Raw genomic sequence first — 71513 nt, 5'->3', positions numbered from 1 at the left:
GAGAGCCGGGATTTTCACAATTTAAAACAATGGTAGGAGAGCCGGGATTTTCACAGTTTAAAACAGCGAGAGGAGAGCTGGGATTTTCACAGTTTTTAACAGTGAGAGGAGGGCCCGGACTTCCACAGGTTAAAAAAGTGTGGGTAGAACAGGGATTGTGGCAGTTTAAAATAGCGAGAGGAGAGCTGGAATTTTCACAGTTTCCAACAGTGAGAGGTGAGCTGGGATTTTCACAGTCTCAAACAGCAAGAGAAGAGCCGGGATTTTCATAATTTAAAACAATGAGAGGAAAGCCAGGATTTTCACACTTTAAAACAGCGAGAGGCGAGCCGGGATTTTCACATTTTAAAACAGCGAGAGGAGAGCCAGGATTTTCACAGTTTAAAACAGCGAGAGGAGAGCCGGGATTTTCACAGTTTAAAACAGCGAGAGAGGGAGCCGGGATTTTCACAATTTAAAACAGCGAGAGGAGAGCCAGGATTTTCACAGTTTAAAACAGCGAGAGGAGAGCCGGGATTTTCACAGTTTAAAACAGCGAGAGGAGAGCCAGGATTTTCACAGTTTAAACAGCGAGAAGCGAGCCGGGATTTTCACAGTTTAAAACAGCGAGGGGAGTGCCGGGAATTTCACAGTTTAAAACAGTGAGAGTAGAGCCGTGATTTTCACAGTTTAAAACAGTGAGGGGAGTGCCGGGATTTTCACAGTTTAAAACAGCGAAGGGAGTGCCGGGATTTTCACAGTTTAAAACAGCGAGAGCAGTGCCGGGATTTTCACAATTTAAAGCAATGAGAGGAGTGCCGGGATTTTCACAGTTTAAAACAATGGTAGGAGAGCCAGGATTTTCACAGCTTAAAACAGCGAGAGGAGTGCCGGGATTTTCACAGTTTAAAACAGCGAAGGGAGTGCCGGGATTTTCACAGTTTAAAACAGTGCGAGGAGTGCCGGGATTTTCACAATTTAAAGCAATGAGAGGAGTGCCGGGATTTTCACAGTTTAAAACAGCGAGAGGAGAGCTGGGATTTTCACAGTTTAAACAGCGAGAGGATAGCCGGGATTTTCACAGTTTAAAACAGCGAAGGGAGTGCCGGGATTTTCACAATTTAAAACAGCGCGAGGAGTGCCGGGATTTTCACAATTTAAAGCAATGAGAGGAGTGCCGGGATTTTCACAGTTTAAAACAGCGAGAGGAGAGCTGGGATTTTCACAGTTTAAAACAGCGAGAGGAGTGCCGGGATTTTCACAATTTAAAGCAATGAGAGGAGTGCCGGGATTTTCACAGTTTAAAACAGCGAGAGGATGGCTGCAATTTTCACAGTTTCAAACAATGAGGGTAGCACAGGGATTTTCACAGTTTAAAACAGGGAGAGGAGAGCCTGGATTCTCATAGTTTAAAACAGTGAGAGGAGAACCAGGATTTTCAGAGTTTAACACAGCGAGAGAGGGAGCCGCGATTTTCACAGATTAGAACAGTGAGTGGAGTGCCGGGATATTCACACTTTCAAACAGGGAGAGGATGGCTGCAATTTTCACAGTTTAAAACAGCGAGAGAAGAGCCGGGATTTTCACAGTTTAAAACAGTGAGGGGAGAACCAGGATTTTCAGAGTTTAACACAGCGAGAGAGGGTGCCGGGATTTTCACACATTACAACAGTAAGGGGAGAGCCGGGATTTTCACAGTTTCAAACAGTGAGACGAGAGCCGGGATTTTCACAGTTTAAACAGCGAGAAGCGAGCCGGGATTTTCACAGTTTAAAACAGCGAGGGGAGTGCCGGGATTTCCACAGTTTAAAACAGTGTGAGTAGAGCTGGGATTTTCACAGTTTAAAACAGTGAGGGGAGTGCCAGGATTTTCACAGTTTAAAACAGCGAAGGGAATGCCGGGATTTTCACAGTTTAAAACAGTTGAGAGGAGAGCTGGGATTTTCACAGTCTCAAACAGCGAGAAGAGAGCCGGGATTTTCACAATTTAAAACAATGGTAGGAGAGCCGGGATTTTCACAGTTTAAAACAGCGAGAGGAGAGCTGGGATTTTCACAGTTTTTAACAGTGAGAGGAGGGCCCGGACTTCCACAGTTTAAAAAAGTGTGGGTAGAACAGGGATTTTCACAGTTTAAAACAGCGAGAGGAGAGCGGGAATTTTCACAGTTTCAAACAGTGAGAGGTGAGCTGGGATTTTCACAGTCTCAAACAGCGAGAGAAGAGCCAGGATTTTCATAACTTAAAACAATGAGAGGAAAGCCGGGATTTTCACAGTTTAAAACAGCGAGAGGCGAGCCGGGATTTTCACATTTTAAAACAACGAGAGAGGGAGCCGGGATTTTCACAATTTAAAACAATGGTAGGAGAGCCAGGATTTTCACAGTTTAAAACAGCGAGAGGAGAGCCGGGATTTTCACAGTTTAAACAGCGAGAAGCGAGCCGGGATTTCCACAGTTTAAAACAGCGAGAGGAGAGCCGGGATTTTCACAGTTTAAACAGCGAGAAGCGAGCCGGGATTTTCACATTTTAAAACAGTGAGCGGAGTGCCGGGAATTTCACAGTTTAAAACAGTGAGAGTAGAGCCGGGATTTTCACAGTTTAAAACAGTGAGGGGAGTGCCGCGATTTTCACAGTTTAAAACAGGGAGAGGATGGCTGCAATTTTCACAGAATAAAACAGCAAGAGGAGTGCCGGGATTTTCACAATTTAAAGCAATGAGAGGAGTGCCGGGATTTTCACAGTTTAAAACAGGGAGAGGATGGCTGCAATTTTCACAGTTTAAAACAATGAGGGTAGCACAGGGATTTTCACAGTTTAAAACAGGGAGAGGAGAGCCTGGATTCTCATAGTTTAAAACAGCGAGAGGAGAACCAGGATTTTCAGAGTTTAACACAGCGAGAGAGGGAGCCGCGATTTTCACAGATTCGAACAGTGAGCGGAGAGCCGGGATTTTCACAGTTGCAAACAGTGAGAGGAAAGCCAGGATTTTCACAGTTTAAAACAGCGAGAGAAGAGCCGGGATTTTCACAGTTTAAAACAGTGAGGGGAGAACCAGGATTTTCAGAGTTTAACACAGCGAGAGAGGGTGCCGGGATTTTCACACATTAGAACAGTAAGGGGAGAGCCGGGATTTTCACAGTTTCAAACAGTGAGACGAGAGCTGGGATTTTCACAGTTTAAACAGCGAGAAGCGAGCCGGGATTTTCACAGTTTAAAACAGCGAGCGGAGTGCCGGGATTTCCACAGTTTAAAACATTGTGAGTAGAGCTGGGATTTTCACAGTTTAAAACAGTGAGGGGAGTGCCAGGATTTTCACAGTTTAAAACAGCGAAGGGAATGCCGGGATTTTCACAGTTTAAAACAGTTGAGAGGAGAGCTGGGATTTTCACAGTCTCAAACAGCGAGAAGAGAGCCGGGATTTTCACAATTTAAAACAATGGTAGGAGAGCCGGGATTTTCACAGTTTAAAACAGCGAGAGGAGAGCTGGGATTTTCACAGTTTTTAACAGTGAGAGGAGGGCCCGGACTTCCACAGTTTAAAAAAGTGTGGGTAGAACAGGGATTGTGGCAGTTTAAAATAGCGAGAGGAGAGCTGGAATTTTCACAGTTTCCAACAGTGAGAGGTGAGCTGGGATTTTCACAGTCTCAAACAGCAAGAGAAGAGCCGGGATTTTCATAATTTAAAACAATGAGAGGAAAGCCGGGATGTTCACAGTTTAAAACAGCGAGAGGCGAGCCGGGATTTTCACATTTTAAAACAGCGAGAGAGGGAGCCGGGATTTTCACAATTTAAAACAATGGTAGGAGAGCCAGGATTTTCACAGTTTAAAACAGCGAGAGGAGAGCCGGGATTTTCACAGTTTAAACAGCGAGAAGCGAGCCGGGATTTCCACAGTTTAAAACAGCGAGAGGAGAGCCGGGATTTTCACAGTTTAAACAGCGAGAAGCGAGCCGGGATTTTCACATTTTAAAACAGCGAGCGGAGTGCCGGGAATTTCACAGTTTAAAACAGTGAGAGTAGAGCCGGGATTTTCACAGTTTAAAACAGCGAGAGGCGAGCCGGGATTTTCACATTTTAAAACAGCGAGAGAGGGAGCCGGGATTTTCACAATTTAAAACAATGGTAGGAGAGCCAGGATTTTCACAGTTTAAAAGAGCGAGAGGAGAGCCGGGATTTTCACAGTTTAAACAGCGAGAAGCGAGCCGGGATTTCCACAGTTTAAAACAGCGAGAGGAGAGCCGGGATTTTCACAGTTTAAACAGCGAGAAGCGAGCCGGGATTTTCACATTTTAAAACAGCGAGGGGAGTGCCGGGAATTTCACAGTTTAAAACAGTGAGAGTAGAGCCGTGATTTTCACAGTTTAAAACAGTGAGGGGAGTGCCGGGATTTTCACAGTTTAAAACAGCGAAGGGAGTGCCGGGATTTTCACAGTTTAAAACAGCTAGAGCAGTGCCGGGATTTTCACAATTTAAAGCAATGAGAGGAGTGCCGGGATTTTCACAGTTTAAAACAATGGTAGGAGAGCCAGGATTTTCACAGTTTAAAACAGCGAGAGGAGTGCCGGGATTTTCACAGTTTAAAACAGCGAAGGGAGTGCCGGGATTTTCACAGTTTAAAACAGCGCGAGGAGTGCCGGGATTTTCACAATTTAAAGCAATGAGAGGAGTGCCGGGATTTTCACAGTTTAAAACAATGGTAGGAGAGCCAGGATTTTCACAGTTTAAAACAGCGAGAGGAGTGCCGGGATTTTCACAGTTTAAAACAGCGAAGGGAGTGCCGGGATTTTCACAGTTTAAAACAGCGAGAGGAGTGCCGGGATTTTCACAATTTAAAGCAATGAGAGGAGTGCGGGGATTTTCACAGTTTAAAACAGTGAGAGGATGGCTGCAATTTTCACAGTTTCAAACAATGAGGGTAGCACAGGGATTTTCACAGTTTAATACAGGGAGAGGAGAGCCTGGATTCTCATAGTTTAAAACAGCGAGAGGAGAACCAGGATTTTCAGAGTTTAACACAGCGAGAGAGGGAGCCGCGATTTTCACAGATTCGAACAGTGAGCGGAGAGCCGGGATTTTCACAGTTTCAAACAGTGAGAGGAAAGCCAGGATTTTCACAGTTTAAAACAGCGAGAGAAGAGCCGGGATTTTCACAGTTTAAAACAGTGAGGGGAGAACCAGGATTTTCAGAGTTTAACACAGCGAGAGAGGGTGCCGGGATTTTCACACATTAGAACAGTAAGGGGAGAGCCGGGATTTTCACAGTTTCAAACAGTGAGACGAGAGCCGGGATTTTCACAGTTTAAACAGCGAGAAGCGAGCCGGGATTTTCACAGTTTAAAACAGCGAGAGGAGAGCCGGGATTTTCACAGTTTAAACAGCGAGAAGCGAGCCGGGATTTTCACATTTTAAAACAGCGAGAGGAGTGCCGGGATTTTCACAATTTAAAACAATGAGAGGAGTGCCGGGATTTTCACAGTTTAAAACTGGGAGAGGATTGCTGCAATTTTCTCAGTTTAAAACAATGAGGGTAGAACAGGGATTTTCACAGTTTAAAACAGGGAGAGGAGAGCCTGGATTCTCATAGTTTAAACGGCGAGAGGCGAACCAGGATTTTCAGAGTTTAACACAGCGAGAGAGGGTGCCGGGATTTTCACACATTAGAACAGTAAGGGGAGAGCCGGGATTTTCACAGTTTCAAACAGTGAGACGAAAGCCGGGATTTTCACAGTTTAAACAGCGAGAAGCGAGCCGGGATTTTCAAAGTTTAAAACAGCGAGGGGAGTGCCTTGATTTTCACAGTTTAAAACAGTGAGACGAAAGCCGGATTTTCACCCTTTAAAACAGTGAGGTGAGTGCCGGGATTTTCACAGTTTAAAACAGCGAAGGGAGTGCTGGGAATTTCACAGTTTAAAACAGTTGGGAGGAGAGCTGGGATTTTCACAGTCTCAAACAGCGAGAAGAGAGCCGGGATTTTCACAATTTAAAACAATGGTAGGAGAGCTGGGATTTTCACAGTTTAAAACAGCGAGAGGAGAGCTGGGATTTTCACAATTTAAAACAATGGTAGGAGAGCGGGAATTTTCACTGTTTCAAACAGTGAGAGGCGAGCCGGTATTTTCACAGTTTTTAACAGTGAGAGGACGGCCCGGACTTCCACAGTTTAAAAAAGTGTGGGTAGAACAGGGATTGTGGCAGTTTAAAATAGCGAGAGGAGAGCTGGAATTTTCACAGTTTCCAACAGTGAGAGGTGTGCTGGGATTTTCACAGTCTCAAACAGCAAGAGAAGAGCTGGGATTTTCATAATTTAATACAATGAGAGGAAAGCCGGGATTTTCACAGTTTAAAACAGCGAGAGGCGAGCCGGGATTTTCACATTATAAAACAGCGAGGAGAGTGCCGGGAATTTCACAGTTTAAAACAGTGAGAGTAGAGCTGGGATTTTCACAGTTTAAAACAGTGAGGGGAGTGCCGGGATTTTCACAGTTTAAAACAGCGAAGGTAGTGCCGGGATTTTCACAGTTTAAAACAGCAAGAGGGGTGCTGGGATTTTCACAATTTAAAGCAATGAGAGGAGTGCCGGGATTTTCACAGTTTAAAACAGGGAGAGGAGTGCGGGGATTTTCACTATTTAAAGCAATGAGAGGAGTGCCGGGATTTTCACATTTTAAAACAGGGAGAGGATGGCTGCAATTTTCACAGTTTAAAACAATGAGGGTAGCACAGGGATTTTCACAGTTTAAAACAGGGAGAGGAGAGCCTGGATTCTCATAGTTTAAAACAGCGAGAGGAGAACCAGGATTTTCAGAGTTAACACAGCGAGAGAGGGAGCCGCGATTTTCACAGATTCGAACAGTGAGCGGAGAGCCGGGATTTTCACAGTTTCAAACAGTGAGAGGAAAGCCAGGATTTTCACAGTTTAAAACAGCGAGAGAAGAGCCGGGATTTTCACAGTTTAAAACAGTGAGGGGAGAACCAGGATTTTCAGAGTTTAACACAGCGAGAGAGGGTGCCGGGATTTTCACACATTAGAACCGTAAGGGGAGAGCCGGGATTTTCACAGTTTCAAACAGTGAGACGAGAGCCGGGATTTTCACAGTTTAAACAGCGAGAAGCGAGCCGGGATTTTCACAGTTTAAACAGCGAGAGGCGAGCCGGGATTTTCACATTATAAAACAGCGAGGAGAGTGCCGGGAATTTCACAGTTTAAAACAGTGAGAGTAGAGCTGGGATTTTCACATTTTAAAACAGCGAGGGGAGTGCCGGGAATTTCACAGTTTAAAACTGTGAGAGTAGAGCCGGGATTTTCACAGTTTAAAACAGTGAGGGGGGTGCCGGGATTTTCACAGTTTAAAACAGGGTGAGGATGGCTGCAATTTTCACAGTTTAAAACAGCGAGAGGAGTGCCGGGATTTTCACAATTTAAAGCAATGAGAGGAGTGCCGGTATTTTCACAGTTTAAAACAGGGAGAGGATGGCTGCAATTTTCACAGTTTAAAACAATGAGGGTAGCACAGGGATTTTCACAGTTTAAAACAGGGAGAGGAGAGCCTGGATTCTCATAGTTTAAACAGCGAGAGGAGAACCAGGATTTTCAGAGTTTAACACAGTGAGAGAGGGAGCCGGGATTTTCACAGATTAGAACAGTGAGGGGAGAGCCGGGATTTTCACAGTTTAAAACAGCGAGAGGAGAGCCAGGATTTTCACAGTTTAAAACAGCGAGAGAGGGAGCCGGGATTTTCACAATTTGAAACAATGGTAGGAGAGCCAGGATTTTTACAGTTCAAAACAGAGAGAGGAGAGCCTGGATTCTCATAGTTTAAAACAGCGAGAGGAGAACCAGGATTTTCAGAGTTTAACACAGCGAGAGAGGGAGCCGCGATTTTCACAGATTCGAACAGTGAGCGGAGAGCCGGGATTTTCACAGTTTCAAACAGTGAGAGGAAAGCCAGGATTTTCACAGTTTAAAACAGCGAGAGAAGAGCCGGGATTTTCACAGTTTAAAACAGTGAGGGGAGAACCAGGATTTTCAGAGTTTAACACAGCGAGAGAGGGTGCCGGGATTTTCACAGTTTAGAAAAGTGAGGGGAGAGCCGGGATTTTCACAGTTTCAAACACTGAGAGGGGAGCCAGGATTTTCACAGTTTAAAACAATGAGGGGAGAGTCGGGATTTTCACAATTTAAAACAACGAGATGAGAGCCGGGATTTTCACAGTTTAAAACAGCGAGGGGAGAGCTAGGATTTTCACAGTTTCAAACACTGAGAGGGGAGCCAGGATTTTCACAGTTTAAAACAATGAGGGGAGAGTCGGGATTTTCACAATTTAAAACAACGAGATGAGAGCCGGGATTTTCACAGTTTAAAACAGTTGAGAGGAGAGCTGGGATTTTCACAGTCTCAAACAGCGAGAAGAGAGCCGGGATTTTCACAATTTAAAACAATGGTAGGAGAGCCGGGATTTTCACAGTTTAAAACAGCGAGAGGAGAGCTGGGATTTTCACAGTTTTTAACAGTGAGAGGAGGGCCCGGACTTCCACAGTTTAAAAAAGTGTGGGTAGAACAGGGATTGTGGCAGTTTAAAATAGCGAGAGGAGAGCTGGAATTTTCACAGTTTCCAACAGTGAGAGGTGAGCTGGGATTTTCACAGTCTCAAACAGCAAGAGAAGAGCCGGGATTTTCATAATTTAAAACAATGAGAGGAAAGCCGGGATGTTCACAGTTTAAAACAGCGAGAGGCGAGCCGGGATTTTCACATTTTAAAACAGCGAGAGAGGGAGCCGGGATTTTCACAATTTAAAACAATGGTAGGAGAGCCAGGATTTTCACAGTTTAAAACAGCGAGAGGAGAGCCGGGATTTTCACAGTTTAAACAGCGAGAAGCGAGCCGGGATTTCCACAGTTTAAAACAGCGAGAGGAGAGCCGGGATTTTCACAGTTTAAACAGCGAGAAGCGAGCCGGGATTTTCACATTTTAAAACAGCGAGCGGAGTGCCGGGAATTTCACAGTTTAAAACAGTGAGAGTAGAGCCGGGATTTTCACAGTTTAAAACAGCGAGAGGCGAGCCGGGATTTTCACATTTTAAAACAGCGAGAGAGGGAGCCGGGATTTTCACAATTTAAAACAATGGTAGGAGAGCCAGGATTTTCACAGTTTAAAAGAGCGAGAGGAGAGCCGGGATTTTCACAGTTTAAACAGCGAGAAGCGAGCCGGGATTTCCACAGTTTAAAACAGCGAGAGGAGAGCCGGGATTTTCACAGTTTAAACAGCGAGAAGCGAGCCGGGATTTTCACATTTTAAAACAGCGAGGGGAGTGCCGGGAATTTCACAGTTTAAAACAGTGAGAGTAGAGCCGTGATTTTCACAGTTTAAAACAGTGAGGGGAGTGCCGGGATTTTCACAGTTTAAAACAGCGAAGGGAGTGCCGGGATTTTCACAGTTTAAAACAGCTAGAGCAGTGCCGGGATTTTCACAATTTAAAGCAATGAGAGGAGTGCCGGGATTTTCACAGTTTAAAACAATGGTAGGAGAGCCAGGATTTTCACAGTTTAAAACAGCGAGAGGAGTGCCGGGATTTTCACAGTTTAAAACAGCGAAGGGAGTGCCGGGATTTTCACAGTTTAAAACAGCGAGAGGAGTGCCGGGATTTTCACAATTTAAAGCAATGAGAGGAGTGCGGGGATTTTCACAGTTTAAAACAGTGAGAGGATGGCTGCAATTTTCACAGTTTCAAACAATGAGGGTAGCACAGGGATTTTCACAGTTTAATACAGGGAGAGGAGAGCCTGGATTCTCATAGTTTAAAACAGCGAGAGGAGAACCAGGATTTTCAGAGTTTAACACAGCGAGAGAGGGAGCCGCGATTTTCACAGATTCGAACAGTGAGCGGAGAGCCGGGATTTTCACAGTTTCAAACAGTGAGAGGAAAGCCAGGATTTTCACAGTTTAAAACAGCGAGAGAAGAGCCGGGATTTTCACAGTTTAAAACAGTGAGGGGAGAACCAGGATTTTCAGAGTTTAACACAGCGAGAGAGGGTGCCGGGATTTTCACACATTAGAACAGTAAGGGGAGAGCCGGGATTTTCACAGTTTCAAACAGTGAGACGAGAGCCGGGATTTTCACAGTTTAAACAGCGAGAAGCGAGCCGGGATTTTCACAGTTTAAAACAGCGAGAGGAGAGCCGGGATTTTCACAGTTTAAACAGCGAGAAGCGAGCCGGGATTTTCACATTTTAAAACAGCGAGAGGAGTGCCGGGATTTTCACAATTTAAAACAATGAGAGGAGTGCCGGGATTTTCACAGTTTAAAACTGGGAGAGGATAGCTGCAATTTTCTCAGTTTAAAACAATGAGGGTAGAACAGGGATTTTCACAGTTTAAAACAGGGAGAGGAGAGCCTGGATTCTCATAGTTTAAACGGCGAGAGGAGAACCAGGATTTTCAGAGTTTAACACAGCGAGAGAGGGTGCCGGGATTTTCACACATTAGAACAGTAAGGGGAGAGCCGGGATTTTCACAGTTTCAAACAGTGAGACGAAAGCCGGGATTTTCACAGTTTAAACAGCGAGAAGCGAGCCGGGATTTTCAAAGTTTAAAACAGCGAGGGGAGTGCCTTGATTTTCACAGTTTAAAACAGTGAGACGAAAGCCGGATTTTCACCCTTTAAAACAGTGAGGTGAGTGCCGGGATTTTCACAGTTTAAAACAGCGAAGGGAGTGCTGGGAATTTCACAGTTTAAAACAGTTGGGAGGAGAGCTGGGATTTTCACAGTCTCAAACAGCGAGAAGAGAGCCGGGATTTTCACAATTTAAAACAATGGTAGGAGAGCTGGGATTTTCACAGTTTAAAACAGCGAGAGGAGAGCTGGGATTTTCACAATTTAAAACAATGGTAGGAGAGCGGGAATTTTCACTGTTTCAAACAGTGAGAGGCGAGCCGGTATTTTCACAGTTTTTAACAGTGAGAGGACGGCCCGGACTTCCACAGTTTAAAAAAGTGTGGGTAGAACAGGGATTGTGGCAGTTTAAAATAGCGAGAGGAGAGCTGGAATTTTCACAGTTTCCAACAGTGAGAGGTGTGCTGGGATTTTCACAGTCTCAAACAGCAAGAGAAGAGCTGGGATTTTCATAATTTAATACAATGAGAGGAAAGCCGGGATTTTCACAGTTTAAAACAGCGAGAGGCGAGCCGGGATTTTCACATTATAAAACAGCGAGGAGAGTGCCGGGAATTTCACAGTTTAAAACAGTGAGAGTAGAGCTGGGATTTTCACAGTTTAAAACAGTGAGGGGAGTGCCGGGATTTTCACAGTTTAAAACAGCGAAGGTAGTGCCGGGATTTTCACAGTTTAAAACAGCAAGAGGGGTGCTGGGATTTTCACAATTTAAAGCAATGAGAGGAGTGCCGGGATTTTCACAGTTTAAAACAGGGAGAGGAGTGCGGGGATTTTCACTATTTAAAGCAATGAGAGGAGTGCCGGGATTTTCACATTTTAAAACAGGGAGAGGATGGCTGCAATTTTCACAGTTTAAAACAATGAGGGTAGCACAGGGATTTTCACAGTTTAAAACAGGGAGAGGAGAGCCTGGATTCTCATAGTTTAAAACAGCGAGAGGAGAACCAGGATTTTCAGAGTTAACACAGCGAGAGAGGGAGCCGCGATTTTCACAGATTCGAACAGTGAGCGGAGAGCCGGGATTTTCACAGTTTCAAACAGTGAGAGGAAAGCCAGGATTTTCACAGTTTAAAACAGCGAGAGAAGAGCCGGGATTTTCACAGTTTAAAACAGTGAGGGGAGAACCAGGATTTTCAGAGTTTAACACAGCGAGAGAGGGTGCCGGGATTTTCACACATTAGAACCGTAAGGGGAGAGCCGGGATTTTCACAGTTTCAAACAGTGAGACGAGAGCCGGGATTTTCACAGTTTAAACAGCGAGAAGCGAGCCGGGATTTTCACAGTTTAAACAGCGAGAGGCGAGCCGGGATTTTCACATTATAAAACAGCGAGGAGAGTGCCGGGAATTTCACAGTTTAAAACAGTGAGAGTAGAGCTGGGATTTTCACATTTTAAAACAGCGAGGGGAGTGCCGGGAATTTCACAGTTTAAAACTGTGAGAGTAGAGCCGGGATTTTCACAGTTTAAAACAGTGAGGGGGGTGCCGGGATTTTCACAGTTTAAAACAGGGTGAGGATGGCTGCAATTTTCACAGTTTAAAACAGCGAGAGGAGTGCCGGGATTTTCACAATTTAAAGCAATGAGAGGAGTGCCGGTATTTTCACAGTTTAAAACAGGGAGAGGATGGCTGCAATTTTCACAGTTTAAAACAATGAGGGTAGCACAGGGATTTTCACAGTTTAAAACAGGGAGAGGAGAGCCTGGATTCTCATAGTTTAAACAGCGAGAGGAGAACCAGGATTTTCAGAGTTTAACACAGTGAGAGAGGGAGCCGGGATTTTCACAGATTAGAACAGTGAGGGGAGAGCCGGGATTTTCACAGTTTAAAACAGCGAGAGGAGAGCCAGGATTTTCACAGTTTAAAACAGCGAGAGAGGGAGCCGGGATTTTCACAATTTGAAACAATGGTAGGAGAGCCAGGATTTTTACAGTTCAAAACAGAGAGAGGAGAGCCTGGATTCTCATAGTTTAAAACAGCGAGAGGAGAACCAGGATTTTCAGAGTTTAACACAGCGAGAGAGGGAGCCGCGATTTTCACAGATTCGAACAGTGAGCGGAGAGCCGGGATTTTCACAGTTTCAAACAGTGAGAGGAAAGCCAGGATTTTCACAGTTTAAAACAGCGAGAGAAGAGCCGGGATTTTCACAGTTTAAAACAGTGAGGGGAGAACCAGGATTTTCAGAGTTTAACACAGCGAGAGAGGGTGCCGGGATTTTCACAGTTTAGAAAAGTGAGGGGAGAGCCGGGATTTTCACAGTTTCAAACACTGAGAGGGGAGCCAGGATTTTCACAGTTTAAAACAATGAGGGGAGAGTCGGGATTTTCACAATTTAAAACAACGAGATGAGAGCCGGGATTTTCACAGTTTAAAACAGCGAGGGGAGAGCTAGGATTTTCACAGTTTCAAACGTATGAGTGGAGAGCTGGGTTTTTCACAGTCTCAAACAGCGAGAAGAGAGCTGGGATTTTCACAATTTAAAACAATGAGAGGAGAGCCGGGATTTTCACAGTTTAAAACAGCGAGGGGAGTGCCGGGATTTCCACAGTTTAAAACAGTGTGAGTAGAGCTGGGATTTTCACAGTTTAAAACAGTGAGGGGAGTGCCGGGATTTTCACAGTTTAAAACAGCGAAGGGAGTGCCGGGATTTTCACAGTTTAAAACAGTTGAGAGGAGAGCTGGGATTTTCACAGTTTCAAACAGCGAGAAGAGAGCCGGGATTTTCACAGTTTAAAACAATGGTAGGAGAGCCGGGATTTTCACAGTTTAAAACAGCGAGAGGAGAGCTGGGATTTTCACAGTTTTTAACAGTGAGAGGAGGGCCCGGACTTCCACAGTTTAAAAAAGTGTGGGTAGAACAGGGATTGTGGCAGTTTAAAATAGCGAGAGGAGAGCTGAAATTTTCACAGTTTCCAACAGTGAGAGGTGAGCTGGGATTTTCACAGTCTCAAACAGCAAGAGAAGAGCCGGGATTTTCATAATTTAAAACAATGAGAGGAAAGCCAGGATTTTCACAGTTTAAAACAGCGAGAGGCGAGCCGGGATTTTCACATTTTAAAACAGCGAGAGAGGGAGCCGGGATTTTCACAATTTAAAACAATGGTAGGAGAGCCAGGATTTTCACAGTTTAAAACAGCGAGAGGAGAGCCGGGATTTTCACAGTTTAAACAGCGAGAAGCGAGCCGGGATTTCCACAGTTTAAAACAGCGAGAGGAGAGCCGGGATTTTCACAGTTTAAACAGCGAGAAGCGAGCCGGGATTTTCACATTTTAAAACAGCGAGGGGAGTGCCGGGAATTTCACAGTTTAAAACAGTGAGAGTAGAGCCGTGATTTTCACAGTTTAAAACAGTGAGGGGAGTGCCGGGATTTTCACAGTTTAAAACAGCGAAGGGAGTGCCGGGATTTTCACAGTTTAAAACAGCGAGAGCAGTGCCGGGATTTTTACAATTTAAAGCAATGAGAGGAGTGCCGGGATTTTCACAGTTTAAAACAATGGTAGGAGAGCCAGGATTTTCACAGTTTAAAACAGCGAGAGGAGTGCCGGGATTTTCACAGTTTAAAACAGCGAAAGGAGTGCCGGGATTTTCACAGTTTAAAACAGCGTGAGGAGTGCCGGGATTCTCACAATTTAAAGCAATGAGAGGAGTGCCGGGATTTTCACAGTTTAAAACAGCGAGAGGAGAGCTGGGATTTTCACAGTTTAAAACAGCGAGAGGATTGCCGGGATTTTCACAATTTAAAGCAATGAGAGGAGTGCCGGGATTTTCACAGTTTAAAACAACGAGAGGATGGCTGCAATTTTCACAGTTTCAAGCAATGAGGGTAGCACAGGGATTTTCACAGTTTAAAACAGGGAGAGGAGAGCCTGGATTCTCATAGTTTAAAACAGCGAGAGGAAAACCAGGATTTTCAGAGTTTAACACAACGAGAGAGGGAGCCGCGATTTTCACAGATTAGAACAGTGAGCGGAGTGCCGGGATTTTCACAGTTTCAAACAGGGAGAGGATGGCTGCAATTTTCACAGTTTAAAACAGCGAGAGAAGAGCCGGGATTTTCACAGTTTAAAACAGTGAGGGGAGAACCAGGATTTTCAGAGTTTAACACAGCGAGAGAGGGTGCCGGGATTTTCACACATTACAACAGTAAGGGGAGAGCCGGGATTTTCACAGTTTCAAACAGTGAGACGAGAGCCGGGATTTTCACAGTTTAAACAGCGAGAAGCGAGCCGGGATTTTCACAGTTTAAAACAGCGAGGGGAGTGCCGGGATTTCCACAGTTTAAAACAGTGTGAGTAGAGCTGGGATTTTCACAGTTTAAAACAGTGAGGGGAGTGCCAGGATTTTCACAGTTTAAAACAGCGAAGGGAATGCCGGGATTTTCACAGTTTAAAACAGTTGAGAGGAGAGCTGGGATTTTCACAGTCTCAAACAGCGAGAAGAGAGCCGGGATTTTCACAATTTAAAACAATGGTAGGAGAGCCGGGATTTTCACAGTTTAAAACAGCGAGAGGAGAGCTGGGATTTTCACAGTTTTTATCAGTGAGAGGAGGGCCCGGACTTCCACAGTTTAAAAAAGTGTGGGTAGAACAGGGATTGTGGCAGTTTAAAATAGCGAGAGGAGAGCTGGAATTTTCACAGTTTCCAACAGTGAGAGGTGAGCTGGGATTTTCACAGTCTCAAACAGCAAGAGAAGAGCCGGGATTTTCATAATTTAAAACAATGAGAGGAAAGCCGGGATGTTCACAGTTTAAAACAGCGAGAGGCGAGCCGGGATTTTCACATTTTAAAACAGCGAGAGAGGGAGCCGGGATTTTCACAATTTAAAACAATGGTAGGAGAGCCAGGATTTTCACAGTTTAAAACAGCGAGAGGAGAGCCGGGATTTTCACAGTTTAAACAGCGAGAAGCGAGCCGGGATTTCCACAGTTTAAAACAGCGAGAGGAGAGCCGGGATTTTCACAGTTTAAACAGCGAGAAGCGAGCCGGGATTTTCACATTTTAAAACAGTGAGCGGAGTGCCGGGAATTTCACAGTTTAAAACAGTGAGAGTAGAGCCGGGATTTTCACAGTTTAAAACAGTGAGGGGAGTGCCGCGATTTTCACAGTTTAAAACAGGGAGAGGATGGCTGCAATTTTCACAGAATAAAACAGCAAGAGGAGTGCCGGGATTTTCACAATTTAAAGCAATGAGAGGAGTGCCGGGATTTTCACAGTTTAAAACAGGGAGAGGATGGCTGCAATTTTCACAGTTTAAAACAATGAGGGTAGCACAGGGATTTTCACAGTTTAAAACAGGGAGAGGAGAGCCTGGATTCTCATAGTTTAAAACAGCGAGAGGAGAACCAGGATTTTCAGAGTTTAACACAGCGAGAGAGGGAGCCGCGATTTTCACAGATTCGAACAGTGAGCGGAGAGCCGGGATTTTCACAGTTGCAAACAGTGAGAGGAAAGCCAGGATTTTCACAGTTTAAAACAGCGAGAGAAGAGCCGGGATTTTCACAGTTTAAAACAGTGAGGGGAGAACCAGGATTTTCAGAGTTTAACACAGCGAGAGAGGGTGCCGGGATTTTCACACATTAGAACAGTAAGGGGAGAGCCGGGATTTTCACAGTTTCAAACAGTGAGACGAGAGCTGGGATTTTCACAGTTTAAACAGCGAGAAGCGAGCCGGGATTTTCACAGTTTAAAACAGCGAGCGGAGTGCCGGGATTTCCACAGTTTAAAACATTGTGAGTAGAGCTGGGATTTTCACAGTTTAAAACAGTGAGGGGAGTGCCAGGATTTTCACAGTTTAAAACAGCGAAGGGAATGCCGGGATTTTCACAGTTTAAAACAGTTGAGAGGAGAGCTGGGATTTTCACAGTCTCAAACAGCGAGAAGAGAGCCGGGATTTTCACAATTTAAAACAATGGTAGGAGAGCCGGGATTTTCACAGTTTAAAACAGCGAGAGGAGAGCTGGGATTTTCACAGTTTTTAACAGTGAGAGGAGGGCCCGGACTTCCACAGTTTAAAAAAGTGTGGGTAGAACAGGGATTGTGGCAGTTTAAAATAGCGAGAGGAGAGCTGGAATTTTCACAGTTTCCAACAGTGAGAGGTGAGCTGGGATTTTCACAGTCTCAAACAGCAAGAGAAGAGCCGGGATTTTCATAATTTAAAACAATGAGAGGAAAGCCGGGATGTTCACAGTTTAAAACAGCGAGAGGCGAGCCGGGATTTTCACATTTTAAAACAGCGAGAGAGGGAGCCGGGATTTTCACAATTTAAAACAATGGTAGGAGAGCCAGGATTTTCACAGTTTAAAACAGCGAGAGGAGAGCCGGGATTTTCACAGTTTAAACAGCGAGAAGCGAGCCGGGATTTCCACAGTTTAAAACAGCGAGAGGAGAGCCGGGATTTTCACAGTTTAAACAGCGAGAAGCGAGCCGGGATTTTCACATTTTAAAACAGCGAGCGGAGTGCCGGGAATTTCACAGTTTAAAACAGTGAGAGTAGAGCCGGGATTTTCACAGTTTAAAACAGCGAGAGGCGAGCCGGGATTTTCACATTTTAAAACAGCGAGAGAGGGAGCCGGGATTTTCACAATTTAAAACAATGGTAGGAGAGCCAGGATTTTCACAGTTTAAAAGAGCGAGAGGAGAGCCGGGATTTTCACAGTTTAAACAGCGAGAAGCGAGCCGGGATTTCCACAGTTTAAAACAGCGAGAGGAGAGCCGGGATTTTCACAGTTTAAACAGCGAGAAGCGAGCCGGGATTTTCACATTTTAAAACAGCGAGGGGAGTGCCGGGAATTTCACAGTTTAAAACAGTGAGAGTAGAGCCGTGATTTTCACAGTTTAAAACAGTGAGGGGAGTGCCGGGATTTTCACAGTTTAAAACAGCGAAGGGAGTGCCGGGATTTTCACAGTTTAAAACAGCTAGAGCAGTGCCGGGATTTTCACAATTTAAAGCAATGAGAGGAGTGCCGGGATTTTCACAGTTTAAAACAATGGTAGGAGAGCCAGGATTTTCACAGTTTAAAACAGCGAGAGGAGTGCCGGGATTTTCACAGTTTAAAACAGCGAAGGGAGTGCCGGGATTTTCACAGTTTAAAACAGCGAGAGGAGTGCCGGGATTTTCACAATTTAAAGCAATGAGAGGAGTGCGGGGATTTTCACAGTTTAAAACAGTGAGAGGATGGCTGCAATTTTCACAGTTTCAAACAATGAGGGTAGCACAGGGATTTTCACAGTTTAATACAGGGAGAGGAGAGCCTGGATTCTCATAGTTTAAAACAGCGAGAGGAGAACCAGGATTTTCAGAGTTTAACACAGCGAGAGAGGGAGCCGCGATTTTCACAGATTCGAACAGTGAGCGGAGAGCCGGGATTTTCACAGTTTCAAACAGTGAGAGGAAAGCCAGGATTTTCACAGTTTAAAACAGCGAGAGAAGAGCCGGGATTTTCACAGTTTAAAACAGTGAGGGGAGAACCAGGATTTTCAGAGTTTAACACAGCGAGAGAGGGTGCCGGGATTTTCACACATTAGAACAGTAAGGGGAGAGCCGGGATTTTCACAGTTTCAAACAGTGAGACGAGAGCCGGGATTTTCACAGTTTAAACAGCGAGAAGCGAGCCGGGATTTTCACAGTTTAAAACAGCGAGAGGAGAGCCGGGATTTTCACAGTTTAAACAGCGAGAAGCGAGCCGGGATTTTCACATTTTAAAACAGCGAGAGGAGTGCCGGGATTTTCACAATTTAAAACAATGAGAGGAGTGCCGGGATTTTCACAGTTTAAAACTGGGAGAGGATAGCTGCAATTTTCTCAGTTTAAAACAATGAGGGTAGAACAGGGATTTTCACAGTTTAAAACAGGGAGAGGAGAGCCTGGATTCTCATAGTTTAAACGGCGAGAGGAGAACCAGGATTTTCAGAGTTTAACACAGCGAGAGAGGGTGCCGGGATTTTCACACATTAGAACAGTAAGGGGAGAGCCGGGATTTTCACAGTTTCAAACAGTGAGACGAAAGCCGGGATTTTCACAGTTTAAACAGCGAGAAGCGAGCCGGGATTTTCAAAGTTTAAAACAGCGAGGGGAGTGCCTTGATTTTCACAGTTTAAAACAGTGAGACGAAAGCCGGATTTTCACCCTTTAAAACAGTGAGGTGAGTGCCGGGATTTTCACAGTTTAAAACAGCGAAGGGAGTGCTGGGAATTTCACAGTTTAAAACAGTTGGGAGGAGAGCTGGGATTTTCACAGTCTCAAACAGCGAGAAGAGAGCCGGGATTTTCACAATTTAAAACAATGGTAGGAGAGCTGGGATTTTCACAGTTTAAAACAGCGAGAGGAGAGCTGGGATTTTCACAATTTAAAACAATGGTAGGAGAGCGGGAATTTTCACTGTTTCAAACAGTGAGAGGCGAGCCGGTATTTTCACAGTTTTTAACAGTGAGAGGACGGCCCGGACTTCCACAGTTTAAAAAAGTGTGGGTAGAACAGGGATTGTGGCAGTTTAAAATAGCGAGAGGAGAGCTGGAATTTTCACAGTTTCCAACAGTGAGAGGTGTGCTGGGATTTTCACAGTCTCAAACAGCAAGAGAAGAGCTGGGATTTTCATAATTTAATACAATGAGAGGAAAGCCGGGATTTTCACAGTTTAAAACAGCGAGAGGCGAGCCGGGATTTTCACATTATAAAACAGCGAGGAGAGTGCCGGGAATTTCACAGTTTAAAACAGTGAGAGTAGAGCTGGGATTTTCACAGTTTAAAACAGTGAGGGGAGTGCCGGGATTTTCACAGTTTAAAACAGCGAAGGTAGTGCCGGGATTTTCACAGTTTAAAACAGCAAGAGGGGTGCTGGGATTTTCACAATTTAAAGCAATGAGAGGAGTGCCGGGATTTTCACAGTTTAAAACAGGGAGAGGAGTGCGGGGATTTTCACTATTTAAAGCAATGAGAGGAGTGCCGGGATTTTCACATTTTAAAACAGGGAGAGGATGGCTGCAATTTTCACAGTTTAAAACAATGAGGGTAGCACAGGGATTTTCACAGTTTAAAACAGGGAGAGGAGAGCCTGGATTCTCATAGTTTAAAACAGCGAGAGGAGAACCAGGATTTTCAGAGTTAACACAGCGAGAGAGGGAGCCGCGATTTTCACAGATTCGAACAGTGAGCGGAGAGCCGGGATTTTCACAGTTTCAAACAGTGAGAGGAAAGCCAGGATTTTCACAGTTTAAAACAGCGAGAGAAGAGCCGGGATTTTCACAGTTTAAAACAGTGAGGGGAGAACCAGGATTTTCAGAGTTTAACACAGCGAGAGAGGGTGCCGGGATTTTCACACATTAGAACCGTAAGGGGAGAGCCGGGATTTTCACAGTTTCAAACAGTGAGACGAGAGCCGGGATTTTCACAGTTTAAACAGCGAGAAGCGAGCCGGGATTTTCACAGTTTAAACAGCGAGAGGCGAGCCGGGATTTTCACATTATAAAACAGCGAGGAGAGTGCCGGGAATTTCACAGTTTAAAACAGTGAGAGTAGAGCTGGGATTTTCACATTTTAAAACAGCGAGGGGAGTGCCGGGAATTTCACAGTTTAAAACTGTGAGAGTAGAGCCGGGATTTTCACAGTTTAAAACAGTGAGGGGGGTGCCGGGATTTTCACAGTTTAAAACAGGGTGAGGATGGCTGCAATTTTCACAGTTTAAAACAGCGAGAGGAGTGCCGGGATTTTCACAATTTAAAGCAATGAGAGGAGTGCCGGTATTTTCACAGTTTAAAACAGGGAGAGGATGGCTGCAATTTTCACAGTTTAAAACAATGAGGGTAGCACAGGGATTTTCACAGTTTAAAACAGGGAGAGGAGAGCCTGGATTCTCATAGTTTAAACAGCGAGAGGAGAACCAGGATTTTCAGAGTTTAACACAGTGAGAGAGGGAGCCGGGATTTTCACAGATTAGAACAGTGAGGGGAGAGCCGGGATTTTCACAGTTTAAAACAGCGAGAGGAGAGCCAGGATTTTCACAGTTTAAAACAGCGAGAGAGGGAGCCGGGATTTTCACAATTTGAAACAATGGTAGGAGAGCCAGGATTTTTACAGTTCAAAACAGAGAGAGGAGAGCCTGGATTCTCATAGTTTAAAACAGCGAGAGGAGAACCAGGATTTTCAGAGTTTAACACAGCGAGAGAGGGAGCCGCGATTTTCACAGATTCGAACAGTGAGCGGAGAGCCGGGATTTTCACAGTTTCAAACAGTGAGAGGAAAGCCAGGATTTTCACAGTTTAAAACAGCGAGAGAAGAGCCGGGATTTTCACAGTTTAAAACAGTGAGGGGAGAACCAGGATTTTCAGAGTTTAACACAGCGAGAGAGGGTGCCGGGATTTTCACAGTTTAGAAAAGTGAGGGGAGAGCCGGGATTTTCACAGTTTCAAACACTGAGAGGGGAGCCAGGATTTTCACAGTTTAAAACAATGAGGGGAGAGTCGGGATTTTCACAATTTAAAACAACGAGATGAGAGCCGGGATTTTCACAGTTTAAAACAGCGAGGGGAGAGCTAGGATTTTCACAGTTTCAAACGTATGAGTGGAGAGCTGGGTTTTTCACAGTCTCAAACAGCGAGAAGAGAGCTGGGATTTTCACAATTTAAAACAATGAGAGGAGAGCCGGGATTTTCACAGTTTAAAACAGCGAGGGGAGTGCCGGGATTTCCACAGTTTAAAACAGTGTGAGTAGAGCTGGGATTTTCACAGTTTAAAACAGTGAGGGGAGTGCCGGGATTTTCACAGTTTAAAACAGCGAAGGGAGTGCCGGGATTTTCACAGTTTAAAACAGTTGAGAGGAGAGCTGGGATTTTCACAGTTTCAAACAGCGAGAAGAGAGCCGGGATTTTCACAGTTTAAAACAATGGTAGGAGAGCCGGGATTTTCACAGTTTAAAACAGCGAGAGGAGAGCTGGGATTTTCACAGTTTTTAACAGTGAGAGGAGGGCCCGGACTTCCACAGTTTAAAAAAGTGTGGGTAGAACAGGGATTGTGGCAGTTTAAAATAGCGAGAGGAGAGCTGAAATTTTCACAGTTTCCAACAGTGAGAGGTGAGCTGGGATTTTCACAGTCTCAAACAGCAAGAGAAGAGCCGGGATTTTCATAATTTAAAACAATGAGAGGAAAGCCAGGATTTTCACAGTTTAAAACAGCGAGAGGCGAGCCGGGATTTTCACATTTTAAAACAGCGAGAGAGGGAGCCGGGATTTTCACAATTTAAAACAATGGTAGGAGAGCCAGGATTTTCACAGTTTAAAAGAGCGAGAGGAGAGCCGGGATTTTCACAGTTTAAACAGCGAGAAGCGAGCCGGGATTTCCACAGTTTAAAACAGCGAGAGGAGAGCCGGGATTTTCACAGTTTAAACAGCGAGAAGCGAGCCGGGATTTTCACATTTTAAAACAGCGAGGGGAGTGCCGGGAATTTCACAGTTTAAAACAGTGAGAGTAGAGCCGTGATTTTCACAGTTTAAAACAGCGAAGGGAGTGCCGGGATTTTCACAGTTTAAAACAGCGAAGGGAGTGCCGGGATTTTCACAGTTTAAAACAGCGAGAGCAGTGCCGGGATTTTTACAATTTAAAGCAATGAGAGGAGTGCCGGGATTTTCACAGTTTAAAACAATGGTAGGAGAGCCAGGATTTTCACAGTTTAAAACAGCGAGAGGAGTGCCGGGATTTTCACAGTTTAAAACAGCGAAAGGAGTGCCGGGATTTTCACAGTTTAAAACAGCGTGAGGAGTGCCGGGATTCTCACAATTTAAAGCAATGAGAGGAGTGCCGGGATTTTCACAGTTTAAAACAGCGAGAGGAGAGCTGGGATTTTCACAGTTTAAAACAGCGAGAGGATTGCCGGGATTTTCACAATTTAAAGCAATGAGAGGAGTGCCGGGATTTTCACAGTTTAAAACAACGAGAGGATGGCTGCAATTTTCACAGTTTCAAGCAATGAGGGTAGCACAGGGATTTTCACAGTTTAAAACAGGGAGAGGAGAGCCTGGATTCTCATAGTTTAAAACAGCGAGAGGAAAACCAGGATTTTCAGAGTTTAACACAGCGAGAGAGGGAGCCGCGATTTTCACAGATTAGAACAGTGAGCGGAGTGCCGGGATTTTCACAGTTTCAAACAGGGAGAGGATGGCTGCAATTTTCACAGTTTAAAACAGCGAGAGAAGAGCCGGGATTTTCACAGTTTAAAACAGTGAGGGGAGAACCAGGATTTTCAGAGTTTAACACAGCGAGAGAGGGTGCCGGGATTTTCACACATTACAACAGTAAGGGGAGAGCCGGGATTTTCACAGTTTCAAACAGTGAGACGAGAGCCGGGATTTTCACAGTTTAAACAGCGAGAAGCGAGCCGGGATTTTCACAGTTTAAAACAGCGAGGGGAGTGCCGGGATTTCCACAGTTTAAAACAGTGTGAGTAGAGCTGGGATTTTCACAGTTTAAAACAGTGAGGGGAGTGCCAGGATTTTCACAATTTAAAACAGCGAAGGGAATGCCGGGATTTTCACAGTTTAAAACAGTTGAGAGGAGAGCTGGGATTTTCACAGTCTCAAACAGCGAGAAGAGAGCCGGGATTTTCACAATTTAAAACAATGGTAGGAGAGCCGGGATTTTCACAGTTTAAAACAGCGAGAGGAGAGCTGGGATTTTCACAGTTTTTATCAGTGAGAGGAGGGCCCGGACTTCCACAGTTTAAAAAAGTGTGGGTAGAACAGGGATTGTGGCAGTTTAAAATAGCGAGAGGAGAGCTGGAATTTTCACAGTTTCCAACAGTGAGAGGTGAGCTGGGATTTTCACAGTCTCAAACAGCAAGAGAAGAGCCGGGATTTTCATAATTTAAAACAATGAGAGGAAAGCCTGGATGTTCACAGTTTAAAACAGCGAGAGGCGAGCCGGGATTTTCACATTTTAAAACAGCGAGAGAGGGAGCCGGGATTTTCACAATTTAAAACAATGGTAGGAGAGCCAGGATTTTCACAGTTTAAAACAGCGAGAGGAGAGCCGGGATTTTCACAGTTTAAACAGCGAGAAGCGAGCCGGGATTTCCACAGTTTAAAACAGCGAGAGGAGAGCCGGGATTTTCACAGTTTAAACAGCGAGAAGCGAGCCGGGATTTTCACATTTTAAAACAGTGAGCGGAGTGCCGGGAATTTCACAGTTTAAAACAGTGAGAGTAGAGCCGGGATTTTCACAGTTTAAAACAGTGAGGGGAGTGCCGCGATTTTCACAGTTTAAAACAGGGAGAGGATGGCTGCAATTTTCACAGAATAAAACAGCAAGAGGAGTGCCGGGATTTTCACAATTTAAAGCAATGAGAGGAGTGCCGGGATTTTCACAGTTTAAAACAGGGAGAGGATGGCTGCAATTTTCACAGTTTAAAACAATGAGGGTAGCACAGGGATTTTCACAGTTTAAAACAGGGAGAGGAGAGCCTGGATTCTCATAGTTTAAAACAGCGAGAGGAGAACCAGGATTTTCAGAGTTTAACACAGCGAGAGAGGGAGCCGCGATTTTCACAGATTCGAACAGTGAGCGGAGAGCCGGGATTTTCACAGTTGCAAACAGTGAGAGGAAAGCCAGGATTTTCACAGTTTAAAACAGCGAGAGAAGAGCCGGGATTTTCACAGTTTAAAACAGTGAGGGGAGAACCAGGATTTTCAGAGTTTAACACAGCGAGAGAGGGTGCCGGGATTTTCACACATTAGAACAGTAAGGGGAGAGCCGGGATTTTCACAGTTTCAAACAGTGAGACGAGAGCTGGGATTTTCACAGTTTAAACAGCGAGAAGCGAGCCGGGATTTTCACAGTTTAAAACAGCGAGCGGAGTGCCGGGATTTCCACAGTTTAAAACAGTTGAGAGGAGAGCTGGGATTTTCACAGTCTCAAACAGCGAGAAGAGAGCCGGGATTTTCACAATTTAAAACAATGGTAGGAGAGCCGGGATTTTCACAGTTTAAAACAGCGAGAGGAGAGCTGGGATTTTCACAGTTTTTAACAGTGAGAGGAGGGCCCGGACTTCCACAGTTTAAAAAAGTGTGGGTAGAACAGGGATTGTGGCAGTTTAAAATAGCGAGAGGAGAGCTGGAATTTTCACAGTTTCCAACAGTGAGAGGTGAGCTGGGATTTTCACAGTCTCAAACAGCAAGAGAAGAGCCGGGATTTTCATAATTTAAAACAATGAGAGGAAAGCCGGGATGTTCACAGTTTAAAACAGCGAGAGGCGAGCCGGGATTTTCACATTTTAAAACAGCGAGAGAGGGAGCCGGGATTTTCACAATTTAAAACAATGGTAGGAGAGCCAGGATTTTCACAGTTTAAAACAGCGAGAGGAGAGCCGGGATTTTCACAGTTTAAACAGCGAGAAGCGAGCCGGGATTTCCACAGTTTAAAACAGCGAGAGGAGAGCCGGGATTTTCACAGTTTAAACAGCGAGAAGCGAGCCGGGATTTTCACATTTTAAAACAGCGAGCGGAGTGCCGGGAATTTCACAGTTTAAAACAGTGAGAGTAGAGCCGGGATTTTCACAGTTTAAAACAGCGAGAGGCGAGCCGGGATTTTCACATTTTAAAACAGCGAGAGAGGGAGCCGGGATTTTCACAATTTAAAACAATGGTAGGAGAGCCAGGATTTTCACAGTTTAAAAGAGCGAGAGGAGAGCCGGGATTTTCACAGTTTAAACAGCGAGAAGCGAGCCGGGATTTCCACAGTTTAAAACAGCGAGAGGAGAGCCGGGATTTTCACAGTTTAAACAGCGAGAAGCGAGCCGGGATTTTCACATTTTAAAACAGCGAGGGGAGTGCCGGGAATTTCACAGTTTAAAACAGTGAGAGTAGAGCCGTGATTTTCACAGTTTAAAACAGTGAGGGGAGTGCCGGGATTTTCACAGTTTAAAACAGCGAAGGGAGTGCCGGGATTTTCACAGTTTAAAACAGCTAGAGCAGTGCCGGGATTTTCACAATTTAAAGCAATGAGAGGAGTGCCGGGATTTTCACAGTTTAAAACAATGGTAGGAGAGCCAGGATTTTCACAGTTTAAAACAGCGAGAGGAGTGCCGGGATTTTCACAGTTTAAAACAGCGAAGGGAGTGCCGGGATTTTCACAGTTTAAAACAGCGAGAGGAGTGCCGGGATTTTCACAATTTAAAGCAATGAGAGGAGTGCGGGGATTTTCACAGTTTAAAACAGTGAGAGGATGGCTGCAATTTTCACAGTTTCAAACAATGAGGGTAGCACAGGGATTTTCACAGTTTAATACAGGGAGAGGAGAGCCTGGATTCTCATAGTTTAAAACAGCGAGAGGAGAACCAGGATTTTCAGAGTTTAACACAGCGAGAGAGGGAGCCGCGATTTTCACAGATTCGAACAGTGAGCGGAGAGCCGGGATTTTCACAGTTTCAAACAGTGAGAGGAAAGCCAGGATTTTCACAGTTTAAAACAGCGAGAGAAGAGCCGGGATTTTCACAGTTTAAAACAGTGAGGGGAGAACCAGGATTTTCAGAGTTTAACACAGCGAGAGAGGGTGCCGGGATTTTCACACATTAGAACAGTAAGGGGAGAGCCGGGATTTTCACAGTTTCAAACAGTGAGACGAGAGCCGGGATTTTCACAGTTTAAACAGCGAGAAGCGAGCCGGGATTTTCACAGTTTAAAACAGCGAGAGGAGAGCCGGGATTTTCACAGTTTAAACAGCGAGAAGCGAGCCGGGATTTTCACATTTTAAAACAGCGAGAGGAGTGCCGGGATTTTCACAATTTAAAACAATGAGAGGAGTGCCGGGATTTTCACAGTTTAAAACTGGGAGAGGATAGCTGCAATTTTCTCAGTTTAAAACAATGAGGGTAGAACAGGGATTTTCACAGTTTAAAACAGGGAGAGGAGAGCCTGGATTCTCATAGTTTAAACGGCGAGAGGAGAACCAGGATTTTCAGAGTTTAACACAGCGAGAGAGGGTGCCGGGATTTTCACACATTAGAACAGTAAGGGGAGAGCCGGGATTTTCACAGTTTCAAACAGTGAGACGAAAGCCGGGATTTTCACAGTTTAAACAGCGAGAAGCGAGCCGGGATTTTCAAAGTTTAAAACAGCGAGGGGAGTGCCTTGATTTTCACAGTTTAAAACAGTGAGACGAAAGCCGGATTTTCACCCTTTAAAACAGTGAGGTGAGTGCCGGGATTTTCACAGTTTAAAACAGCGAAGGGAGTGCTGGGAATTTCACAGTTTAAAACAGTTGGGAGGAGAGCTGGGATTTTCACAGTCTCAAACAGCGAGAAGAGAGCCGGGATTTTCACAATTTAAAACAATGGTAGGAGAGCTGGGATTTTCACAGTTTAAAACAGCGAGAGGAGAGCTGGGATTTTCACAATTTAAAACAATGGTAGGAGAGCGGGAATTTTCACTGTTTCAAACAGTGAGAGGCGAGCCGGTATTTTCACAGTTTTTAACAGTGAGAGGACGGCCCGGACTTCCACAGTTTAAAAAAGTGTGGGTAGAACAGGGATTGTGGCAGTTTAAAATAGCGAGAGGAGAGCTGGAATTTTCACAGTTTCCAACAGTGAGAGGTGTGCTGGGATTTTCACAGTCTCAAACAGCAAGAGAAGAGCTGGGATTTTCATAATTTAATACAATGAGAGGAAAGCCGGGATTTTCACAGTTTAAAACAGCGAGAGGCGAGCCGGGATTTTCACATTATAAAACAGCGAGGAGAGTGCCGGGAATTTCACAGTTTAAAACAGTGAGAGTAGAGCTGGGATTTTCACAGTTTAAAACAGTGAGGGGAGTGCCGGGATTTTCACAGTTTAAAACAGCGAAGGTAGTGCCGGGATTTTCACAGTTTAAAACAGCAAGAGGGGTGCTGGGATTTTCACAATTTAAAGCAATGAGAGGAGTGCCGGGATTTTCACAGTTTAAAACAGGGAGAGGAGTGCGGGGATTTTCACTATTTAAAGCAATGAGAGGAGTGCCGGGATTTTCACATTTTAAAACAGGGAGAGGATGGCTGCAATTTTCACAGTTTAAAACAATGAGGGTAGCACAGGGATTTTCACAGTTTAAAACAGGGAGAGGAGAGCCTGGATTCTCATAGTTTAAAACAGCGAGAGGAGAACCAGGATTTTCAGAGTTAACACAGCGAGAGAGGGAGCCGCGATTTTCACAGATTCGAACAGTGAGCGGAGAGCCGGGATTTTCACAGTTTCAAACAGTGAGAGGAAAGCCAGGATTTTCACAGTTTAAAACAGCGAGAGAAGAGCCGGGATTTTCACAGTTTAAAACAGTGAGGGGAGAACCAGGATTTTCAGAGTTTAACACAGCGAGAGAGGGTGCCGGGATTTTCACACATTAGAACCGTAAGGGGAGAGCCGGGATTTTCACAGTTTCAAACAGTGAGACGAGAGCCGGGATTTTCACAGTTTAAACAGCGAGAAGCGAGCCGGGATTTTCACAGTTTAAACAGCGAGAGGCGAGCCGGGATTTTCACATTATAAAACAGCGAGGAGAATGCCGGGAATTTCACAGTTTAAAACAGTGAGAGTAGAGCTGGGATTTTCACATTTTAAAACAGCGAGGGGAGTGCCGGGAATTTCACAGTTTAAAACTGTGAGAGTAGAGCCGGGATTTTCACAGTTTAAAACAGTGAGGGGGGTGCCGGGATTTTCACAGTTTAAAACAGGGTGAGGATGGCTGCAATTTTCACAGTTTAAAACAGCGAGAGGAGTGCCGGGATTTTCACAATTTAAAGCAATGAGAGGAGTGCCGGTATTTTCACAGTTTAAAACAGGGAGAGGATGGCTGCAATTTTCACAGTTTAAAACAATGAGGGTAGCACAGGGATTTTCACAGTTTAAAACAGGGAGAGGAGAGCCTGGATTCTCATAGTTTAAACAGCGAGAGGAGAACCAGGATTTTCAGAGTTTAACACAGTGAGAGAGGGAGCCGGGATTTTCACAGATTAGAACAGTGAGGGGAGAGCCGGGATTTTCACAGTTTAAAACAGCGAGAGGAGAGCCAGGATTTTCACAGTTTAAAACAGCGAGAGAGGGAGCCGGGATTTTCACAATTTGAAACAATGGTAGGAGAGCCAGGATTTTTACAGTTCAAAACAGAGAGAGGAGAGCCTGGATTCTCATAGTTTAAAACAGCGAGAGGAGAACCAGGATTTTCAGAGTTTAACACAGCGAGAGAGGGAGCCGCGATTTTCACAGATTCGAACAGTGAGCGGAGAGCCGGGATTTTCACAGTTTCAAACAGTGAGAGGAAAGCCAGGATTTTCACAGTTTAAAACAGCGAGAGAAGAGCCGGGATTTTCACAGTTTAAAACAGTGAGGGGAGAACCAGGATTTTCAGAGTTTAACACAGCGAGAGAGGGTGCCGGGATTTTCACAGTTTAGAAAAGTGAGGGGAGAGCCGGGATTTTCACAGTTTCAAACACTGAGAGGGGAGCCAGGATTTTCACAGTTTAAAACAATGAGGGGAGAGTCGGGATTTTCACAATTTAAAACAACGAGATGAGAGCCGGGATTTTCACAGTTTAAAACAGCGAGGGGAGAGCTAGGATTTTCACAGTTTCAAACGTATGAGTGGAGAGCTGGGTTTTTCACAGTCTCAAACAGCGAGAAGAGAGCTGGGATTTTCACAATTTAAAACAATGAGAGGAGAGCCGGGATTTTCACAGTTTAAAACAGCGAGGGGAGTGCCGGGATTTCCACAGTTTAAAACAGTGTGAGTAGAGCTGGGATTTTCACAGTTTAAAACAGTGAGGGGAGTGCCGGGATTTTCACAGTTTAAAACAGCGAAGGGAGTGCCGGGATTTTCACAGTTTAAAACAGTTGAGAGGAGAGCTGGGATTTTCACAGTTTCAAACAGCGAGAAGAGAGCCGGGATTTTCACAGTTTAAAACAATGGTAGGAGAGCCGGGATTTTCACAGTTTAAAACAGCGAGAGGAGAGCTGGGATTTTCACAGTTTTTAACAGTGAGAGGAGGGCCCGGACTTCCACAGTTTAAAAAAGTGTGGGTAGAACAGGGATTGTGGCAGTTTAAAATAGCGAGAGGAGAGCTGAAATTTTCACAGTTTCCAACAGTGAGAGGTGAGCTGGGATTTTCACAGTCTCAAACAGCAAGAGAAGAGCCGGGATTTTCATAATTTAAAACAATGAGAGGAAAGCCAGGATTTTCACAGTTTAAAACAGCGAGAGGCGAGCCGGGATTTTCACATTTTAAAACAGCGAGAGAGGGAGCCGGGATTTTCACAATTTAAAACAATGGTAGGAGAGCCAGGATTTTCACAGTTTAAAAGAGCGAGAGGAGAGCCGGGATTTTCACAGTTTAAACAGCGAGAAGCGAGCCGGGATTTCCACAGTTTAAAACAGCGAGAGGAGAGCCGGGATTTTCACAGTTTAAACAGCGAGAAGCGAGCCGGGATTTTCACATTTTAAAACAGCGAGGGGAGTGCCGGGAATTTCACAGTTTAAAACAGTGAGAGTAGAGCCGTGATTTTCACAGTTTAAAACAGTGAGGGGAGTGCCGGGATTTTCACAATTTAAAACAGCGAAGGGAGTGCCGGGATTTTCACAGTTTAAAACAGCTAGAGCAGTGCCGGGATTTTCACAATTTAAAGCAATGAGAGGAGTGCCGGGATTTTCACAGTTTAAAACAATGGTAGGAGAGCCAGGATTTTCACAGTTTAAAACAGCGAGAGGAGTGCCGGGATTTTCACAGTTTAAAACAGCGAAAGGAGTGCCGGGATTTTCACAGTTTAAAACAGCGTGAGGAGTGCCGGGATTCTCACAATTTAAAGCAATGAGAGGAGTGCCGGGATTTTCACAGTTTAAAACAGCGAGAGGAGAGCTGGGATTTTCACAGTTTAAAACAGCGAGAGGATTGCCGGGATTTTCACAATTTAAAGCAATGAGAGGAGTGCCGGGATTTTCACAGTTTAAAACAACGAGAGGATGGCTGCAATTTTCACAGTTTCAAGCAATGAGGGTAGCACAGGGATTTTCACAGTTTAAAACAGGGAGAGGAGAGCCTGGATTCTCATAGTTTAAAACAGCGAGAGGAAAACCAGGATTTTCAGAGTTTAACACAGCGAGAGAGGGAGCCGCGATTTTCACAGATTAGAACAGTGAGCGGAGTGCCGGGATTTTCACAGTTTCAAACAGGGAGAGGATGGCTGCAATTTTCACAGTTTAAAACAGCGAGAGAAGAGCCGGGATTTTCACAGTTTAAAACAGTGAGGGGAGAACCAGGATTTTCAGAGTTTAACACAGCGAGAGAGGGTGCCGGGATTTTCACACATTACAACAGTAAGGGGAGAGCCGGGATTTTCACAGTTTCAAACAGTGAGACGAGAGCCGGGATTTTCACAGTTTAAACAGCGAGAAGCGAGCCGGGATTTTCACAGTTTAAAACAGCGAGGGGAGTGCCGGGATTTCCACAGTTTAAAACAGTGTGAGTAGAGCTGGGATTTTCACAGTTTAAAACAGTGAGGGGAGTGCCAGGATTTTCACAGTTTAAAACAGCGAAGGGAATGCCGGGATTTTCACAGTTTAAAACAGTTGAGAGGAGAGCTGGGATTTTCACAGTCTCAAACAGCGAGAAGAGAGCCGGGATTTTCACAATTTAAAACAATGGTAGGAGAGCCGGGATTTTCACAGTTTAAAACAGCGAGAGGAGAGCTGGGATTTTCACAGTTTTTAACAGTGAGAGGAGGGCCCGGACTTCCACAGTTTAAAAAAGTGTGGGTAGAACAGGGATTGTGGCAGTTTAAAATAGCGAGAGGAGAGCTGGAATTTTCACAGTTTCCAACAGTGAGAGGTGAGCTGGGATTTTCACAGTCTCAAACAGCAAGAGAAGAGCCGGGATTTTCATAATTTAAAACAATGAGAGGAAAGCCTGGATGTTCACAGTTTAAAACAGCGAGAGGCGAGCCGGGATTTTCACATTTTAAAACAGCGAGAGAGGGAGCCGGGATTTTCACAATTTAAAACAATGGTAGGAGAGCCAGGATTTTCACAGTTTAAAACAGCGAGAGGAGAGCCGGGATTTTCACAGTTTAAACAGCGAGAAGCGAGCCGGGATTTCCACAGTTTAAAACAGCGAGAGGAGAGCCGGGATTTTCACAGTTTAAACAGCGAGAAGCGAGCCGGGATTTTCACATTTTAAAACAGCGAGCGGAGTGCCGGGAATTTCACAGTTTAAAACAGTGAGAGTAGAGCCGGGATTTTCACAGTTTAAAACAGTGAGGGGAGTGCCGCGATTTTCACAGTTTAAAACAGGGAGAGGATGGCTGCAATTTTCACAGAATAAAACAGCAAGAGGAGTGCCGGGATTTTCACAATTTAAAGCAATGAGAGGAGTGCCGGGATTTTCACAGTTGAAAACAGGGAGAGGATGGCTGCAATTTTCACAGTTTAAAACAATGAGGGTAGCACAGGGATTTTCACAGTTTAAAACAGGGAGAGGAGAGCCTGGATTCTCATAGTTTAAAACAGCGAGAGGAGAACCAGGATTTTCAGAGTTTAACACAGCGAGAGAGGGAGCCGCGATTTTCACAGATTCGAACAGTGAGCGGAGAGCCGGGATTTTCACAGTTTCAAACAGTGAGAGGAAAGCCAGGATTTTCACAGTTTAAAACAGCGAGAGAAGAGCCGGGATTTTCACAGTTTAAAACAGTGAGGGGAGAACCAGGATTTTCAGAGTTTAACACAGCGAGAGAGGGTGCCGGGATTTTCACACATTAGAACAGTAAGGGGAGAGCCGGGATTTTCACAGTTTCAAACAGTGAGACGAGAGCTGGGATTTTCACAGTTTAAACAGCGAGAAGCGAGCCGGGATTTTCACAGTTTAAAACAGCGAGCGGAGTGCCGGGATTTCCACAGTTTAAAACATTGTGAGTAGAGCTGGGATTTTCACAGTTTAAAACAGTGAGGGGAGTGCCAGGATTTTCACAGTTTAAAACAGCGAAGGGAATGCCGGGATTTTCACAGTTTAAAACAGTTGAGAGGAGAGCTGGGATTTTCACAGTCTCAAACAGCGAGAAGAGAGCCGGGATTTTCACAATTTAAAACAATGGTAGGAGAGCCGGGATTTTCACAGTTTAAAACAGCGAGAGGAGAGCTGGGATTTTCACAGTTTTTAACAGTGAGAGGAGGGCCCGGACTTCCACAGTTTAAAAAAGTGTGGGTAGAACAGGGATTGTGGCAGTTTAAAATAGCGAGAGGAGAGCTGGAATTTTCACAGTTTCCAACAGTGAGAGGTGAGCTGGGATTTTCACAGTCTCAAACAGCAAGAGAAGAGCCGGGATTTTCATAATTTAAAACAATGAGAGGAAAGCCGGGATGTTCACAGTTTAAAACAGCGAGAGGCGAGCCGGGATTTTCACATTTTAAAACAGCGAGAGAGGGAGCCGGGATTTTCACAATTTAAAACAATGGTAGGAGAGCCAGGATTTTCACAGTTTAAAACAGCGAGAGGAGAGCCGGGATTTTCACAGTTTAAACAGCGAGAAGCGAGCCGGGATTTCCACAGTTTAAAACAGCGAGAGGAGAGCCGGGATTTTCACAGTTTAAACAGCGAGAAGCGAGCCGGGATTTTCACAGTTTAAAACAGCGAGCGGAGTGCCGGGAATTTCACAGTTTAAAACAGCGAGAGGAGAGCCGGGATTTTCACAGTTTAAAACAGCGAGCGGAGTGCCGGGAATTTCACAGTTTAAAACAGCGAGAGGAGAGCCGGGATTTTCACAGTTTAAAACAGCGAGAGGCGAGCCGGGATTTTCACATTTTAAAACAGCGAGAGAGGGAGCCGGGATTTTCACAATTTAAAACAATGGTAGGAGAGCCAGGATTTTCACAGTTTAAAAGAGCGAGAGGAGAGCCGGGATTTTCACAGTTTAAACAGCGAGAAGCGAGCCGGGATTTCCACAGTTTAAAACAGCGAGAGGAGAGCCGGGATTTTCACAGTTTAAACAGCGAGAAGCGAGCCGGGATTTTCACATTTTAAAACAGCGAGGGGAGTGCCGGGAATTTCACAGTTTAAAACAGTGAGAGTAGAGCCGTGATTTTCACAGTTTAAAACAGTGAGGGGAGTGCCGGGATTTTCACAGTTTAAAACAGCGAAGGGAGTGCCGGGATTTTCACAGTTTAAAACAGCTAGAGCAGTGCCGGGATTTTCACAATTTAAAGCAATGAGAGGAGTGCCGGGATTTTCACAGTTTAAAACAATGGTAGGAGAGCCAGGATTTTCACAGTTTAAAACAGCGAGAGGAGTGCCGGGATTTTCACAGTTTAAAACAGCGAGAGGAGTGCCGGGATTTTCACAGTTTAAAACAGCGAGAGGAGTGCCGGGATTTTCACAATTTAAAGCAATGAGAGGAGTGCGGGGATTTTCACAGTTTAAAACAGTGAGAGGATGGCTGCAATTTTCACAGTTTCAAACAATGAGGGTAGCACAGGGATTTTCACAGTTTAATACAGGGAGAGGAGAGCCTGGATTCTCATAGTTTAAAACAGCGAGAGGAGAACCAGGATTTTCAGAGTTTAACACAGCGAGAGAGGGAGCCGCGATTTTCACAGATTCGAACAGTGAGCGGAGAGCCGGGATTTTCACAGTTTCAAACAGTGAGAGGAAAGCCAGGATTTTCACAGTTTAAAACAGCGAGAGAAGAGCCGGGATTTTCACAGTTTAAAACAGTGAGGGGAGAACCAGGATTTTCAGAGTTTAACACAGCGAGAGAGGGTGCCGGGATTTTCACACATTAGAACAGTAAGGGGAGAGCCGGGATTTTCACAGTTTCAAACAGTGAGACGAGAGCCGGGATTTTCACAGTTTAAACAGCGAGAAGCGAGCCGGGATTTTCACAGTTTAAAACAGCGAGAGGAGAGCCGGGATTTTCACAGTTTAAACAGCGAGAAGCGAGCCGGGATTTTCACATTTTAAAACAGCGAGAGGAGTGCCGGGATTTTCACAATTTAAAACAATGAGAGGAGTGCCGGGATTTTCACAGTTTAAAACTGGGAGAGGATAGCTGCAATTTTCTCAGTTTAAAACAATGAGGGTAGAACAGGGATTTTCACAGTTTAAAACAGGGAGAGGAGAGCCTGGATTCTCATAGTTTAAACGGCGAGAGGAGAACCAGGATTTTCAGAGTTTAACACAGCGAGAGAGGGTGCCGGGATTTTCACACATTAGAACAGTAAGGGGAGAGCCGGGATTTTCACAGTTTCAAACAGTGAGACGAAAGCCGGGATTTTCACAGTTTAAACAGCGAGAAGCGAGCCGGGATTTTCAAAGTTTAAAACAGCGAGGGGAGTGCCTTGATTTTCACAGTTTAAAACAGTGAGACGAAAGCCGGATTTTCACCCTTTAAAACAGTGAGGTGAGTGCCGGGATTTTCACAGTTTAAAACAGCGAAGGGAGTGCTGGGAATTTCACAGTTTAAAACAGTTGGGAGGAGAGCTGGGATTTTCACAGTCTCAAACAGCGAGAAGAGAGCCGGGATTTTCACAATTTAAAACAATGGTAGGAGAGCTGGGATTTTCACAGTTTAAAACAGCGAGAGGAGAGCTGGGATTTTCACAATTTAAAACAATGGTAGGAGAGCGGGAATTTTCACTGTTTCAAACAGTGAGAGGCGAGCCGGTATTTTCACAGTTTTTAACAGTGAGAGGACGGCCCGGACTTCCACAGTTTAAAAAAGTGTGGGTAGAACAGGGATTGTGGCAGTTTAAAATAGCGAGAGGAGAGCTGGAATTTTCACAGTTTCCAACAGTGAGAGGTGTGCTGGGATTTTCACAGTCTCAAACAGCAAGAGAAGAGCTGGGATTTTCATAATTTAATACAATGAGAGGAAAGCCGGGATTTTCACAGTTTAAAACAGCGAGAGGCGAGCCGGGATTTTCACATTATAAAACAGCGAGGAGAGTGCCGGGAATTTCACAGTTTAAAACAGTGAGAGTAGAGCTGGGATTTTCACAGTTTAAAACAGTGAGGGGAGTGCCGGGATTTTCACAGTTTAAAACAGCGAAGGTAGTGCCGGGATTTTCACAGTTTAAAACAGCAAGAGGGGTGCTGGGATTTTCACAATTTAAAGCAATGAGAGGAGTGCCGGGATTTTCACAGTTTAAAACAGGGAGAGGAGTGCGGGGATTTTCACTATTTAAAGCAATGAGAGGAGTGCCGGGATTTTCACATTTTAAAACAGGGAGAGGATGGCTGCAATTTTCACAGTTTAAAACAATGAGGGTAGCACAGGGATTTTCACAGTTTAAAACAGGGAGAGGAGAGCCTGGATTCTCATAGTTTAAAACAGCGAGAGGAGAACCAGGATTTTCAGAGTTAACACAGCGAGAGAGGGAGCCGCGATTTTCACAGATTCGAACAGTGAGCGGAGAGCCGGGATTTTCACAGTTTCAAACAGTGAGAGGAAAGCCAGGATTTTCACAGTTTAAAACAGCGAGAGAAGAGCCGGGATTTTCACAGTTTAAAACAGTGAGGGGAGAACCAGGATTTTCAGAGTTTAACACAGCGAGAGAGGGTGCCGGGATTTTCACACATTAGAACCGTAAGGGGAGAGCCGGGATTTTCACAGTTTCAAACAGTGAGACGAGAGCCGGGATTTTCACAGTTTAAACAGCGAGAAGCGAGCCGGGATTTTCACAGTTTAAACAGCGAGAGGCGAGCCGGGATTTTCACATTATAAAACAGCGAGGAGAGTGCCGGGAATTTCACAGTTTAAAACAGTGAGAGTAGAGCTGGGATTTTCACATTTTAAAACAGCGAGGGGAGTGCCGGGAATTTCACAGTTTAAAACTGTGAGAGTAGAGCCGGGATTTTCACAGTTTAAAACAGTGAGGGGGGTGCCGGGATTTTCACAGTTTAAAACAGGGTGAGGATGGCTGCAATTTTCACAGTTTAAAACAGCGAGAGGAGTGCCGGGATTTTCACAATTTAAAGCAATGAGAGGAGTGCCGGTATTTTCACAGTTTAAAACAGGGAGAGGATGGCTGCAATTTTCACAGTTTAAAACAATGAGGGTAGCACAGGGATTTTCACAGTTTAAAACAGGGAGAGGAGAGCCTGGATTCTCATAGTTTAAACAGCGAGAGGAGAACCAGGATTTTCAGAGTTTAACACAGTGAGAGAGGGAGCCGGGATTTTCACAGATTAGAACAGTGAGGGGAGAGCCGGGATTTTCACAGTTTAAAACAGCGAGAGGAGAGCCAGGATTTTCACAGTTTAAAACAGCGAGAGAGGGAGCCGGGATTTTCACAATTTGAAACAATGGTAGGAGAGCCAGGATTTTTACAGTTCAAAACAGAGAGAGGAGAGCCTGGATTCTCATAGTTTAAAACAGCGAGAGGAGAACCAGGATTTTCAGAGTTTAACACAGCGAGAGAGGGAGCCGCGATTTTCACAGATTCGAACAGTGAGCGGAGAGCCGGGATTTTCACAGTTTCAAACAGTGAGAGGAAAGCCAGGATTTTCACAGTTTAAAACAGCGAGAGAAGAGCCGGGATTTTCACAGTTTAAAACAGTGAGGGGAGAACCAGGATTTTCAGAGTTTAACACAGCGAGAGAGGGTGCCGGGATTTTCACAGTTTAGAAAAGTGAGGGGAGAGCCGGGATTTTCACAGTTTCAAACACTGAGAGGGGAGCCAGGATTTTCACAGTTTAAAACAATGAGGGGAGAGTCGGGATTTTCACAATTTAAAACAACGAGATGAGAGCCGGGATTTTCACAGTTTAAAACAGCGAGGGGAGAGCTAGGATTTTCACAGTTTCAAACGTATGAGTGGAGAGCTGGGTTTTTCACAGTCTCAAACAGCGAGAAGAGAGCTGGGATTTTCACAATTTAAAACAATGAGAGGAGAGCCGGGATTTTCACAGTTTAAAACAGCGAGGGGAGTGCCGGGATTTCCACAGTTTAAAACAGTGTGAGTAGAGCTGGGATTTTCACAGTTTAAAACAGTGAGGGGAGTGCCGGGATTTTCACAGTTTAAAACAGCGAAGGGAGTGCCGGGATTTTCACAGTTTAAAACAGTTGAGAGGAGAGCTGGGATTTTCACAGTTTCAAACAGCGAGAAGAGAGCCGGGATTTTCAGTTTAAAACAATGGTAGGAGAGCCGGGATTTTCACAGTTTAAAACAGCGAGAGGAGAGCTGGGATTTTCACAGTTTTTAACAGTGAGAGGAGGGCCCGGACTTCCACAGTTTAAAAAAGTGTGGGTAGAACAGGGATTGTGGCAGTTTAAAATAGCGAGAGGAGAGCTGAAATTTTCACAGTTTCCAACAGTGAGAGGTGAGCTGGGATTTTCACAGTCTCAAACAGCAAGAGAAGAGCCGGGATTTTCATAATTTAAAACAATGAGAGGAAAGCCAGGATTTTCACAGTTTAAAACAGCGAGAGGCGAGCCGGGATTTTCACATTTTAAAACAGCGAGAGAGGGAGCCGGGATTTTCACAATTTAAAACAATGGTAGGAGAGCCAGGATTTTCACAGTTTAAAACAGCGAGAGGAGAGCCGGGATTTTCACAGTTTAAACAGCGAGAAGCGAGCCGGGATTTCCACAGTTTAAAACAGCGAGAGGAGAGCCGGGATTTTCACAGTTTAAACAGCGAGAAGCGAGCCGGGATTTTCACATTTTAAAACAGCGAGGGGAGTGCCGGGAATTTCACAGTTTAAAACAGTGAGAGTAGAGCCGTGATTTTCACAGTTTAAAACAGTGAGGGGAGTGCCGGGATTTTCACAGTTTAAAACAGCGAAGGGAGTGCCGGGATTTTCACAGTTTAAAACAGCTAGAGCAGTGCCGGGATTTTCACAATTTAAAGCAATGAGAGGAGTGCCGGGATTTTCACAGTTTAAAACAATGGTAGGAGAGCCAGGATTTTCACAGTTTAAAACAGCGAGAGGAGTGCCGGGATTTTCACAGTTTAAAACAGCGAAAGGAGTGCCGGGATTTTCACAGTTTAAAACAGCGTGAGGAGTGCCGGGATTCTCACAATTTAAAGCAATGAGAGGAGTGCCGGGATTTTCACAGTTTAAAACAGCGAGAGGAGAGCTGGGATTTTCACAGTTTAAAACAGCGAGAGGATTGCCGGGATTTTCACAATTTAAAGCAATGAGAGGAGTGCCGGGATTTTCACAGTTTAAAACAACGAGAGGATGGCTGCAATTTTCACAGTTTCAAGCAATGAGGGTAGCACAGGGATTTTCACAGTTTAAAACAGGGAGAGGAGAGCCTGGATTCTCATAGTTTAAAACAGCGAGAGGAAAACCAGGATTTTCAGAGTTTAACACAGCGAGAGAGGGAGCCGCGATTTTCACAGATTAGAACAGTGAGCGGAGTGCCGGGATTTTCACAGTTTCAAACAGGGAGAGGATGGCTGCAATTTTCACAGTTTAAAACAGCGAGAGAAGAGCCGGGATTTTCACAGTTTAAAACAGTGAGGGGAGAACCAGGATTTTCAGAGTTTAACACAGCGAGAGAGGGTGCCGGGATTTTCACACATTACAACAGTAAGGGGAGAGCCGGGATTTTCACAGTTTCAAACAGTGAGACGAGAGCCGGGATTTTCATAGTTTAAACAGCGAGAAGCGAGCCGGGATTTTCACAGTTTAAAACAGCGAGGGGAGTGCCGGGATTTCCACAGTTTAAAACAGTGTGAGTAGAGCTGGGATTTTCACAGTTTAAAACAGTGAGGGGAGTGCCAGGATTTTCACAGTTTAAAACAGCGAAGGGAATGCCGGGATTTTCACAGTTTAAAACAGTTGAGAGGAGAGCTGGGATTTTCACAGTCTCAAACAGCGAGAAGAGAGCCGGGATTTTCACAATTTAAAACAATGGTAGGAGAGCCGGGATTTTCACAGTTTAAAACAGCGAGAGGAGAGCTGGGATTTTCACAGTTTTTAACAGTGAGAGGAGGGCCCGGACTTCCACAGTTTAAAAAAGTGTGGGTAGAACAGGGATTGTGGCAGTTTAAAATAGCGAGAGGAGAGCTGGAATTTTCACAGTTTCCAACAGTGAGAGGTGAGCTGGGATTTTCACAGTCTCAAACAGCAAGAGAAGAGCCGGGATTTTCATAATTTAAAACAATGAGAGGAAAGCCGGGATGTTCACAGTTTAAAACAGCGAGAGGCGAGCCGGGATTTTCACATTTTAAAACAGCGAGAGAGGGAGCCGGGATTTTCACAATTTAAAACAATGGTAGGAGAGCCAGGATTTTCACAGTTTAAAACAGCGAGAGGAGAGCCGGGATTTTCACAGTTTAAACAGCGAGAAGCGAGCCGGGATTTCCACAGTTTAAAACAGCGAGAGGAGAGCCGGGATTTTCACAGTTTAAACAGCGAGAAGCGAGCCGGGATTTTCACATTTTAAAACAGCGAGCGGAGTGCCGGGAATTTCACAGTTTAAAACAGTGAGAGTAGAGCCGGGATTTTCACAGTTTAAAACAGTGAGGGGAGTGCCGCGATTTTCACAGTTTAAAACAGGGAGAGGATGGCTGCAATTTTCACAGAATAAAACAGCAAGAGGAGTGCCGGGATTTTCACAATTTAAAGCAATGAGAGGAGTGCCGGGATTTTCACAGTTGAAAACAGGGAGAGGATGGCTGCAATTTTCACAGTTTAAAACAATGAGGGTAGCACAGGGATTTTCACAGTTTAAAACAGGGAGAGGAGAGCCTGGATTCTCATAGTTTAAAACAGCGAGAGGAGAACCAGGATTTTCAGAGTTTAACACAGCGAGAGAGGGAGCCGCGATTTTCACAGATTCGAACAGTGAGCGGAGAGCCGGGATTTTCACAGTTTCAAACAGTGAGAGGAAAGCCAGGATTTTCACAGTTTAAAACAGCGAGAGAAGAGCCGGGATTTTCACAGTTTAAAACAGTGAGGGGAGAACCAGGATTTTCAGAGTTTAACACAGCGAGAGAGGGTGCCGGGATTTTCACACATTAGAACAGTAAGGGGAGAGCCGGGATTTTCACAGTTTCAAACAGTGAGACGAGAGCTGGGATTTTCACAGTTTAAACAGCGAGAAGCGAGCCGGGATTTTCACAGTTTAAAACAGCGAGCGGAGTGCCGGGATTTCCACAGTTTAAAACATTGTGAGTAGAGCTGGGATTTTCACAGTTTAAAACAGTGAGGGGAGTGCCAGGATTTTCACAGTTTAAAACAGCGAAGGGAATGCCGGGATTTTCACAGTTTAAAACAGTTGAGAGGAGAGCTGGGATTTTCACAGTCTCAAACAGCGAGAAGAGAGCCGGGATTTTCACAATTTAAAACAATGGTAGGAGAGCCGGGATTTTCACAGTTTAAAACAGCGAGAGGAGAGCTGGGATTTTCACAGTTTTTAACAGTGAGAGGAGGGCCCGGACTTCCACAGTTTAAAAAAGTGTGGGTAGAACAGGGATTGTGGCAGTTTAAAATAGCGAGAGGAGAGCTGGAATTTTCACAGTTTCCAACAGTGAGAGGTGAGCTGGGATTTTCACAGTCTCAAACAGCAAGAGAAGAGCCGGGATTTTCATAATTTAAAACAATGAGAGGAAAGCCGGGATGTTCACAGTTTAAAACAGCGAGAGGCGAGCCGGGATTTTCACATTTTAAAACAGCGAGAGAGGGAGCCGGGATTTTCACAATTTAAAACAATGGTAGGAGAGCCAGGATTTTCACAGTTTAAAACAGCGAGAGGAGAGCCGGGATTTTCACAGTTTAAACAGCGAGAAGCGAGCCGGGATTTCCACAGTTTAAAACAGCGAGAGGAGAGCCGGGATTTTCACAGTTTAAACAGCGAGAAGCGAGCCGGGATTTTCACATTTTAAAACAGCGAGCGGAGTGCCGGGAATTTCACAGTTTAAAACAGTGAGAGTAGAGCCGGGATTTTCACAGTTTAAAACAGCGAGAGGCGAGCCGGGATTTTCACATTTTAAAACAGCGAGAGAGGGAGCCGGGATTTTCACAATTTAAAACAATGGTAGGAGAGCCAGGATTTTCACAGTTTAAAAGAGCGAGAGGAGAGCCGGGATTTTCACAGTTTAAACAGCGAGAAGCGAGCCGGGATTTCCACAGTTTAAAACAGCGAGAGGAGAGCCGGGATTTTCACAGTTTAAACAGCGAGAAGCGAGCCGGGATTTTCACATTTTAAAACAGCGAGGGGAGTGCCGGGAATTTCACAGTTTAAAACAGTGAGAGTAGAGCCGTGATTTTCACAGTTTAAAACAGTGAGGGGAGTGCCGGGATTTTCACAGTTTAAAACAGCGAAGGGAGTGCCGGGATTTTCACAGTTTAAAACAGCTAGAGCAGTGCCGGGATTTTCACAATTTAAAGCAATGAGAGGAGTGCCGGGATTTTCACAGTTTAAAACAATGGTAGGAGAGCCAGGATTTTCACAGTTTAAAACAGCGAGAGGAGTGCCGGGATTTTCACAGTTTAAAACAGCGAAGGGAGTGCCGGGATTTTCACAGTTTAAAACAGCGCGAGGAGTGCCGGGATTTTCACAATTTAAAGCAATGAGAGGAGTGCGGGGATTTTCACAGTTTAAAACAATGAGAGGATGACTGCAATTTTCACAGTTTCAAACAATGAGGGTAGCACAGGGATTTTCACAGTTTAATACAGGGAGAGGAGAGCCTGGATTCTCATAGTTTAAAACAGCGAGAGGAGAACCAGGATTTTCAGAGTTTAACACAGCGAGAGAGGGAGCCGCGATTTTCACAGATTCGAACAGTGAGCGGAGAGCCGGGATTTTCACAGTTTCAAACAGTGAGAGGAAAGCCAGGATTTTCACAGTTTAAAACAGCGAGAGAAGAGCCGGGATTTTCACAGTTTAAAACAGTAAGGGGAGAACCAGGATTTTCAGAGTTTAACACAGCGAGAGAGGGTGCCGGGATTTTCACACATTAGAACAGTAAGGGGAGAGCCGGGATTTTCACAGTTTCAAACAGTGAGACGAGAGCCGGGATTTTCACAGTTTAAACAGCGAGAAGCGAGCCGGGATTTTCACAGTTTAAAACAGCGAGAGGAGAGCCGGGATTTTCACAGTTTAAACAGCGAGAAGCGAGCCGGGATTTTCACATTTTAAAACAGCGAGAGGAGTGCCGGGATTTTCACAATTTAAAACAATGAGAGGAGTGCCGGGATTTTCACAGTTTAAAACTGGGAGAGGATAGCTGCAATTTTCTCAGTTTAAAACAATGAGGGTAGAACAGGGATTTTCACAGTTTAAAACAGGGAGAGGAGAGCCTGGATTCTCATAGTTTAAACGGCGAGAGGAGAACCAGGATTTTCAGAGTTTAACACAGCGAGAGAGGGTGCCGGGATTTTCACACATTAGAACAGTAAGGGGAGAGCCGGGATTTTCACAGTTTCAAACAGTGAGACGAAAGCCGGGATTTTCACAGTTTAAACAGCGAGAAGCGAGCCGGGATTTTCAAAGTTTAAAACAGCGAGGGGAGTGCCTTGATTTTCACAGTTTAAAACAGTGAGACGAAAGCCGGGATTTTCACCCTTTAAAACAGTGAGGTGAGTGCCGGGATTTTCACAGTTTAAAACAGCGAAGGGAGTGCTGGGAATTTCACAGTTTAAAACAGTTGGGAGGAGAGCTGGGATTTTCACAGTCTCAAACAGCGAGAAGAGAGCCGGGATTTTCACAATTTAAAACAATGGTAGGAGAGCCAGGATTTTCACAGTTCAAAACAGGGAGAGGAGGGCCTGGATTCTCATAGTTAAAAACAGCGAGAGGAGAACCAGGATTTTCAGAGTTTAACACAGCGAGAGATGGAGCCGCGATTTTCACAGATTCGAACAGTGAGCGGAGAGCCAGGATTTTCACAGTTTCAAACAGTGAGAGGAAAGCCAGGATTTTCACAGTTTAAAACAGCGAGAGAAGAGCCGGGATTTTCACAGTTTAAAACAGTGAGGGGAGAACCAGGATTTTCAGAGTTTAACACAGCGAGAGAGGGTGCCGGGATTTTCACACATTACAACAGTAAGGGGAGAGCCGGGATTTTCACAGTTTCAAACAGTGAGACGAGAACCGGGATTTTCACAGTTTAAACAGCGAGAAGCGAGCCGGGATTTTAGCAGTTTAAAACAGCGAGAGGAGAGCCGGGATTTTCACAGTTTAAACAGCGAGAAGCGAGCCGGGAATTTCACAGTTTAAAACAGTGAGAGTAGAGCCGGGATTTTCACAGTTTAAAACAGCGAGAGGAGTGCCGGGATTTTCACAATTTAAAGCAACGAGAGGAGTGCCGGGATTTTCACAGTTTAAAACAGGGAGAGGGTGGCTGCAATTTTCACAGTTTAAAACAGCGAGAGGAGTGCCGGGATTTTCACAATTTAAAGCAATGAGAGGAGTGCCAGGATTTTCACAGTTTCAAACAGGGAGAGGATGGCTGCAATTTTCACAGTTTAAAACAATGAGGGTAGCACAGTGATTTTCACAGTTTAAAACAGGGAGAGGAGAGCCTGGATTCTCATAGTTTAAAACAGCGAGAGGAGAACCAGCATTTTCAGAGTTTAACACAGCGAGAGAGGGAGCCGCGATTTTCACAGATTCGAAGAGTGAGCGGAGAGCCGGGATTTTCACATTTTCAAACAGTGAGAGGAAAGCCAGGATTTTCACAGTTTAAAACAGCGAGAGAAGAGCCGGGATTTTCACAGTTTAAAACAGTGAGGGGAGAACCAGGATTTTCAGAGTTTAAAACAGCGAGAGAGGGTGCCGGGATTTTCACAGATTAGAACAGTAAGGGGACAGCCGGGATTTTCACAGTTTCAAACAGTGAGGGGAGAGCCAGGATTATCACAGTTTAACACAGCGAGAGAGGGAGCCGGGATTTTCACAGTTTAGAAAAGTGAGAGGAGAGCTGGGATTTTCACAGTCTCAAACAGCGAGAAGAGAGCCGGGATTTTCACAATTTGAAACAATGAGAGGATGGCCTGGATTCTCATAGTTTAAAACAGCGAGAGGAGAACCAGGATTTTCAGAGTTTAACACAGCGAGGGAGGGAGCCGGGATTTTCACAGATTAGAAGAGTGAGGGGGTGCCGGGATTTTCACAGTTTCAAACAGTGAGAGTAAAGCCGGGATTTTCACAGTTTAAAACAGTGAGAGTAGAGCCTGGATTTTCACAGTTTAAAACAGTGAGAGTAGAGCCGGGAGTTTCAGAGTTTAAATCAGCGATGGGAGTGCCGGGATTTTCACAATTTAAAACAATGAGAGGAGAGCCGGGATTTTCACAGTTTAAAACAGCGAGAGGCCAGCCGGTATTTTCAGTTTTTAACAGTGGGAGGTGGGCCCGGACTTCCACGGTTTAAAAAAGTGAGGGTAGAACAGGGATTGCGGCAGTTTAAAACAGCGAGAGGAGAGCCAGGATTTTCACAGTTTGAAAAGTGAGGGGGAGCCAGATTTTCACAATTTAAATCAGCAAGAGGATAGCCGGGATTATCACATTTTATAACAGCGAGAGGAGTGCCGGGATTTTCACAATTTAAAACAATGAGAGGAAAGCCCGGATGTTCACATTTAAAACAGCGAGAGGAGAGCTCGGATGTTCAATGTTTAAAACAGCGAGAGGAGAGCTGGGATTTTCACAGTTTAAAACAGCGAGAGGAGTGCCGGGATTTTCACAATTTAAAACAATGAGAGGAGTGCCGGGATTTTCACAGTTTAAAACTGGGACAGGATAGCTGCAATTTGCACAGTTTAAAACAATGAGGGTAGAACAGGGATTTTCACAGTTTAAAACAGGGAGAGGAGAGCCTGGATTCTCATAGTTTAAACAGCGAGAGGAGAACCAGGATTTTCAGAGTTTAACACAGTGAGAGAGGGAGCCGGGATTTTCACAGATTAGAACAGTGAGGGGAGAGCCGGGATTTTCACAGTTTAAAACAGCGAGAGGAGAGCCAGGATTTTCACAGTTTAAAACAGCGAGAGAGGGAGCCGGGATTTTCACAATTTGAAACAATGGTAGGAGAGCCAGGATTTTTACAGTTCAAAACAGAGAGAGGAGAGCCTGGATTCTCATAGTTTAAAACAGCGAGAGGAGAACCAGGATTTTCAGAGTTTAACACAGCGAGAGAGGGAGCCGCGATTTTCACAGATTCGAACAGTGAGCGGAGAGCCGGGATTTTCACAGTTTCAAACAGTGAGAGGAAAGCCAGGATTTTCACAGTTTAAAACAGTGAGGGGAGAACCAGGATTTTCAGAGTTTAACACAGCGAGAGAGGGTGCCGGGATTTTCACAGATTAGAACAGTAAGGGGACAGCCGGGATTTTCACAGTTTCAAACAGTGAGGGGAGAGCCAGGATTATCACAGTTTAACACAGCGAGAGAGGGAGCCGGGATTTTCACAGTTTAGAAAAGTGAGAGGAGAGCTGGGATTTTCACAGTCTCAAACAGCGAGAAGAGAGCCGGGATTTTCACAATTTGAAACAATGAGAGGATGGCCTGGATTCTCATAGTTTAAAACAGCGAGAGGAGAACCAGGATTTTCAGAGTTTAACACAGCGAGGGAGGGAGCCGGGATTTTCACAGATTAGAAGAGTGAGGGGGTGCCGGGATTTTCACAGTTTCAAACAGTGAGAGTAAAGCCGGGATTTTCACAGTTTAAAACAGTGAGAGTAGAGCCTGGATTTTCACAGTTTAAAACAGTGAGAGTAGAGCCGGGAGTTTCAGAGTTTAAATCAGCGATGGGAGTGCCGGGATTTTCACAATTTAAAACAATGAGAGGAGAGCCGGGATTTTCACAGTTTAAAACAGCGAGAGGCCAGCCGGTATTTTCAGTTTTTAACAGTGGGAGGTGGGCCCGGACTTCCACGGTTTAAAAAAGTGAGGGTAGAACAGGGATTGCGGCAGTTTAAAACAGCGAGAGGAGAGCCAGGATTTTCACAGTTTGAAAAGTGAGGGGGAGCCAGATTTTCACAATTTAAATCAGCAAGAGGATAGCCGGGATTATCACATTTTATAACAGCGAGAGGAGTGCCGGGATTTTCACAATTTAAAACAATGAGAGGAAAGCCCGGATGTTCACATTTAAAACAGCGAGAGGAGAGCTCGGATGTTCAATGTTTAAAACAGCGAGAGGAGAGCTGGGATTTTCACAGTTTAAAACAGCGAGAGGAGTGCCGGGATTTTCACAATTTAAAACAATGAGAGGAGTGCCGGGATTTTCACAGTTTAAAACTGGGACAGGATAGCTGCAATTTGCACAGTTTAAAACAATGAGGGTAGAACAGGGATTTTCACAGTTTAAAACAGGGAGAGGAGAGCCTGGATTCTCATAGTTTAAAACAGCGAGAGGAGAACCAGGATTTTCAGAGTTTAACACAGTGAGAGAGGGAGCCGGGATTTTCACAGATTAGAACAGTGAGGGGAGAGCCGGGATTTTCACAGTTTAAAACAGCGAGAGGAGAGCCAGGATTTTCACAGTTTAAAACAGCGAGAGAGGGAGCCGGGATTTTCACAATTTGAAACAATGGTAGGAGAGCCAGGATTTTTACAGTTCAAAACAGAGAGAGGAGAGCCTGGATTCTCATAGTTTAAAACAGCGAGAGGAGAACCAGGATTTTCAGAGTTTAACACAGCGAGAGAGGGAGCCGCGATTTTCACAGATTCGAACAGTGAGCGGAGAGCCGGGATTTTCACAGTTTCAAACAGTGAGAGGAAAGCCAGGATTTTCACAGTTTAAAACAGTGAGGGGAGAACCAGGATTTTCAGAGTTTAACACAGCGAGAGAGGGTGCCGGGATTTTCACACATTAGAACAGTAAGGGGAGAGCCGGGATTTTCACAGTTTCAAACAGTGAGGGGAGAGCCAGGTTTATCACAGTTTAACACAGCAAGAGAGGGAGCCGGGATTTTCACAGTTTAGAAAAGTGAGGGGAGAGCCGGGATTTTCACAGTTTCAAACACTGAGAGGGGAGCCAGGATTTTCACAGTTTAAAACAATGAGGGGAGAGTCGGGATTTTCACAATTTAAAACAATGAGATGAGAGCCGGGATTTTCACAGTTTAAAACAGCGAGGGGAGAGCTAGGATTTTCACAGTTTCAAATGTATGAGTGGAGAGCTGGGATTTTCACAGTCTCAAACAGCGAGAAGAGAGCTGGGATTTTCACAATTTAAAACAATGAGAGGAGAGCCGGGATTTTCACAGTTTAAAACAGCGAGAGTAGAGCCGGGATATTCACAATTTCAAACAGCTAGGGGAGTGCCGGGATTTTCACTGTTTAAAACAACGAAGGGAGGCCGGGCTTTTCACAGTTTAAAACGGTTGAAGGAGAGCTGGGATTTTCACAGTCTCAAACAGCGAGAAGAGAGCCTGGATTTTCACAAATTAAAACAATGAGAGGAGAGCCTGGATTCTCATAGTTTAAAACAGCGAGAGGAGAACCAGGATTTTCAGAGTTTAACACAGCGAGAGAGGGTGCCGGGATTTTCACACATTAGAACAGTAAGGGGAGAGCCGGGATTTTCACAGTTTCAAACAGTGAGAGGAAAGCCGGGATTTTCACAGTTAAAACAGCGAGAGGCGAGCCAGGATCTTCACAGTTTAAAACAGCGAGGGGAGTGCCGGGATTTTCACAGTTTAAAACAGTGAGAGGAGAGCCGGGATATTCACAATTTAAAACAGCTAGGGGAGTGCCGGGATTTTCACTGTTTAAAACAACGAAGGGAGGCCGGGATTTTCACAGTTTAAAACGGTTGAGAGGAGAGCTGGGATTTTCACAGTCTCAAACAGCGAGAAGACAGCCGGGATTTTCACAATTTAAAACACTGAGGGGAGAGCCGGATTCTCATAGTTTAAAACAGCGAGAGGAGAACCAGGATTTTCAGAGTTTAACACAGCGAGAGAGGGAGCCGGGATTTTCACAGATTAGAAGAGTGAGGGGGTGCCGGGATTTTCACAGTTTCAAACAGTGAGAGGAAAGCCGGGATTTTCACAGTTTAAAACAGTGAGAGTAGAGCCGGGATTTTCACAGTTTAACACAGTGAGAGTTGAGCCGGGATTTTCAGAGTTTAAATCAGCGATGGGAGTGCCGGGATTTTCACAATTTAAAACAATGAGAGGAGAGCCGGGATTTTCACAGTTTAAAACAGCGAGAGGCCAGCCGGTATTTTCAGTTTTTAACAGTGTGAGGTGGGCCCGGACTTCCACGGTTTAAAAAAGTGAGGGTAGAACAGGGATTGTGGCAGTTTAAAACAGCGAGAGGAGAGCCAGGATTTTCACAGTTTGAAAAGTGAGGGGGAGCCAGGATTTTCACAATTTAAATCAGCAAGAGGATAGCCGGGATTTTCACATTTTATAATAGCGAGAGGAGTGCCGGGATTTTCACAATTTAAAACAATGAGAGGAAAGCCCGGATTTTCACATTTAAAACAGCGAGAGGGGAGCTCGGATGTTCAATGTTTAAAACAGCGAGAGGAGAGCTGGGATTTTCACAGTTTAAAACAGCGAGAGGAGTGCCGGGATTTTCACAATTTAAAACAATGAGAGGAGTGCCGGGATTTTCACAGTTTAAAACTGGGAGAGGATAGCTGCAATTTTCTCAGTTTAAAACAATGAGGGTAGAACAGGGATTTTCACAGTTTAAAACAGGGAGAGGAGAGCCTGGATTCTCATAGTTTAAACAGCGAGAGGAGAACCAGGATTTTCAGAGTTTAACACAGTGAGAGAGGGAGCCGGGATTTTCACAGATTAGAACAGTGAGGGGAGAGCCGGGATTTTCACAGTTTAAAACAGCGAGAGGAGAGCCAGGATTTTCACAGTTTAAAACAGCGAGAGAGGGAGCCGGGATTTTCACAATTTGAAACAATGGTAGGAGAGCCAGGATTTTCACAGTTCAAAACAGGGAGAGGAGGGCCTGGATTCTCATAGTTAAAAACAGAGAGAGGAGAACCAGGATTTTCACAGTTTAACACAGCGAGAGAGGGAGCCGCGATTTTCACAGATTCGAACAGTGAGCGGAGAGCCAGGATTTTCACAGTTTCAAACAGTGAGAGGAAAGCCAGGATTTTCACAGTTTAAAACAGCAAGAGAAGAGCCGGGATTTTCACAGTTTAAAACAGTGAGGGGAGAACCAGGATTTTCAGAGTTTAACACAGCGAGAGAGGGTGCCGGGATTTTCACACATTACAACAGTAAGGGGAGAGCCGGGCTTTTCACAGTTTCAAACAGTGAGATGAGAGCCGGGATTTTCACAGTTTAAACAGCGAGAAGCGAGCCGGGATTTTCACAGTTTAAAACAGCGAGAGGAGAGCCGGGATTTGCACAGTTTAAACAGCGAGAAGCGAGCCGGGATTTTCACATTTTAAAACAGCGAGGGGAGTGCCGGGAATTTCACAGTTTAAAACAGTGAGAGTAGAGCCGGGATTTTCACAGTTTAAAACAGTGAGGGGAGTGCCGGGATTTTCACAGTTTAAAACAGCGAAGGGAGTGCCGGGATTTTCACAGTTTAAAACAGCGAGAGGAGTGCCGGGATTTTCACAATTTAAAGCAACGAGAGGAGTGCCGGGATTTTCACAGTTTAAAACAGGGAGAGGGTGGCTGCAATTTTCACAGTTTAAAACAGCGAGAGGAGTGCCAGGATTTTCACAATTTACAGCAATGAGAGGAGTGCCAGGATTTTCACAGTTTAAAACAGGGAGAGGATGGCTGCAATTTTCACAGTTTAAAACAGGGAGAGGAGAGCCTGGATTCTCATAGTTTAAAACAGCGAGAGGAGAACCAGGATTTTCAGAGTTTAACACAGCGAGAGAGGGAGCCGCGATTTTCACAGATTCGAACAGTGAGCGGAGAGCCGGGATTTTCACATTTTCAAACAGTGAGAGGAAAGCCAGGATTTTCACAGTTTAAAACAGCGAGAGAAGAGCCGGGATTTTCACAGTTTAAAACAGTGAGGGGAGAACCAGGATTTTCAGAGTTTAAAACAGCGAGAGAGGGTGCCGGGATTTTCACAGATTAGAACAGTAAGGGGACAGCCGGGATTTTCACAGTTTCAAACAGTGAGGGGACAGCCAGGATTATCACAGTTTAACACAGCGAGAGAGGGAGCCGGGATTTTCACAGTTTAGAAAAGTGAGAGGAGAGCTGGGATTTTCACAGTCTCAAACAGCGAGAAGAGAGCCGGGATTTTCACAATTTGAAACAATGAGAGGATGGCCTGGATTCTCATAGTTTAAAACAGCGAGAGGAGAACCAGGATTTTCAGAGTTTAACACAGCGAGGGAGGGAGCCGGGATTTTCACAGATTAGAAGAGTGAGGGGGTGCCGGGATTTTCACAGTTTCAAACTGTGAGAGTAAAGCCGGGATTTTCACAGTTTAAAACAGTGAGAGTAGAGCCTGGATTTTCACAGTTTAAAACAGTGAGAGTAGAGCCGGGAGTTTCAGAGTTTAAATCAGCGATGGGAGTGCCGGGATTTTCACAATTTAAAACAATGAGAGGAGAGCCGGGATTTTCACAGTTTAAAACAGCGAGAGGCCAGCCGGTATTTTCAGTTTTTAACAGTGGGAGGTGGGCCCGGACTTCCACGGTTTAAAAAAGTGAGGGTAGAACAGGGATTGTGGCAGTTTAAAACAGCGAGAGGAGAGCCAGGATTTTCACAGTTTGAAAAGTGAGGGGGAGCCAGGATTTTCACAATTTAAATCAGCAAGATGATAGCCGGGATTTTCACATTTTATAACAGCGAGAGGAGTGCCGGGATTTTCACAATTTAAAACAATGAGAGGAAAGCCCGGATTTTCACATTTAAAACAGTGAGAAGAGAGCTCGGATGTTCAATGTTTAAAACAGCGAGAGGAGAGCTGGGATTTTCACAGTTTAAAACAGCGAGAGGAGTGCCGGGATTTTCACAATTTAAGACTGGGACAGGATAGCTGCAATTTGCACAGTTTAAAACAATGAGGGTAGAACAGGGATTTTCACAGTTTAAAACAGGGAGAGGAGAGCCTGGATTCTCATAGTTTAAACAGCGAGAGGAGAACCAGGATTTTCAGAGTTTAACACAGTGAGAGAGGGAGCCGGGATTTTCACAGATTAGAACAGTGAGGGGAGAGCCGGGATTTTCACAGTTTAAAACAGCGAGAGGAGAGCCAGGATTTTCACAGTTTAAAACAGCGAGAGAGGGAGCCGGGATTTTCACAATTTGATACAATGGTAGGAGAGCCAGGATTTTCACAGTTCAAAACAGGGAGAGGAGAGCCTGGATTCTCATAGTTTAAAACAGCGAGAGGAGAACCAGGATTTTCAGAGTTTAACACAGCGAGAGAGGGAGCCGCAATTTTCACAGATTCGAACAGTGAGCGGAGAGCCGGGATTTTCACAGTTTCAAACAGTGAGAGGAAAGCCAGGATTTTCACAGTTTAAAACAGCGAGAGAAGAGCCGGGATTTTCACAGTTTAAAACAGTGAGGGGAGAACCAGGCTTTTCAGAGTTTAACACAGCGAGAGAGGGTGCCGGGCTTTTCACACATTACAACAGTAAGGGGAGAGCCGGGATTTTCACAGTTTCAAACAGTGAGAGGAAAGCCGGGATTTTCACATTTTATAACAGCGAGAGGAGTGCCGGGATTTTCACAATTTAAAACAATGAGAGGAAAGCCCGGATTTTCACATTTAAAACAGCGAGAAGAGAGCTCGGATGTTCAATGTTTAAAACAGCGAGAGGAGAGCTGGGATTTTCACAGTTTAAAACAGCGAGAGGAGTGCCGGGATTTTCACAATTTAAAACAATGAGAGGGGTGCCGGGATTTTCACAGTTTAAGACTGGGACAGGATAGCTGCAATTTGCACAGTTTAAAACAATGAGGGTAGAACAGGGATTTTCACAGTTTAAAACAGGGAGAGGAGAGCCTGGATTCTCATAGTTTAAACAGCGAGAGGAAAACCAGGATTTTCAGAGTTTAACACAGTGAGAGAGGGAGCCGGGATTTTCACAGATTAGAACAGTGAGGGGAGAGCCGGGATTTTCACAGTTTAAAACAGCGAGAGGAGAGCCAGGATTTTCACAGTTTAAAACAGCGAGAGAGGGAGCCGGGATTTTCACAATTTGATACAATGGTAGGAGAGCCAGGATTTTCACAGTTCAAAACAGGGAGAGGAGAGCCTGGATTCTCATAGTTTAAAACAGCGAGAGGAGAACCAGGATTTTCAGAGTTTAACACAGCGAGAGAGGGAGCCGCAATTTTCACAGATTCGAACAGTGAGCGGAGAGCCGGGATTTTCACAGTTTCAAACAGTGAGAGGAAAGCCAGGATTTTCACAGTTTAAAACAGCGAGAGAAGAGCCGGGATTTTCACAGTTTAAAACAGTGAGGGGAGAACCAGGCTTTTCAGAGTTTAACACAGCGAGAGAGGGTGCCGGGCTTTTCACACATTACAACAGTAAGGGGAGAGCCGGGATTTTCACAGTTTCAAACAGTGAGACGAGAGCCGGGATTTTCACAGTTTAAACAGCGAGAAGCGAGCCAGGATTTTCACAGTTTAAAACAGCGCGAGGAGAACCGGGATTTTCACAGTTTAAACAGCGAGAAGCGAGCCGGGATTTTCACATTTTAAAACAGCGAGGGGAGTGCCGGGAATTTCACAGTTTAAAACAGTGAGAGTAGAGCCGGGATTTTCACAGTTTAAAACAGTGAGGGGAGTGCCGGGATTTTCACAGTTTAAAACAGCGAGAGGAGTGCCGGGATTTTCACAATTTAAAGCAATGAGAGGAGTGCCGGGATTTCCACAGTTTAAAACAGGGAGAGGATGGCTGCAATTTTCACAGTTTAAAACAATGAGGATAGCACAGGGATTTTCACAGTTTAAAACAGGGAGAGGAGAGCCTGGATTCTCATAGTTTAAAACAGCGAGAGGAGAACCAGGATTTTCAGAGTTTAACACAGCGAGAGAGGGTGCCGGGATTTTCACACGTTAGAACAGTAAGGGGAGAGCCGGGATTTTCACAGTTTCAAACAGTGAGGGGAGAGACAGCATTATCACAGTTTAACACAGCGAGAGAGGGAGCCGGGATTTTCACAGTTTAGAAAAGTGAGGGGAGAGCCGGGATTTTCACAGTTTCAAACACTGAGAGGGGAGCCAGGATTTTCACAGTTTAAAACAATGAGGGGAGAGTCGGGATTTTCACAATTTAAAACAATGAGATGAGAGCCAGGATTTTCACAGTTTAAAACAGCGAGGGGAGAGCTAGGATTTTCACAGTTTCAAACGGATGAGAGGAGAGCTGGGATTTTCACAGTCTCAAACAGCGAGAAGAGAGCTGGGATTTTCACAATTTAAAACAATGAGAGGAGAGCCGGGATTTTCACAGTTTAAAACAGTGGGAGTAGAGCCGGGATATTCACAATTTCAAACAGCTAGGGGAGTGCCGGGATTTTCGCTGTTTAAAACAACGAAGGGAAGCCGGGATTTTCACAGTTTAAAACGGTTGAAGGAGAGCTGGGATTTTCACAGTCTCAAACAGCGAGAAGAGAGCCGGGATTTTCACAATTTAAAACAATGAGAGGTGTGCCTGGATTCTCATAGTTTAAAACAGCGAGAGGAGAACCAGGATTTTCAGAGTTTAACACAGCGAGAGAGGGTGCCGGGATTTTCACACATAAGAACAGTAAGGGGAGAGCCGGGATTTTCACAGTTTCAAACAGTGAGAGGAAAGCCGGGATTTTCACAGTTAAAACAGCGAGAGGCGAGCCAGGATCTTCACAGTTTAAAACAGCGAGGGGAGTGCCGGGATTTTCACAGTTTAAAACGGTGAGAGTAGAGCCGGGATATTCACAATTTAAAACAGCTAGGGGAGTGCCGGGATTTTCACAGTTTAAAACAACGAAGGGAGGCCGGGATTTTCACAGTTTAAAACGGTTGAGAGGAGAGCTGGGATTTTCACAGTCTCAAACAGCGAGAAGAGAGCCGGGATTTTCACAGTTTAAAACGGTGAGAGTAGAGCCGGGATTTCCAGAGTTTAAATCAGCGATGGGAGTGCCGGGATTTTCACAATTTAAAACAATGAGAGGAGAGCCGGGATTTTCACAGTTTAAAACAGCGAGAGGCCAGCCGGTATTTTCAGTTTTTAACAGTGGGAGGTGGGCCCGGACTTCCACGGTTTAAAAAAGTGAGGGTAGAACAGGGATTGTGGCAGTTTAAAACAGCGAGAGGAGAGCCAGGATTTTCACAGTTTGAAAAGTGAGGGGGAGCCAGATTTTCACAATTTAAATCAGCAAGAGGATAGCCGGGATTATCACATTTTATAACAGCGAGAGGAGTGCCGGGATTTTCACAATTTAAAACAATGAGAGGAAAGCCCGGATGTTCACATTTAAAACAGCGAGAGGAGAGCTCGGATGTTCAATGTTTAAAACAGCGAGAGGAGAGCTGGGATTTTCACAGTTTAAAACAGCGAGAGGAGTGCCGGGATTTTCACAATTTAAAACAATGAGAGGAATGCCGGGATTTTCACAGTTTAAAACTGGGACAGGATAGCTGCAATTTGCACAGTTTAAAACAATGAGGGTAGAACAGGGATTTTCACAGTTTAAAACAGGGAGAGGAGAGCCTGGATTCTCATAGTTTAAACAGCGAGAGGAGAACCAGGATTTTCAGAGTTTAACACAGTGAGAGAGGGAGCCGGGATTTTCACAGATTAGAACAGTGAGGGGAGAGCCGGGATTTTCACAGTTTAAAACAGCGAGAGGAGAGCTGGGATTTTCACAGTCTCAAACAGCGAGAAGAGAGCCAGGATTTTCACAATTTAAAACAATGAGGGGAGAGCCTGGATTCTCATAGTTTAAAACAGCGAGAGGAGAACCAGGATTTTCAGAGTTTAACACAGCGAGAGAGGGAGCCGCGATTTTCACAGATTCGAACAGTGAGCGGAGAGCTGGGATTTTCACAGTTTCAAACAGTGAGAGGAAAGCCAGGATTTTCACAGTTTAAAACAGCGAGAGAAGAGCCGGGATTTTCACAGTTTAAAACAGTGAGGGGAGAGCCAGGATTTTCAGAGTTTAACACAGCGAGAGAGGGTGCCGGGATTTTCACACATTACAACAGTAAGGGGAGAGCCGGGATTTTCACAGTTTCAAACAGTGAGACGAGAGCCGGGATTTTCACAGTTTAAACAGCGAGAAGCGAGCCGGGATTTTCACAGTTTAAAACAGCGAGGGGAGTGCCAGGATTTTCACAGTTTAAAACAGTGAGAGTAGAGCCGGGATTTTCACAGTTTAAAATACCGAGGGGAGTGCCAGGATTTTCACAGTTTATAACAGCGAAGGGAGTGCCGGGATTTTCACAGTTTAAAACAGTGAGAGTAGAGCCGGGATTTTCACAGTTTAAAACAATGAGAGTAGAGCTGGGATTTTCACAGTTTCAAACAGTGAGGGGAGTGCCGGGATTTTCACAGTTTAAAACAGCGAAGAGAGTGCCGGGATTTTCACAGTTTAAAACAGTTGAGAGGAGAGCTGGGATTTTTACAGTCTCAAACAGCGAGAAGTGGCCGGGATTTTCACAATTTAAAACAATGGTAGGAGAGCCGGGATATTCACAGTTTAAAACAGCGAGAGGAGAGCCGGGATTTTCACAGTTTAAAACAGCAAGAGGAGAGCTGGGATTTTCACAATTTAAAACTATGGTAGGAGAGCGGGAATTTTCACTGTTTCAAACAGTGAGAGGCGAGCCGGTATTTTCACAGTTTTTAACAGTGAGAGGAGGACCCGGACTTCCACAGTTTAAAAAAGTGTGGGTAGAACAGGGATTTTCACAGTTTAAAACAGCGAGAGGAGAGCGGGAATTTTCACAGTTTCAAACAGTGGGAGGTGAGCTGGGATTTTCACAGTCTCAAACAGCGAGAGAAGAGCCGGGATTTTCATAATTTAAAACAATGAGAGGAAAGCCGGGATTTTCACAGTTTAAAACAGCGAGAGGCGAGCCGGGATTTTCACAATTTAAAACAGCGAGAGAAGATCCGGGATTTTCACAATTTAAAACAATGAGAGGAAAGCCAGGGTTTTCACATTTAAAACTGCAAGAGGAAAACTGGAATGCACAAAGTTTAAAACAGCGAGAGGAGAGCCGGGATTTTCACAATTTAAAACAATGAGAGGAAAGCCCGGATTTTCACATTTAAAACAGCGAGTGGAGAGCTGGGATGTACAAAGTTTAAAACAGCGAGAGGAGAGCCAGGATTTTCACAGTTTAAACAGCGAGGGGAGAGCCAGGATTATCACAGTTTAACACAGTGAGAGAGGGTGCCGGGATTTTCACAGTTTAGAAAAGTGAGGGGAGAGCCGGGATTTTCACAGTTTCAAACACTGAGGGGAGCCAGGATTTTCACAGTTTAAAACAATGAGAGGAGAGCCGGGATTTTCACAATTTAAAATAATGAGATGAGAGCCGGGATTTTCACAGTTTAAAAAAGCGAGGGGAGAGCTAGGATTTTCACAGTTTCAAACAGTTGAGAGGAGAGCTAGGATTTTCACAGTCTCAAACAGCGAGAAGAGAGCTGGGATTTTCACAATTTAAAACAATGAGAGGAAAGCCGGGATTTTCACAGTTAAAACAGCGAGAGGCGAGCCAGGATTTTCACAGTTTAAAACAGCGAGGGGAGTGCCGGGATTTTCACAGTTTAAAACAGTGTGAGTAGAGCCGGGATTTTCACAGTTTAAAACAGCTAGGGGAGTGCCGGGATTTTCACAGTTTAAAACAACGAAGGGAGGCCGGGATTTTCACAGTTTAAAACGGTTGAGAGGAGAGCTGGGATTTTCACAGTCTCAAACAGCGAGAAGAGAGCCAGGATTTTCACAATTTAAAACAATGAGGGGAGAGCCTGGATTCTCATAGTTTAAAACAGCGAGAGGAGAACCAGGATTTTCAGAGTTTAACACAGCGAGAGAGGGAGCCGGGATTTTCACAGATTAGAAGAGTGAGGGGGTGCCGGGATTTTCACAGTTTCAAACAGTGAGAGGAAAGCCGGGATTTTCACAGTTTAAAACAGTGAGAGTAGAGCCGGGATTTTCACAGTTTAAAACAGTGAGAGTAGAGCCGGGATTTTCAGAGTTTAAAACAGCGAGAGGCCAGCCGGTATTTTCAGTTTTAACAGTGGGAGGTGGGCCCGGACTTCCACGGTTTAAAAAAGTGAGGGTAGCACAGGGATTTTCACAGTTTAAAACAGGGAGAGGAGAGCATGGATTCTCATAGTTTAAAACAGCGAGAGGAGAACCAGGATTTTCAGAGTTTAACACAGCGAGAGAGGGTGCCGGGATTTTCACACATTAGAACAGTAAGGGGAGAGCCGGGATTTTCACAGTTTCAAACAGTGAGGGGAGAGACAGCATTATCACAGTTTAACACAGCGAGAGAGGGAGCCGGGATTTTCACAGTTTAGAAAAGTGAGGGGAGAGCCGGGATTTTCACAGTTTCAAACACTGAGAGGGGAGCCAGGATTTTCACAGTTTAAAACAATGAGAGGAAAGCCGGGATTTTCACAGTTAAAACAGCGAGAGGCGAGCCAGGATTTTCACAGTTTAAAACAGCGAGGGGAGTGCCGGGATTTTCACAGTTTAAAACAGTGAGAGTAGAGCCGGGATTTTCACAGTTTAAAACAGCTAGGGGAGCGCCGGGATTTTCACAGTTTAAAACAACGAAGGGAGGCCGGGATTTTCACAGTTTAAAACGGTTGAGAGGAGAGCTGGGATTTTCACAGTCTCAAACAGCGAGAAGAGAGCCGGGATTTTCACAATTTAAAACAATGAGGGGAGAGCCTGGATTCTCATAGTTTAAAACAGCGAGAGGAGAACCAGGATTTTCAGAGTTTAACACAGCGAGAAAGGGAGCCGGGATATTCACAGATTAGAAGAGTGAGGGGGTGCCGGGATTTTCACAGTTTCAAACAGTGAGAGGAAAGCCGGGATTTTCACAGTTTAAAACAGTGAGAGTAGAGCCGGGATTTTCACAGTTTAAAACAGTGAGAGTAGAGCCGGGATTTCCAGAGTTTAAATCAGCGATGGGAGTGCCGGGATTTTCACAATTTAAAACAATGAGAGGAGAGCCGGGATTTTCACAGTTTAAAACAGCGAGAGGCCAGCCGGTATTTTCAGTTTTTAACAGTGGGAGGTGGGCCCGGACTTCCACGGTTTAAAAAAGTGAGGGTAGAACAGGGATTGTGGCAGTTTAAAACAGCGAGAGGAGAGCCAGGATTTTCACAGTTTGAAAAGTGAGGGGGAGCCAGGATTTTCACAATTTAAATCAGCAAGATGATAGCCGGGATTTTCACATTTTATAACAGCGAGAGGAGTGCCGGGATTTTCACAATTTAAAACAATGAGAGGAAAGCCCGGATTTTCACATTTTAAACAGCGAGAGGAGAGCTGGGATTTTCACAGTTTAAAACAGCGAGAGGAGTGCCGGGATTTTCACAATTTAAAACAATGAGAGGAGTGCCGGGATTTTCACAGTTTAAAACTGGGACAGGATAGCTGCAATTTGCACAGTTTAAAACAATGAGGGTAGAACAGGGATTTTCACAGTTTAAAACAGGGAGAGGAGAGCCTGGATTCTCATAGTTTAAACAGCGAGAGGAGAACCAGGATTTTCAGAGTTTAACACAGTGAGAGAGGGAGCCGGGATTTTCACAGATTAGAACAGTGAGGGGAGTGCCGGGATTTTCACAGTTTAAAACAGCGAGAGGAGAGCCAGGATTTTCACAGTTTAAAACAGCGAGAGAGGGAGCCGGGATTTTCACAATTTGGAACAATGGTAGGAGAGCCAGGATTTTCACAGTTCAAAACAGGGAGAGGAGAGCCTGGATTCTCATAGTTTAAAACAGCGAGAGGAGAACCAGGATTTTCACAGTTTAACACAGCGAGAGAGGGAGCCGCGATTTTCACAGATTAGAACAGTGAGCGGAGTGCCGGGATTTTCACAGTTTCAAACAGGGAGAGGATGGCTGCAATTTTCACAGTTTAAAACAGCGAGAGAAGAGCCGGGATTTTCACAGTTTAAAACAGTGAGGGGAGAACCAGGATTTTCAGAGTTTAACACAGCGAGAGAGGGTGCCGGGATTTTCACACATTACAACAGTAAGGGGAGAGCCGGGATTTTCACAGTTTCAAACAGTGAGACGAGAGCCGGGATTTTCACAGTTTAAACAGCGAGAAGCGAGCCGGGATTTTCACAGTTTAAAACAGCGAGGGGAGTGCCGGGATTTTCACAGTTTAAAACAGCGAGAGGAGAGCCGGGATTTTCACAATTTAAAACAGCAAGAGGAGAGCTGGGATTTTCACAATTTAAAACTATGGTAGGAGAGCGGGAATTTTCACTGTTTCAAACAGTGAGAGGCGAGCCGGTATTTTCACAGTTTTTAACAGTGAGAGGAGGGCCCGGACTTCCACAGTTTAAAAAAGTGTGGGTAGAACAGGGAATTTCACAGTTTAAAACAGCGAGAGGAGAGCGGGAATTTTCACAGTTTCAAACAGTGAGAGGTGAGCTGGGATTTTCACAGTCTCAAACAGCGAGAGGAGAGCCGGGATTTTCACAGTTTAAAACAGCAAGAGGAGAGCTGGGATTTAATTAAAACAGCGAGAGAAGATCCGGGATTTTCATAATTTAAAACAATGAGAGGAAAGCCGGGATTTTCACAGTTTAAAACAGCGAGAGGCGAGCCGGGATTTAATTAAAACAGCGAGAGAAGATCCGGGATTTTCACAATTTAAAACAATGAGAGGAAAGCCAGGGTTTTCACATTTAAAACAGCAAGAGGAGAACTGGAATGTACAAAGTTTAAAACAGCGAGAGGAGAGCCGGGATTTTCACAATTTAAAACAATGAGAGGAAAGCCCGGATTTTCACATTTAAAACAGCGAGTGGAGAGCTGGGATGTACAAAGTTTAAAACAGCGAGAGGAGAGCCAGGATTTTCACAGTTTAAACAGCGAGGGGAGAGCCAGGATTATCATAGTTTAACACAGCGAGAGAGGGAGCCGGGATTTTCACAGTTTAGAAAAGTGAGGGGAGAGCCGGGATTTTCACAGTTTCAAACAGTGAGACGAGAGCCGGGATTTTCACAGTTGAAACAGCGAGAAGCGAGCCGGGATTTTCACAGTTTAAAACAGCGAGGGGAGTGCCAGGATTTTCACAGTTTAAAACAGTGAGAGTAGAGCCGGGATTTTCACAGTTTAAAACAGTGAGGGGAGTGCCGGGATTTTCACAGTTTAAAACAGCGAAGGGAGTGCCGGGATTTTCACAGTTTAAAACAGTGAGAGTAGAGCCGGGATTTTCACAGTTTAAAACAATGAGAGTAGAGCTGGGATTTTCACAGTTTCAAACAGTGAGGGGAGTGCCGGGATTTTCACAGTTTAAAACAGCGAAGGGAGTGCCGGGATTTTCACAGTTTAAAACAGTTGAGAGGAGAGCTGGGATTTTTACAGTCTCAAACAGCGAGAAGTGAGCCGGGATTTTCACAATTTAAAACAATGGTAGGAGAGCCGGGATATTCACAGTTTAAAACAGCGAGAGGAGAGCCGGGATTTTCACAGTTTAAACAGCGAGAAGCGAGCCGGGATTTTCACAGTTTAAAACAGCGAGGGGAGTGCCGGGATTTTCACAGTTTAAAACAGCGAGAGGAGAGCCGGGATTTTCACAGTTTAAAACAGCAAGAGGAGAGCTGGGATTTTCACAATTTAAAACTATGGTAGGAGAGCGGGAATTTTCACTGTTTCAAACAGTGAGAGGCGAGCCGGTATTTTCACAGTTTTTAACAGTGAGAGGAGGGCCCGGACTTCCACAGTTTAAAAAAGTGTGGGTAGAACAGGGAATTTCACAGTTTAAAACAGCGAGAGGAGAGCGGGAATTTTCACAGTTTCAAACAGTGAGAGGTGAGCTGGGATTTTCACAGTCTCAAACAGCGAGAGAAGAGCCGGGATTTTCATAATTTAAAACAATGAGAGGAAAGCCGGGATTTTCACAGTTTAAAACAGCGAGAGGCGAGCCGGGATTTAATTAAAACAGCGAGAGAAGATCCGGGATTTTCACAATTTAAAACAATGAGAGGAAAGCCAGGGTTTTCACATTTAAAACAGCAAGAGGAGAACTGGAATGTACAAAGTTTAAAACAGCGAGAGGAGAGCCGGGATTTTCACAATTTAAAACAATGAGAGGAAAGCCCGGATTTTCACATTTAAAACAGCGTTTGGAGAGCTGGGATGTACAAAGTTTAAAACAGCGAGAGGAGAGCCAGGATTTTCACAGTTTAAACAGCGAGGGGAGAGCCAGGATTATCATAGTTTAACACAGCGAGAGAGGGAGCCGGGATTTTCACAGTTTAGAAAAGTGAGGGGAGTGCCGGGATTTTCACAGTTTCAAACACTGAGGGGAGCCAGGATTTTCACAGTTTAAAACAATGAGAGGAGAGCCGGGATTTTCACAATTTAAAACAATGAGATGAGAGCCGGGATTTTCACAGTTTAAAACAGCGAGGGGAGAGCTAGGATTTTCACAGTTTCAAACAGTTGAGAGGAGAGCTAGGATTTTCACAGTCTCAAACAGCGAGAAGAGAGCTGGGATTTTCACAATTTAAAACAATGAGATGAAAGCCGGGATTTTCACAATTAAAACAGCGAGAGGCGAGCCAGGATTTTCACAGTTTAAAACAGCGAGGGGAGTGCCAGGATTTTCACAGTTTAAAACAGTGAGAGTAGAGCCGGGATTTTCACAGTTTAAAACAGCTAGGGGAGTGCCGGGATTTTCACTGTTTAAAACAACGAAGGGAGGCCGGGATTTTCACAGTTTAAAACGGTTGAGAGGAGAGCTGGGATTTTCACAGTCTCAAACAGCGAGAAGAGAGCCGGGATTTTCACAATTTAAAACAATGAGGGGAGAGCCTGGATTCTCATAGTTTAAAACAGCGAGAGGAGAACCAGGATTTTCAGAGTTTAACACAGCGAGAGAGGGAGCCGGGATTTTCACAGATTAGAAGAGTGAGGGGGTGCCGGGATTTTCACAGTTTCAAACAGTGAGAGGAGAGCGGCGATTTTCACATTTAAAACTGCGAGGGGAGAGCCAGGATTATCACAGTTTAACACAGCGAGAGAGGGAGCCGGGATTTTCACAGTTTAGAAAAGTGAGGGGAGAGCCGGGATTTTCAAAGTTTAAAACAATGAGAGGCGAGCTGGGATTTTCACAGTTTAAAACAATGAGAGGTGAGTTGGGATTTTCACATTTAAAACAGCCAGAGGAGAGCTGGGTTGTTCAATGTTTAAAACAGCGAGAGGAGAGTTGGGAGTTTCACAGTTTAAAACAGCGAGAGGAGTGCCGGGATTTTCACAATTTAAAACAATGAGAGGAAAGCCTGGATTTTCACATTTAAAACAGCGAGAGGAGAGCTCGGATGTTCAATGTTTAAAACAGCGAGAGGAGAGCCGGGATTTTCACAGTTTAAAACAGCAAGAGGAGAGCTGGGATTTTCACAATTTAAAACAATGGTAGGAGAGCCGGAATTTTCACTGTTTCAAACAGTGAGAGGTGAGCCGATATTTTCACAGTTTTTAACAGTGAGAGGAGGGCCCGGACTTCCACAGTTTAAAAAAGTGTGGGTAGAACAGGGATTTTCACAGTTTAAAACAGCGAGAGGAGAGCGGGAATTTTCACAGTTTCAAACAGTGAGAGGTGAGCTGGGATTTTCACAGTCTCAAACAGCGAGAGAAGAGCCGGGATTTTCATAATTTAAAACAATGAGAGGAAAGCCGGGATTTTCACATTTAAAACAGCGAGTGGAGAGCTGGGATGTACAAAGTTTAAAACAGCGAGAGGAGAGCCAGGATTTTCACAGTTTAAACAGCGAGGGGAGAGCCAGGATTATCACAGTTTAACACAGCGAGAGAGGGAGCCGGGATTTTCACAGTTTAGAAAAGTGAGGGGAGAGCCGGGATTTTCACAGTTTCAAACACTGGGGGGAGCCAGGATTTTCACAGTTTAAAACAATGAGAGGAGAGCCGGGATTTTCACAATTTAAAACAATGAGATGAGAGCCGGGATTTTCACAGTTTAAAACAGCGAGGGGAGAGCTAGGATTTTCACAGTCTCAAACAGCGAGAAGAGAGCTGGGATTTTCACAATTTAAAACAATGAGAGGAGAGCCGGGATTTTCACAGTTTAAAACAGCGAGGGGAGAGCTAGGATTTTCACAGTTTGAAACAGTTGAGAGGAGAGCTAGGATTTTCACAGTCTCAAACAGCGAGAAGAGAGCTGGGATTTTCACAATTTAAAACAATGAGAGGAGAGCCGGGATTTTCACAGTTTAAAACAGCGAGAGAAGAGCCGGGATTTTCACAGTTTAAAACAGTGAGGGGAGAACCAGGATTTTCAGAGTTTAACACAGCGAGAGAGGGTGCCGGGATTTTCACACATTACAACAGTAAGGGGAGAGCCGGGATTTTCACAGTTTCAAACAGTGAGACGAGAGCCGGGATTTTCACAGTTTAAACAGCGAGAAGCGAGCCGGGATTTTCACAGTTTCAAACAGTGAGACGAGAGCCGGGATTTTCACAGTTGAAACAGCGAGAAGCGAGCCGGGATTTTCACAGTTTAAAACAGCGAGGGGAGTGCCAGGATTTTCACAGTTTAAAACAGTGAGAGTAGAGCCGGGATTTTCACAGTTTAAAACAGTGAGGGGAGTGCCGGGATTTTCACAGTTTAAAACAGCGAAGGGAGTGCCGGGATTTTCACAGTTTAAAACAGTGAGAGTAGAGCCGGGATTTTCACAGTTTAAAACAATGAGAGTAGAGCTGGGATTTTCACAGTTTCAAACAGTGAGGGGAGTGCCGGGATTTTCACAGTTTAAAACAGCGAAGGGAGTGCCGGGATTTTCACAGTTTAAAACAGTTGAGAGGAGAGCTGGGATTTTTACAGTCTCAAACAGCGAGAAGTGAGCCGGGATTTTCACAATTTAAAACAATGGTAGGAGAGCCGGGATATTCACAGTTTAAAACAGCGAGAGGAGAGCCGGGATTTTCACAGTTTAAACAGCGAGAAGCGAGCCGGGATTTTCACAGTTTAAAACAGCGAGGGGAGTGCCGGGATTTTCACAGTTTAAAACAGCGAGAGGAGAGCCGGGATTTTCACAGTTTAAAACAGCAAGAGGAGAGCTGGGATTTTCACAATTTAAAACTATGGTAGGAGAGCGGGAATTTTCACTGTTTCAAACAGTGAGAGGCGAGCCGGTATTTTCACAGTTTTTAACAGTGAGAGGAGGGCCCGGACTTCCACAGTTTAAAAAAGTGTGGGTAGAACAGGGAATTTCACAGTTTAAAACAGCGAGAGGAGAGCGGGAATTTTCACAGTTTCAAACAGTGAGAGGTGAGCTGGGATTTTCACAGTCTCAAACAGCGAGAGAAGAGCCGGGATTTTCATAATTTAAAACAATGAGAGGAAAGCCGGGATTTTCACAGTTTAAAACAGCGAGAGGCGAGCCGGGATTTAATTAAAACAGCGAGAGAAGATCCGGGATTTTCACAATTTAAAACAATGAGAGGAAAGCCAGGGTTTTCACATTTAAAACAGCAAGAGGAGAACTGGAATGTACAAAGTTTAAAACAGCGAGAGGAGAGCCGGGATTTTCACAATTTAAAACAATGAGAGGAAAGCCCGGATTTTCACATTTAAAACAGCGTTTGGAGAGCTGGGATGTACAAAGTTTAAAACAGCGAGAGGAGAGCCAGGATTTTCACAGTTTAAACAGCGAGGGGAGAGCCAGGATTATCATAGTTTAACACAGCGAGAGAGGGAGCCGGGATTTTCACAGTTTAGAAAAGTGAGGGGAGTGCCGGGATTTTCACAGTTTCAAACACTGAGGGGAGCCAGGATTTTCACAGTTTAAAACAATGAGAGGAGAGCCGGGATTTTCACAATTTAAAACAATGAGATGAGAGCCGGGATTTTCACAGTTTAAAACAGCGAGGGGAGAGCTAGGATTTTCACAGTTTCAAACAGTTGAGAGGAGAGCTAGGATTTTCACAGTCTCAAACAGCGAGAAGAGAGCTGGGATTTTCACAATTTAAAACAATGAGATGAAAGCCGGGATTTTCACAATTAAAACAGCGAGAGGCGAGCCAGGATTTTCACAGTTTAAAACAGCGAGGGGAGTGCCAGGATTTTCACAGTTTAAAACAGTGAGAGTAGAGCCGGGATTTTCACAGTTTAAAACAGCTAGGGGAGTGCCGGGATTTTCACTGTTTAAAACAACGAAGGGAGGCCGGGATTTTCACAGTTTAAAACGGTTGAGAGGAGAGCTGGGATTTTCACAGTCTCAAACAGCGAGAAGAGAGCCGGGATTTTCACAATTTAAAACAATGAGGGGAGAGCCTGGATTCTCATAGTTTAAAACAGCGAGAGGAGAACCAGGATTTTCAGAGTTTAACACAGCGAGAGAGGGAGCCGGGATTTTCACAGATTAGAAGAGTGAGGGGGTGCCGGGATTTTCACAGTTTCAAACAGTGAGAGGAGAGCGGCGATTTTCACATTTAAAACTGCGAGGGGAGAGCCAGGATTATCACAGTTTAACACAGCGAGAGAGGGAGCCGGGATTTTCACAGTTTAGAAAAGTGAGGGGAGAGCCGGGATTTTCAAAGTTTAAAACAATGAGAGGCGAGCTGGGATTTTCACAGTTTAAAACAATGAGAGGTGAGTTGGGATTTTCACATTTAAAACAGCCAGAGGAGAGCTGGGTTGTTCAATGTTTAAAACAGCGAGAGGAGAGTTGGGAGTTTCACAGTTTAAAACAGCGAGAGGAGTGCTGGGATTTTCACAATTTAAAACAATGAGAGGAAAGCCTGGATTTTCACATTTAAAACAGCGAGAGGAGAGCTCGGATGTTCAATGTTTAAAACAGCGAGAGGAGAGCCGGGATTTTCACAGTTTAAAACAGCAAGAGGAGAGCTGGGATTTTCACAATTTAAAACAATGGTAGGAGAGCGGGAATTTTCACTGTTTCAAACAGTGAGAGGCGAGCCGATATTTTCACAGTTTTTAACAGTGAGAGGAGGGCCCGGACTTCCACAGTTTAAAAAAGTGTGGGTAGAACAGGGATTTTCACAGTTTAAAACAGCGAGAGGAGAGCGGGAATTTTCACAGTTTCAAACAGTGAGAGGTGAGCTGGGATTTTCACAGTCTCAAACAGCGAGAGAAGAGCCGGGATTTTCATAATTTAAAACAATGAGAGGAAAGCCGGGATTTTCACATTTAAAACAGCGAGTGGAGAGCTGGGATGTACAAAGTTTAAAACAGCGAGAGGAGAGCCAGGATTTTCACAGTTTAAACAGCGAGGGGAGAGCCAGGATTATCACAGTTTAACACAGCGAGAGAGGGAGCCGGGATTTTCACAGTTTAGAAAAGTGAGGGGAGAGCCGGGATTTTCACAGTTTCAAACACTGGGGGGAGCCAGGATTTCCACAGTTTAAAACAATGAGAGGAGAGCCGGGATTTTCACAATTTAAAACAATGAGATGAGAGCCGGGATTTTCACAGTTTAAAACAGCGAGGGGAGAGCTAGGATTTTCACAGTCTCAAACAGCGAGAAGAGAGCTGGGATTTTCACAATTTAAAACAATGAGAGGAGAGCCGGGATTTTCACAGTTTAAAACAGCGAGGGGAGAGCTAGGATTTTCACAGTTTGAAACAGTTGAGAGGAGAGCTAGGATTTTCACAGTCTCAAACAGCGAGAAGAGAGCTGGGATTTTCACAATTTAAAACAATGAGAGGAGAGCCGGGATTTTCACAGTTTAAAACAGCGAGAGAAGAGCCGGGATTTTCACAGTTTAAAACAGTGAGGGGAGAACCAGGATTTTCAGAGTTTAACACAGCGAGAGAGGGTGCCGGGATTTTCACACATTACAACAGTAAGGGGAGAGCCGGGATTTTCACAGTTTCAAACAGTGAGACGAGAGCCGGGATTTTCACAGTTTAAACAGCGAGAAGCGAGCCGGGATTTTCACAGTTTCAAACAGTGAGACGAGAGCCGGGATTTTCACAGTTGAAACAGCGAGAAGCGAGCCGGGATTTTCACAGTTTAAAACAGCGAGGGGAGTGCCAGGATTTTCACAGTTTAAAACAGTGAGAGTAGAGCCGGGATTTTCACAGTTTAAAACAGTGAGGGGAGTGCCGGGATTTTCACAGTTTAAAACAGCGAAGGGAGTGCCGGGATTTTCACAGTTTAAAACAGTGAGAGTAGAGCCGGGATTTTCACAGTTTAAAACAATGAGAGTAGAGCTGGGATTTTCACAGTTTCAAACAGTGAGGGGAGTGCCGGGATTTTCACAGTTTAAAACAGCGAAGGGAGTGCCGGGATTTTCACAGTTTAAAACAGTTGAGAGGAGAGCTGGGATTTTTACAGTCTCAAACAGCGAGAAGTGAGCCGGGATTTTCACAATTTAAAACAATGGTAGGAGAGCCGGGATATTCACAGTTTAAAACAGCGAGAGGAGAGCCGGGATTTTCACAGTTTAAACAGCGAGAAGCGAGCCGGGATTTTCACAGTTTAAAACAGCGAGGGGAGTGCCGGGATTTTCACAGTTTAAAACAGCGAGAGGAGAGCCGGGATTTTCACAGTTTAAAACAGCAAGAGGAGAGCTGGGATTTTCACAATTTAAAACTATGGTAGGAGAGCGGGAATTTTCACTGTTTCAAACAGTGAGAGGCGAGCCGGTATTTTCACAGTTTTTAACAGTGAGAGGAGGGCCCGGACTTCCACAGTTTAAAAAAGTGTGGGTAGAACAGGGAATTTCACAGTTTAAAACAGCGAGAGGAGAGCGGGAATTTTCACAGTTTCAAACAGTGAGAGGTGAGCTGGGATTTTCACAGTCTCAAACAGCGAGAGAAGAGCCGGGATTTTCATAATTTAAAACAATGAGAGGAAAGCCGGGATTTTCACAGTTTAAAACAGCGAGAGGCGAGCCGGGATTTAATTAAAACAGCGAGAGAAGATCCGGGATTTTCACAATTTAAAACAATGAGAGGAAAGCCAGGGTTTTCACATTTAAAACAGCAAGAGGAGAACTGGAATGTACAAAGTTTAAAACAGCGAGAGGAGAGCCGGGATTTTCACAATTTAAAACAATGAGAGGAAAGCCCGGATTTTCACATTTAAAACAGCGTTTGGAGAGCTGGGATGTACAAAGTTTAAAACAGCGAGAGGAGAGCCAGGATTTTCACAGTTTAAACAGCGAGGGGAGAGCCAGGATTATCATAGTTTAACACAGCGAGAGAGGGAGCCGGGATTTTCACAGTTTAGAAAAGTGAGGGGAGTGCCGGGATTTTCACAGTTTCAAACACTGAGGGGAGCCAGGATTTTCACAGTTTAAAACAATGAGAGGAGAGCCGGGATTTTCACAATTTAAAACAATGAGATGAGAGCCGGGATTTTCACAGTTTAAAACAGCGAGGGGAGAGCTAGGATTTTCACAGTTTCAAACAGTTGAGAGGAGAGCTAGGATTTTCACAGTCTCAAACAGCGAGAAGAGAGCTGGGATTTTCACAATTTAAAACAATGAGATGAAAGCCGGGATTTTCACAATTAAAACAGCGAGAGGCGAGCCAGGATTTTCACAGTTTAAAACAGCGAGGGGAGTGCCAGGATTTTCACAGTTTAAAACAGTGAGAGTAGAGCCGGGATTTTCACAGTTTAAAACAGCTAGGGGAGTGCCGGGATTTTCACTGTTTAAAACAACGAAGGGAGGCCGGGATTTTCACAGTTTAAAACGGTTGAGAGGAGAGCTGGGATTTTCACAGTCTCAAACAGCGAGAAGAGAGCCGGGATTTTCACAATTTAAAACAAAGAGGGGAGAGCCTGGATTCTCAGAGTTTAAAACAGCGAGAGGAGAACCAGGATTTTCAGAGTTTAACACAGCGAGAGAGGGAGCCGGGATTTTCACAGATTAGAAGAGTGAGGGGGTGCCGGGATTTTCACAGTTTCAAACAGTGAGAGGAGAGCGGCGATTTTCACATTTAAAACTGCGAGGGGAGAGCCAGGATTATCACAGTTTAACACAGCGAGAGAGGGAGCCGGGATTTTCACAGTTTAGAAAAGTGAGGGGAGAGCCGGGATTTTCAAAGTTTAAAACAATGAGAGGCGAGCTGGGATTTTCACAGTTTAAAACAATGAGAGGTGAGTTGGGATTTTCACATTTAAAACAGCCAGAGGAGAGCTGGGTTGTTCAATGTTTAAAACAGCGAGAGGAGAGTTGGGAGTTTCACAGTTTAAAACAGCGAGAGGAGTGCCGGGATTTTCACAATTTAAAACAATGAGAGGAAAGCCTGGATTTTCACATTTAAAACAGCGAGAGGAGAGCTCGGATGTTCAATGTTTAAAACAGCGAGAGGAGAGCCGGGATTTTCACAGTTTAAAACAGCAAGAGGGGAGCTGGGATTTTCACAATTTAAAACAATGGTAGGAGAGCGGGAATTTTCACTGTTTCAAACAGTGAGAGGCGAGCCGATATTTTCACAGTTTTTAACAGTGAGAGGAGGGCCCGGACTTCCACAGTTTAAAAAAGTGTGGGTAGAACAGGGATTTTCACAGTTTAAAACAGCGAGAGGAGAGCGGGAATTTTCACAGTTTCAAACAGTGAGAGGTGAGCTGGGATTTTCACAGTCTCAAACAGCGAGAGAAGAGCCGGGATTTTCATAATTTAAAACAATGAGAGGAAAGCCGGGATTTTCACATTTAAAACAGCGAGTGGAGAGCTGGGATGTACAAAGTTTAAAACAGCGAGAGGAGAGCCAGGATTTTCACAGTTTAAACAGCGAGGGGAGAGCCAGGATTATCACAGTTTAACACAGCGAGAGAGGGAGCCGGGATTTTCACAGTTTAGAAAAGTGAGGGGAGAGCCGGGATTTTCACAGTTTCAAACACTGGGGGGAGCCAGGATTTTCACAGTTTAAAACAATGAGAGGAGAGCCGGGATTTTCACAATTTAAAACAATGAGATGAGAGCCGGGATTTTCACAGTTTAAAACAGCGAGGGGAGAGCTAGGATTTTCACAGTCTCAAACAGCGAGAAGAGAGCTGGGATTTTCACAATTTAAAACAATGAGAGGAGAGCCGGGATTTTCACAGTTTAAAACAGCGAGGGGAGAGCTAGGATTTTCACAGTTTGAAACAGTTGAGAGGAGAGCTAGGATTTTCACAGTCTCAAACAGCGAGAAGAGAGCTGGGATTTTCACAATTTAAAACAATGAGAGGAGAGCCGGGATTTTCACAGTTTAAAACAGCGAGAGAAGAGCCGGGATTTTCACAGTTTAAAACAGTGAGGGGAGAACCAGGATTTTCAGAGTTTAACACAGCGAGAGAGGGTGCCGGGATTTTCACACATTACAACAGTAAGGGGAGAGCCGGGATTTTCACAGTTTCAAACAGTGAGACGAGAGCCGGGATTTTCACAGTTTAAACAGCGAGAAGCGAGCCGGGATTTTCACAGTTTAAAACAGCGAGGGGAGTGCCGGGATTTTCACAGTTTAAAACAGTGAGAGTAGAGCCGGGATTTTCACAGTTTAAAACAGCGAGGGGAATGCCGGGATTTTCACAGTTTAAAACAGCGAAGGGAGTGCCGGGATTTTCACAGTTTAAAACAGTGAGAGTAGAGCCGGGATTTTCACAGTTTAAAACAGTGAGAGTAGAGCCGGGATTTTCACAGTTTAAAACAGTGAGAGTAGAGTCGGGATTTTCACAGTTTCAAACAGTGAGGGGAGTGCCGGGATTTTCACAGTTTAAAACAGTTGAGAGGAGAGCTGCGATTTTCACAGTCTCAAACAGCGAGAAGTGAGCCGGGATTTTCACAATTTAAAACAATGGTAGGAGAGCCGGGATTTTCACAGTTTAAAACAGCGAGAGGAGA

Source organism: Carcharodon carcharias, chromosome 10 (assembly GCF_017639515.1).
Source record: "Carcharodon carcharias isolate sCarCar2 chromosome 10, sCarCar2.pri, whole genome shotgun sequence".
Taxonomy (NCBI): Eukaryota; Metazoa; Chordata; class Chondrichthyes; order Lamniformes; family Lamnidae; genus Carcharodon; species Carcharodon carcharias.
The sequence above is the reverse complement of the archived record's forward strand: the minus strand, read 5'-3'. Positions refer to the sequence as shown.